General features: G+C 49.2%; 2 protein-coding genes and 2 long non-coding RNA genes across 5 annotated transcripts; 1 reads left to right on the top strand and 3 right to left on the bottom strand.

Annotated features, from left to right (window-relative positions):
- Window positions 1-5243: 5243 nt before the first annotated feature.
- Window positions 5244-7665, top strand: LOC107279077 (G-type lectin S-receptor-like serine/threonine-protein kinase At2g19130). Its single transcript, XM_015758127.3, has one exon. The coding sequence runs from the start codon at window positions 5244-5246 to the stop codon at window positions 7644-7646; it is 2403 nt and encodes an 800-aa protein (XP_015613613.1). The 3' UTR covers window positions 7647-7665.
- Window positions 7666-14355: 6690 nt separating this feature from the next.
- Window positions 14356-19964, bottom strand: LOC4348359 (cellulose synthase-like protein H1). 2 transcript variants are annotated; one of them, NM_001403948.1, is made up of 9 exons: window positions 19599-19964; window positions 19167-19494; window positions 17336-17461; window positions 17057-17176; window positions 16562-16774; window positions 16360-16471; window positions 15907-16091; window positions 15464-15814; window positions 14356-15298 (listed from the first exon to the last, which is right to left on the bottom strand). In NM_001403948.1, the coding sequence occupies exons 1-9, from the start codon at window positions 19856-19858 to the stop codon at window positions 14741-14743; spliced, it is 2253 nt and encodes a 750-aa protein (NP_001390877.1). In that variant the 5' UTR covers window positions 19859-19964; the 3' UTR covers window positions 14356-14740. The 2 variants fall into 2 exon arrangements, with proteins under 2 accessions (NP_001390877.1, XP_025876600.1); XM_026020815.2 differs by having other exon boundaries at window positions 14379-15298; window positions 19594-19865.
- Window positions 19965-28289: 8325 nt separating this feature from the next.
- Window positions 28290-30409, bottom strand: LOC136353668 (uncharacterized). The gene is made up of 5 exons (XR_010737050.1): window positions 30004-30409; window positions 29784-29868; window positions 29562-29641; window positions 29206-29449; window positions 28290-28631 (listed from the first exon to the last, which is right to left on the bottom strand). It is a non-coding gene; the product is annotated as an uncharacterized lncRNA (long non-coding RNA).
- A 30535-nt stretch (window positions 30410-60944) lies between these two features.
- Window positions 60945-62619, bottom strand: LOC136353667 (uncharacterized). The gene is made up of 2 exons (XR_010737049.1): window positions 62536-62619; window positions 60945-61252 (listed from the first exon to the last, which is right to left on the bottom strand). It is a non-coding gene; the product is annotated as an uncharacterized lncRNA (long non-coding RNA).
- Between the last annotated feature and the right edge of the window lie 2872 nt (window positions 62620-65491).

The raw sequence follows: 65491 nt of genomic DNA, 5'->3' as shown, positions 1-65491 counted from the left end.
ACTACCAATAATTGATGCAAAGATAATCGTTTAAAAGAGGCTAAGGTATATATACTCCGGAATATCTCATATTATTTTTTACAAATATTATGCATAAATATATTAAAATATATATGTGTAACGCTCCGCTTTTCGTGAGACGTTTAAAACTAATTCGGCAAAATCCTAATTACGAAAATTTTCGTTCTTTGTGTGAGAGTCTAAGTCGTGCCAGGATCTCAATTCAATCCCGTTGTTCCCTCTCATCAAAATCAAAATCCTCCACCTCGAAATTCCTCCTTCGACTCAAATCTCCAAATCAAATTCCGAAATTCAATCGCATCCTTTGAATCCTCGGCAAATACTCGCTCCCAATTCCGAAAAATATCAAACCCTACCTTGAGTCTTCCTTGATTCCTCCCTGAACCCTCGAGTTCGAATATCGAATTTGAATCCAAATACAAACTCCAATTGTGGGCCGTTTTCCCCCCTTAGCCCACCTCCCTCTCTCAGCCGTTTCTCCTCCCTCAGCCTCGCACGTGCGTTGCACGCGCCGAGCCGAGCCGAGAGAGAGCTCTCTCGCTCTCTCGTTCTTTCTCTCTCCCGTCTTCGCTCTCTCTCTCTGCTCTCTCCCCTCCCGGCGCCGATTCCCGCCGCCGCCTCTGAATTCCGCCGCGCCCTCGCGTCGCGCACGCGCTCGCCCGCGCGTGGCAGACCGCTCGGTCGCCGCCGCGTCAGCCCTGGCCGCCTGCGCCGCGCAGCCGCCCATGCCGCCCTGCCGCTCGCCCCCACCCTGTGCGCGCGTGCGTCCAAGACATATAGGCAGCGCGACTCTCTGCCTCACGCGCTCTTCTCTCCCTCTCCCATTCCCCGTTTCGGCAAGAACAGAGCTCCCTTTGCCCCCCCCCCCCTTTTTCCATTTTGCCCGACACCGCCCGTGACCGCCTACCGCCGCCTGGACCACGGGCGTGACCGCCAGCTCCTCTCCTTGACCGCCTCTCCCGAGTCAGTTCCTTCCCCTCGAAGCTCCTCACCCGGCCACCTATAAAACCCGAGCCCCTCCCATCGAATCCTCCTCTCGTTTCACTTCCAACACCGCCGCGCTATTGTTGTTGCTCGCTCCGCTCTCGCCGTCGCCGTTCGTCGCCAAGCACCGGGGAGGCCGGTGCGTGCGAGGACGCGTGACGCGGGACTCCGAGCACCCTCCTTCTTCCCCTTCCCCGGTCTGAGAACGGAGAACTCACTCCGCGCCGTCGGCCACTCGTCACCGTGCCGTCCTAACTCGGTAGAGACTCCCTCCGTTCTCCTTCCTCGTTCTTCCTCGCCCTCTCTAGCTTGTGTGGTAGCTCTACTAGCCCCTCGAACGTGCGTAGACGCCGCCCCGAGCTCCGCCGCCGCTCGGCATGGCCTCGCCGCCATTGCCACCCGCTTCCGGAGCCCGCCGCCATCGCTAGCCCTCCTCGGTGCTCCTCCACCCCATCCGATGCCGGAAACGGATTTCTTGAACCCCGGACACGCTCCCACCGCCTTGAATTGAATCCCCGTCACCCCTCCGCCGTTTCCCCCTTTTCTCGCCGCCGGCGTGCGCCGCCGCGATTCGTCGTCGTCGGCCCCTCTTCGAAGGATCCGAGCCATTGGCTCAACCCCTCTCGTGCTCCCCTTTGTACCGGTGAACTCCCTCTCGATCGAATCGCCACGTCGTGCTCCGGTGAAACCCCGCCGTCGGCCACCGTTGGTTGGAGCTCCTGTTCTTCTTCCTCCTCTCGCCCGGCCCGCGTGGCTGCCACGTAGCTGCCACGTCGGCGCCACCTCGACGCGACCAGGTCAAAGCTGACCTCGGTCAGCCACCTCCCTCCGTCCCCCACCCTCGCGCACGGTCCACGGAGAGCCAACAGGCTGCGCGTGGGCCCGCCGCACACCGCGTCCACCCGCGCGCCGCGCGTGGACCGCTTCTCCCCCCCCCCCGAACCCTAGCGCCACCCTCGCGTGCGTCCATCCCACCGTGGGCCGTATCACCGACAAGCGGGCCCCACCCGGGACCCCGCGCGGTGGAATCGGTCCACCGGGCCGTCTCTCTCTCCCCCGCGCCCCCTCTGTTGGGCCGCCTCCCCGTGGCCGCGCCCGGCCCAATGGCTCGGCCGAGCCTCCTTCAACCCTTTGGGCCGCACCAATGCCACCCGAGATAAGTCCAAATCACATCCCTCATCCCTTTAATTTTCCAAGGGATTTAATAAATCTTTTTCCTTTGTTCCATAAATAAAATTCTTTATTCCAAAATTCCATGAATCATTTTCCTTTGGTCCCGCACGTCAGTGACTGTCAATAATATTCTTGAGAATATTATTTCTATAAATTCCATAAACCATTTCTCGTCTTCCAGAAATTCCAATTAAACTTCCAAAATTCATATCTTCCCAACCGCTCTTCCGATTGACTCCGTTCTATTTCCAGTAATTCCGTAAAAATTGAGATCTATTTAATGGCACTATTATTTAGTCTAAATAGGGTCTTTTTCTTGGTCTTTTGTTTAGGTTTTTGTTTGTTTGCGTATAGTTGCGGTTACCGGATTTTCGCCGATCGCGGGTTTTCTCGAAGATTCGTGAAGCTCCGTGAAGACCTTGAGCAAGGCAAGTCACCTTTTGACCAATTGCTCCTATAATTGGAAAATCATTATTGTTTTGTTTGCAACTTGCATTATTAGAGTCACACACTTAACTTGCTTGGCCTCGGTTTGCGTGCCAAACCGACGGACCTACCCAGTAGTCGCACTAATTCCTATAGGTTGTACTACCCTGATTCCTTGTCGCTCCACCCTTGTGGGACTTCGGTATCCGTGCTCTTTGAGCGCGTATATCAAATATCCCACATACACTGTTGATTGTCCAAAAATTGGGAAATGGGTTTGAGAAGCCTTGAAAACCCAACCTGTGGTGTCGGTGTGTTTAAAAATAAAATGAATTGTGATAACTCGCGATGCGGGGGTTGTGCCTGTGTGGCACTGTCCCGTATTCGCATATAAGGACCGATTCCTGTGGGAAATTCATCAAGCATAACAAAGTGCAACCACAAGGTGGAATGGGACACCCTAGCTAAGTAACTAGTCGGTTCAGGGAAACCTCGCATGCCAATAGTTGGGGAATGCCGGGGCAGGGTCGGTTGGAGCCAACCCGGGTTCCTGGTAAGGCAAGAACGCGAAGCTTGCCAGATTACCGATCGAGGTGGTTGGAGTTTGATTTGTGAAAACTAAAATGGCCTATATTTATATGAGGATTTGATCCTTCTACGTGGCATGAGGTAACCCTGGGTCGGCTTAGGAAAGGCTTTGTTGCGAACCTCCGATACCGACGGGTGTTCAGAATAAGTTCGTATCTTGTGGGTAAAGTGTACCCCTCTGTAGAGGTTAACTAACTGTTCAAACAGCCGTGCCCACGGTCATGGGCGGATGTGAGGTGGTTCCTGTTGCGTAGATTTGTTTGCCTGTGCTTTGTGAAAAGTTGTTGTGGGATGGGAATCGTAACCAGATCAGCCTATGTGGCAGATGGATGACCTGAGTGGTCAGAAACGAATCTGTGTGATTCGGGATGTCTGCGGGCATTATAGACTAGGCTTCCCGAGAGGAAGCGGATTGCTTTGCTGCTGGGCAGCTGGACTCTGGGAGTCCGAGAAAATGAAAAAGGCTCTGGGAGCCGATTAATCAAGTGAAATGGCTCTTGGAGCCGAGAAGTAATGATCTGACCCGGGAGGTCGGTACATTACCAATTGAGTTATTGAAAAGCATCTCTTAAGTCAAATCGAGACGCAAGTCTCTTTTCGACCCAAACTTAGAAAGAAATAAATCACTTAGTGATTTCAAAAGATTTCAAACAAAGGATTTGCAAAACAACCTTGCCTCTCTTCCAAGCTTGCATTAAACACCTAAATCCCCGTGACTTGCTGAGTACAAAACTACTCACCCTTGCTCTATATAAATATATATATAGTTCCTCCGTCCTGAAGCTGAAGATGAAGTGAAGTGAAGAATAGGGTTTTGTCCTGGTTCCCAGCCGTCGCCTGTGGTGTTGGGTGTTAGTCCGTTGGTTCCGCTGCTGCTGCTGTTGTTGGTGTTTTCCTTGTCCGCGTCGTCGGTTGCATTCTCGGGCTGTTCTGAGCTGCAACGTAAGTTAAGGTAAATAAGTCCTTTATTTATTTTAAGGATTTGCGATGGTTCATATTTGTCACCGTGGGTACCAGCACTATGTCCTGGGACTGGTACTGTAATCGCGGTTTCGTAGGAAGCGGTTCGCGCCGTTTTTCCTACGACACGCTCCTGTCAGGTGCCGTTGTACGGCGGTGCCGGATCGGGGTGTGATAATATGCTTAAACGTGAGGTTTCTTGAAACATTTTGGCCCAAAACCTTGGGTTCTTTGAAACAAATTATAGTACCTGGGGTTTTATAAAATTTACTCAATTTTTCTGTAAAATGATGGTATCTCAAGATAGATAATTTCTGAAGATTTTATATAAACAATGTGGTACAAGGATAGTAAAATTACTATTACTTCATTCCGCAGTGACTAATTGCATATCTGCACTTTTATTTTGTTTGCCATGGACTGGATTATGCATCATTCTGATAGTGCCAAAATCAAAACCCATTTTAAGTTGCCATCAATTATCTCACATCGCTTGGTAATGCTTTGCCCAAATCTGTGATCATTATGACATTGATTTCCTGCTGGACAAGTAATATCAGATTGATCTCATCAGTTGTGAAACTGAGCTTTCATTTTGGCTAAAGTTTTCACTTTGGAAATAAATCCATGATTGGTCGACAAAAAAGGGGAAGAATCGAAAGAGTCTCCAACAAGCAGCGCCAATTGCATTGAGAAGTCAACCTAATTGCAATGTTTTAAAAAAAAGAGTCCTCTTAAAAGAATACCTCAACTGGAAGTTGCTGGAAGAGATGCCAAACAGATTTCTCTTGAATATGCACAAACCACAGATCATTACGCAGTCAAAACGCTCCATTTGTTGATGTCTGATCAATGAGGGAAGATTTATTAAGATCGAGGTCAGCACACTATCAGTTGTTAATACAGACTGATTAGGACGTTTTACCCGCACCACCACGTTGACCTGAGATTCTGCGAGCTCTACAGACAACTGATCAGTGGTCTGGCTTCTAAACCATTGGACCTGATGTTTGCATTGCGTTCGTGAGCATCAATCGTTTTCCTTACAAATTCCACTCCTCCACTTAGCTTCTCTTCACTGTATTCTCTACATGTCTCTCCTTCTTTGCTTCCTCCTATTCTCCCTGTACCCTCCGAGAATCTCTGCCGCCACAGACACCGTGTCACCTGGCCATGCACTCACCGGAAGCGATAGGCTTGTCTCCAACAACAGCAAGTTCGTGCTCGGCTTCTTCAAGACGGAGAGTAAGAACTCCTCCTATGCCAGCCACAACTCTTACCTTTGCATATGGTACAGCAAGCTCCCTATGATAACTCCTCTGTGGTCCGCCAATGGCGAAAACCCGGTCGTGGACCCCGCTTCGCCGGAGCTGGCAATATCAAGTGATGGAAACATGGTCATCTTGGATCAGGTTACCAAGAACATCATATGGTCCACCCATGTGAACACCAGAACCAACCACACCATTGTAGTGTTGTTGAACAACGGGAATCTTGTACTGCAGAGCTCCTCAAACTCATCCAAGGTTTTCTGGCAGAGCTTTGACTACCCGACAGATAGCCTTTTCGCTGGCGCAAAGATTTTCAGGAACAAAGTGACTGGCCAGAAGAACCGTCTTGTTTCTAGGAAAAATTCGATTGACCAGGCTGCTGGTTTATACTCGGTGGAGTTTGATATCAATGGTACTGGTCATTTGTTATGGAACTCAACTGTAGTATATTGGTCCACTGGGGATTGGAATGGGCATTTCTTCGGCTTAGCGCCAGAGATGATTGGCGCAACCATACCCAATTTCACTTATGTCAACAATGACAGAGAGGTTTACCTCTCATATACCCTGACGAAGGAGAAGATTACACATGCTGGAATAGATGTCAATGGTCGAGGTTTGGCAGGTATATGGTTGGACAGCTTGCAGAATTGGTTGATCAACTACAGGATGCCCATACTTCACTGCGATGTTTACGCAATCTGTGGACCTTTCTCAGTCTGCAATGACAGTAACAATCCATTCTGTGACTGCTTGAAGGGTTTCTCTATAAGATCACCCAAGAATTGGGATCTAGAAGATCGATCAGGAGGTTGTATGAGGAATACTCCTTTAAATTGTGGCAGTACCATGAACAAGAAAGGGTTCACAGATAAGTTCTACTGTGTGCAAAACATTATATTGCCCCATAATGCCATGAGTGTGCAGACAGCTGGCAGTAAAGATCAATGCTCAGAAGTTTGCTTGAGCAATTGCTCCTGTACTGCATATTCCTATGGGAAAGGAGGATGCTCTGTTTGGCATGACGCGCTGTATAATGTAAGGCAACAATCTGATGGATCTGCTGATGGAAATGGGGAAACTCTTTACATTCGCGTTGCTGCAAATGAGGTGCAAAGTGTGGAAAGGAAGAAAAAGAGCGGAACCGTCATTGGTGTCACCATTGCTGCAAGCATGAGTGCTTTGTGTTTGATGATATTTGTACTGGTGTTTTGGATGAGAAAACAGAAATGGTTTTCTCGTGGAGTGGAAAATGCTCAGGAAGGCATTGGGATCAGGGCATTTCGATATACCGATTTGCAATGCGCAACCAAAAATTTTTCAGAGAAGTTGGGGGGAGGAAGTTTTGGTTCTGTGTTTAAGGGATACCTAAATGACTCAATTATCATTGCAGTGAAAAGGCTTGACGGTGCCTGCCAAGGAGTGAAGCAATTCAGAGCTGAAGTAAATTCAATTGGGATAATCCAGCATATCAATTTAGTTAAACTGATAGGGTTTTGCTGTGAAGATGGTAAGAAGTTACTTGTGTATGAATACATGACAAACCGCTCCCTCGATGTGCATCTATTTAAGGATAATGATAAAGTTTTGGAGTGGAATATTAGGTACCAAATAGCTATTGGAGTTGCCAAAGGCCTTGCTTACTTGCACGATAGTTGTCGAGATTGCATTATACATTGTGATATCAAGCCAGAGAATATACTTCTTGATGCATCTTTTGTTCCCAAAATAGCAGATTTTGGAATGGCAAAGGTTTTGGGGAGAGAATTTAGTCATGCTCTTACTACAGTAAGAGGAACTATTGGATATCTTGCCCCTGAATGGATTAGCGGGACTGTTGTTACATCTAAAGTAGATGTTTACAGCTATGGGATGGTTTTGTTTGAAATAATATCAGGAAGGAGGAACTCAAATCAAGAATATTGTAGGGGTCATTCGGCCTATTTTCCTATGCAAGTTGCCCGCCAGCTTATCAATGGAGGGATTGAAAATTTGGTGGATGCAAAATTACATGGTGATGTGAATCTCGAGGAGGTTGAACGAGTTTGCAAAGTTGCTTGTTGGTGTATTCAAGACAGTGAGTTTGACCGCCCGACAATGGGCGAGGTGGTGCAATTCCTAGAGGGTCTACTAGAACTCAAAATGCCACCATTGCCAAGACTACTGAATGCTATCACGGGAGGTTCACATTCAACGTCACTGCTACCTATAGATTTACAATAAATTTGTTTGCTGGTTTGTAATTAACAGTACTCCATTAAAACATTATAACATATCATGCCTTTTAAGGAAGTAAGGCGTGGCATATAGCATGTAAAATTTCTATGAATTTGGTGTTTCTGATATGTAATACTTACATACCATAGACTTGTCAAATTGTCAATTGAGATGCTTTTAAGCAACACAAGGATGATTGCCTTGTATGTTCAAAGATGTTGTAGAGGGTGGTAAATTGGAATCCTATACGTAGGGCCTGTTTGGGGGAGCTTTAGATTCTGAGAAGCAGCTGTTTGGTAGCCAGCTTCTGAGAATTTGGAAAAGCTCTGAAACCTAGCTTCTCCAGCTTCTGACTTCTTAGTTCATTTTTCAGAATCTGTAACTACAAATTCTCAGAAGCTATGGACTGTTTGGGCAGCTTCTAGCAGAAGCAGCTTTTGGGAAAAGCTGCAGCTGGGACAAGCTTAAGTGTAAGCATACTAGCTTAAGTGTCTAGGTTTAAAGAGTGTAGCCCAAGTTTTACAACCTATAGCCTTTCCTTGCAATTCTACAAATTATAGTTGATGAAAAGCAAGAAGCAATAATAATAAGAACACAGTGGAGCTTTTTCCGAGGTATCGGAGATTGGTAATCTCCATTAATCCTCGCTGGAGCACTCATACAAGAAAAATCTTACATAGACGTACTTTTGTAGAGAATATTTAATTTGCCACTAAAATCAGGAGTTCTACAGTTTACAGTTTAGAGACACTTTCAAAATCTCCTAGAATACTTTTAATCTATAAGCACTTCAAAGGCATTTATAACACATTTTGTTAAATTTATGCTGTAGAGACATTTTTTTTGGCACTTTAAATATTGCCTCATTTGTAAAGGCATTTTAACCTAGCTATGTAGAGGCACTTTTCCAAATCTTAATGTATGCTAAGAAACTAGATATAACTAATACAAGACATATATTCACAAATAATGATTTGAGGTTGAGATGGTTAGTATATTGAAGATAAAAGTTATGAACTCAAGAGGTCATGAATTCCAAGATTGGCATGGTATGATATTTTTTCTTTTTTTTTTCACATTGATTTGCTATAGTTCCTGCACAACGAAGTGCATCTAGAAAGTGTCTCTATTTTCTTATAGATATAAAAATGTATGTACAAAAATGCCGCAAGGCATAGAGATATTATATAAAATGCATTTTCGTTTATAGAGATAATTCACTAAAAAAAGTCACCTATGAGGCATTCTTTAAAATGTCTCTAAAACATCGTAAAGGCATTTTAAAAATGCCTACATAGTATTAGGAAAATGTCCCTATAAGGCAATTTGTAGTGACTCTACACAAATAGTGTTGCTCTCTCCTTTGGTCTGGAAGTCCAAACGCGCTCCCATAGTGGTGATTTTGTTGCATGCGGGAAAGGAAAAACTCAAACCATGCACAGCAACACCGGGTCTCTGGATCAAGGCAGAGGAAGCCTGCACTTCTCGCTCTCGCGTCGCCCTCCACCAGGGGCAGCACGGGAGGAGACGAGCTCCGACCACACCCTCCCCCCATCTTCCTCCTTCGCCTCGCCGCCGCCTGAGCGGCCGCCGGCCAAGCCGCGTGGCCGCAAGGATAGTGGTGGCGGTGACCGCCAGATCCACGCCGCTCTGGCCGGATCTGCCCGAGGAGGGGGGGGTGGCTGGCGGCGGGGATGGCGACGACGACGGTAGAGGCATGGCTGGGTCGACGGAGGCAGGGATGTAAACGGCGCGCCGGATCCGGCCCCCCGGAGGCGGATCTGGCCACCCGGCGGTCAGATTGGGCGAGCTCGCAGCGGGGGCAGCGGAGCTCGCGGCGATGGGTCGGCGATAGCGGGCGAGCTCTCAGTAGGAGCGCCCATCGCGGCAGGTCGATGGCGGCGTGAGGCCTACGGCGACAGCGGCCGGCCGGCCGTTGGTAGTAGCGGCTGGAGGCGCTGCTGGCGGCGGTTGTGGCTGGCGACGGCGGTGGCTGACGGCGGCAACGGCTGTGAATGCGGCGTCGGTTGCCGGTGGCAGCATGTAGAGGCGAGGAAGGTGTGGATGCGGTGTCGACGTCTGGAAACGGGCTACGACGATTGTGAGAGGAGGCAAGGACGGCCTCGGGCGGCTAGCCAGGGTGGCGTGGCAGATGACAGCATTTGGCCGGCGCGGCAGCGGCGGGAGGAGTGCTCAGAGGCTAGCTTGGTGCATAGAGGTTCCGCCGGTGGCAGCGGAGGTCGGCACGGCGCAAGGAGGCGTAGCCAGCGGTAGTGCGGCCGGTGGCGGGAGACCGACCTGGCGCGAAGAGGCGTGGCCGGCAGTGGACGAGGCCAGTAGTGACACAGGCGGGCACGGTGCAAGGAGAAGGAACTGCCGGTGAGTGCGGTGCAGTCTTCGGCGCACGAAGGCTGGCCGGTGGGGGATGCTAGTGTAGTGGACCCACATGCCGGCAGAGGATGGATGGTGGTGGAGCATCGGGGCGCCAGCCGTGGACTCGCAGGTGGTGAGCGGTCGGTGAAAACCCAGCTCAACCTCGGTCGGGCTGGCAACGATGACGCTCGAAGTGTCATTCCCCTCCCGAGGGCGTTGTCGTGCCGTCTCATCCCTCATGTGTAGATGTCGGGTGAAAGCCCAGTCTCGGTTCTCTTTGAGACCTTGACGGACGGCGGCGGCGGCGTTTTCCGTCGTTTCTCTCCTTGGAGACGTCGTTTAGGCATCCCCTAGTTGAAACCCCCAACCAATTGGTGCAAGCCCACTCTAGATTTCATTCTCTTGTGGCGGCATCCTAGTCTCTACAAGTTGGCTGCGTCGGAGGGCCTAGGGGGGAGAGGAGTTCCGTTCTCTCTCTCACCCTCTCTCCCTAACTCCTGAAGACTGGATAGAGCGAGGCTTTGTGTTGATTGTAAGGGTTGGGTTTTGTGCGATCTCGGCTATGTTTCTTTGTTGGCCTACCGGCGGTTGGTCGCGCTTAGCGGCGGTCAGTCGCGCTTAGCGGCGTCCGGTCCGTTGCTAGCCTTCTCCTAATGTTGAAGGTCGTTAGCGATCAGTTTTGTCCGTCAATACTACCAAAATAAAGGAGAACTAGTCATGCTTGCAAAGCATACTTATGTTAAAATAATAAATATTCCACTAGAACTAGGATTACTATCCTCTTGCAGAGAATGAACACAAAATGGAGGAGAATCGACATCAAAACAGGCGATCAATCAATCGGACGATGTCGAGAATCAGACTTATCAATGAACGGGCCAAGAACTCAAAAATGACACGACCAATTGTTCCAAATTTCACAAGTCTACGAAGAGAAGAAGTCCAGGAGGCCACCTGGCAAGTTGTGGGCTGGTTGGGCCAGCCTAGGGTTCAGCCGAACCAGCACCAGCTCCGTTGGATTCAGGGTTTTAAGGGAATGGTCGAGATTCACTCCCTATGGCGGTTGGAGGGTATTACCGACCTTTCCAACCACCATAACTGTCATTACCTGCTTATTTAAGGCCATCACTCTCTCTATTTCAAGACACACCTCAAGCAAGAAGCTTCATACATCTCTCAAGTTTAGTATAGTTTATAGAGTATAGTGGAATAGAAATAGAATAGAATCTTCAATCCTCGGAGTCTTCGGAAGAATTCGGGTATAGCTCTAGTAGCTTTTCCTTCTTTTGTAAGACTTGTACTTTTATTAAAATATTTCTTTATACTATTTTGGTATTGTATTACTATCCGAGTATATGAATACCAACTTTATTATATGCCCGAGTTACATTTATCATGATGCTAGCTTATCTGGAAGATGCGATGGTGTGGGTATAATGATCGTATTTATGATGACTCTATGTCATGACGATGATATTAGAGTAGCATTTGGTAATTTAAGCATGGTGTTTAGATTACTACATATCATTATTTGAGGTTATATGCTGCAGAAGCGAGGTGGGCCGCTGATGGTGATGGCTCAGTACGGGTATTCCTCCGCGCGTGTATATAGTACTAAGTTAATTTCCTGGGGCGGGTACTCCTCCGTATTTAGCCACAGTTGGATGGTCATGACGGATTGTTGTAAGGAACTCGGCAATCAAGGGTGGCTTCTCGAAGCACCAGGAGGGCATCGGAAAGAGGGTATTAGTTAAGTAATAATATAACTAGGATGTATGTATAATATGTATGTATACTACAACCATTCACCCCCATTTGGTTGGCTTAGTTCTTGTTGTTCGATCCTTCAGCTGGCGTCACCGACGAACCGGCCGGAGGCTATCAGAGTCACGGAGCACGAGGATGGAGCCGCGCATCAGCCGGGAGACCGGTGCCCGCCATAGCATGCGGCCATCTACTTCGGTGAGCGCGAGCTGGCCGTCTACCGTGACGCTGAGCACGGAATGCATAGTGCCAACGGTTGTCTCGCCGGACAACGACTGCTTCGCGAACCACACCACGGACTGCGTCACCGGCTGCGACGCATTGCTGCTGGCGCCGAAGGGGAACCACGTGGTGAGGATGAATTTAACTACGTTGTTGTCGGACAAGTTGAAGCCTCGAAGGCGGAGTCGCGGGATGGGCTGGTGATATAGAGAAGATCGTGCAACATCCGCCACAGTCCACCCTACCCCCGCCGTTCGCTGCTAGAGAAGAGGAAGGCCGAGCGCCGTCCCTGCCCCGCCGTCCACCGCGCTAGAGAAGAGGAAGACAAGCACCGCCCCTAACTCCGTCCGCTGACATGTGGAGCCCAGGTAGGTCCCACTCACCATATCAGCCAAAAGCGGCCGCTATACCGCCAGGATCAAAGTTGATACGTTATTATAAATTGGGGGATGAGTTATATCGTATTTTGGTTTAGGGATGAATTTCAAACTCGACGATAAATTAAGGGACCTAAAGTGAACTTATTTCTCTCCCAGCCGACAGAGGTGGAGACCTCTTCGCTGGGCTCAGGTGCTACGGTGTCCCCTGCTTGTTCCGATGTGGCTGGCTCGTGGGCCTCTCCCAAGTCCCCTGCGTCGCTACCCAGAGGAATAAGTTCATCTGAGGTCCCTTAACTTGTCAACAAATCCGATTTCATCCCTCAACCGGAAAACCAGACACAACGGGTCCCTCAACTATCAAAACCGGTGCAGATTAGGTCCCTCGACGGTTTTGAGGGCGGTTTTGACTGACGTGGCGCCAACGTGGCTAATTTGACTCGGTCTTCATCTAACGTGGCATTGACGTGGCACTTACGTGGTAATTCGAGCTGGAAAAATAATAAAATCTGCGGGACCCACATATCAATCTCACACAAAAAATAATAAAAAAGTGGTGGGACCCACATGGGCCCCACAAGTTAGTCTCACACAGAAAATAATAAAAAAATGGTGGGACCCACGTGGGCCCCATATGTCATCCATCTCACCCTCCTCTTCTTCCTCCTCTCTTTCTCCCCTCTTCTCTCTATCCCCTCTCTCTCCCCGACCGATGGAGCGGGGCAAGTGGCAGCCGGCAGGCGAGCGAGTCTCTATCCCCTCTCCACCGACTCCTGTCCATCGCAGCATGCCGGCGTCCCCGGATTGAGCTCCCCACCGTGTCGAACCTTTCCCCTCCTCTCCATTCCTACCGCCACGCGGAGTCGGCCGACGCTCAGCCGAGCACGGCTGCGCCGGCGTCGCCCGCGGCAGCCTCTCCTCGTGTCGCCCTTCCCCACCACGCCGGTCCATCCTCTCCATCCCCACCTTCGCTGGCCATCCTCTCTATCCCCACCGCCGCCGGCCTCCTCTTCTCCACACCGCCGCGCCGGCCTTCCCAATCCACCGCCACCCCGTGAAGCTCCCCTTCCCTCCCTCCTTTGCCCGGCGCCGCCCGATTCCTTCCCAAAATCTTTCTTGAGTTTTGGGCCAAAAGCCTTCCTTACATTTCAATCCTATGCCAGTTCGCTACCTCCCTCCGTTTGGCCTTCTTGTTTCCACCCAGCCACGAGTGAAGCAGTTTTCAGCCCTAGGCTGGTCCGCTACCTCCCTCATTTGGCATGTTTCGTTCGACCCATCAAATCCGGTCGAATCTTTCTTAATCACCCAAAATTGGTTGTTTTACCCAAAATCAGAGCGTAAAACTCAGGATAAAAACAATTGGGGAAGATCGCTGTCATCATCGGCAACCATTAGATTAAATCCGGCGAAATAAAGCCCAGAAAATCATGGAGAAAATGACGAGGGATGAGTGGGAATCGATTTCTTTTTGCAATCAAATTGAAGTAAAAACGCACGATTAATATGGCGCCAGCGTGACGCCAAGGTTCAACTCGGTAGACGTGCCACGAATAAATCGGATTAAAAAATCGTACAAGAAAAACCAAAAACGCATGGGATAAAAACCCGGTGATAAAAAAATTGATGAAAAAACCAAAAGCACCAGGGAGATGCGTGGTGAACAGATCGGATTTAAAAAACCAGACGAAAAAACCAATAGCGCGTGCGTACGGTAAAACTATTTCGCGTGAAAAAAGTCACCGATGAAAAAAAAAGGGACTTTTCTTTGTCTTTTTTTACTGGCGAGACCTTTTTTTACCTGAGTCGGACAATTTTTTTCACGACAGAAGTTTTTTTTATCGGTTTTTGAGTCGGACTTTTTTTTCCCTTTTTTTACCTTTTTAGTCGGACTTTTTTTCCTTTTTACCGATTATGGAAATTTCTTGTTCTTTTTAGGTAGAGATAGAGATTAAAAATAAAACATAAAATTACAACCGATTCAAACACGGATGACGTATCAAAGTATCAGCAAAAACATCTTCAATTTTTATAATAGTAGATCCATCCAAGAAAATAAATTTGCACGGGACCGCTCCAATGCTTCTACTTTGAAGGATTCATGCATGCATACAGGCCGTACAATAAGAGGAAATCTACTATATATATGCCACTAAGATCAAGTTTGCACCGGTGGGACAACTTGCCATGGACGAGTAGATTCTCTCTTACAGTAAACAACCAGTTTTTGCTTCGAATTAGTGATTGAATTGTTCCCTTTTCTAGAGCTTAGTCAACGTTTGCGGACATAATAATATGAAGATGAAACCTAGTGTTTGCATGCTCAAATAATAGTATGGACTAATTGTTGCTGCACACCAGCTGCAATTAATTTCTTTTGCAGAAGAGCAAGAATATAGCAACAAGCAAGCAGGCCTTCATCTTGATACTCCAAGGAATGCCATATCGACCACTTCCCACTAGACCTCTCAGCAATGGCATGAAGCACAGCACCAGCCACCCACAGGAGATGAATTCACTGATACCAGGGCCACCGGGCAAGCCTTCCGTTGTCACCAAAACCACCCTCCATGCTCCTACAGCGATTGCAATGACACTTAACATTGCAAGTGCTGTCACGGGAATGAACACCGTCGATTCGTCGAAGGTGAACCTCCCTGGCTCAGGCTCATCGGTGTTGGAATCACCATCTGATGTGCTCTTGTCTTTGCGGGTGACCTCGAACACAGTCTCGGAGAAGCCTAAGGTCTTGAGGATGACGGTAAGAAATGCCAGTAGCCAAGCAGAAGCTGAGGTGATCCGTTGCATCCTGTGGTTGTTCCAACATGCACGTGCAGACTGCCCACACTCTATGAACTCCATGAACATGTATGTGTTATAGGCAATGAATAGAGCTAATGCGATGTAGAAACCGTCTTCTGATGTCTGCAATAGTAGAGTTAATAGTTCATATATACCTCACTCTCTAGCCATTCAATTGGAAAGATTTTTTTATCTTTGAATATGCAAATGAGGTGCAACACTGTGTTAAGAAGGCAAGGAGAGTACAGAAGATTATAACCGATGCATTGGTTAGTGATGCAGTAGTACCTTTGGCAAGAAGGATTGGTTTGATAGTAAGCAATAAGGCCCCAACAATGCATAGCACAATTCGAAAGGTGCCCTCACAGGCCACACATAGCTGTGCAGGTATGCAAGGCATTGTCGGAATTGGAGACTCTTAAATGTGGTTGTGAGGATTGGGTTATTCCGACTGATGAGTATTTCTAAAAAACCTGATGCCCATCTCTTCAACTGGGTTAGGCAGGCGGGCCCTCCATTTGGTGCACAACCCATGAATGCTGGTGGTTCGATTTCCATCAGCGTGGATCTCCAACCCGCTGCATGGATCCGTTGTCCGGTCAACACGTCTTCTGTCAGTGATCCATAGACCCAACCAACCTGTGAATATATGGAATGACATTTATGAAACATATAGAATAGTAAATTAAACTGCATAGTAACATCCTATAGACATGTGGCAATGGCTGTACCTCCTGACCCCAACATGTGCCAATCTCGTAGTTGCAGGCAGCTACTTCTTTGGCAACATCAACGCAACTTGATATATCTACTATTGGCTCTGTTGACAAGTTCCCATAAATGACATCCCTGGCTGATTCCTTAAAATTATTTGAACTTCCGAATTTACTATGGAGCTCCTTGTTAGATGAATAACCTGAAGAATTAAATTTGAATTCTCTTACTAGTTTAGGCTGACATGAAAACTAATACTAATAATTGTTGTTGTTTGTGTTTACATACCAAATTATGATTAGATAATTATAATTATTATCATTTCTAACGTAGATAATTAAAAAGAAAAGCGGTTGGCCAACTGCCAAACGTCAAAAAACATTTGCAGCAAACGTGATTATTATGATCTACCGCAATACCAAATGGAGCCCTAATGTATGACAATCACATCAGTGTTTGCCCAATTTCACCTGTGGTGCCTTCTCGCCCTGTCCTCATGCCGTAAATGACTTTTCTGCGGTGAAAGCAGCCTGTTCCACAATAAAATATGCCCTGAAGCCCTGCAATCCCACGTCCAACTTTCTGAAAATCACACAAGATCATCAACCTAGTTTAGTTGGATCATCAACTAAATTAAATAAATTATCGTACAAGCAAGAGCTAGTTGTGTACCATCAAACTAACTTCCAGCTGGTTCCCGAAAGGATCATCCTTCAAGGCACCGTAGAATTTCTGCGGCGTCTGAACAAACGCGCAGCTGATCTCATCGTCAAAACCTAACAGAAGGCACATGGCATGGAGGACGACCCGGGGGTTGTTTACAAACATGTCGCAGTCTAGGTTTAGCATGAATGGGGCGTTGGTCATCAGTGCTGACACCCTTGTCTGACAAAAAATCATGGTAAGAACAATCAAATATCTGAACTTCCCCAATCATGAGTAACACAAACAGTGTCTGAACTTGCCGTGTTGGTGAGTAACAAACATTGTCTGAACTTTCCATGTTGTTTAGTAACAAATAGTGTACCGAGAGGTACCATATTTTCTGGTGTAAAACTTAGTACCTCGATGTATTAAAATTTGTGTTGCAAAATTTCGGTATCTACATATACTCTCTCAATAACCGTAAAATTTCTCTAGTAACAAAAAGAGCTATGTAGCACTGACCAGGGCATTCATGGCGCCAGCCTTGTAGTGATGGTGTAGGTTGGGGCTCTTCTCCCTTGAGACGTATATCAGACGAGGGAAGCCATCTCCTGTCCTGCTCCTGTTGTTATCCCACAGAACCTAAATCATCCAGCAGAGAACCAAACCAAGTTAAGCACAGAAGTTCAGGGTCATGGTGAGAAATGAGTTGAGAAACTCTGTGCAAGGGACACACTTTGGAGTTGGAGGGACCAGAATCCATATTTGAAAGTTTTTATATAGTCAGGTGGGGATCGATACCTTTATGATAGTAGGGTGGTTCCCCCTCTCAACATCCAGAAACTCTGCGAACTCACCACCGCCGTGCCGCAGAAGGGAAGGCTCATCGGCGTCCTCGATCCGGTGGACCAACTTCTCATACTCGCTCTGAAATGTTTGCACATAAACAAGATGGCCATGAACGAATTAAGATCAGGAACCATGACTACTCAATGATAACTTCGGGTCCATTCAGATTGATGCCAAAATAAACCTTATCAAAATTTGGCAATGCTAAAATTTTGATAAATTGGCAACGTTGCCAAAATTTTGGTAGGATTGGCTTAATAGTATTGCCAAAATTCTATACACATTGCCAATATTTGGTTACAAACTAAACGTAGCCACATAATTATACATTTTACCAAATAACGGTATAGTTGAAAATGCCATCAATCTGAATAGGCCCTTCCTTTCGCTTGTGCTGTTTTGGACTCCAAGATAAAAGCGTGCATCCTGTAACCACGGTTCTACATACCGGTTTGCATATATTTCTACCGGGGAACCGATAGAAACAAATTTCAGGAAATTGTCAAAATTTCAGACCGAAATAAGTTGAAATTTGAACAAATTTTGATTAAACTTAAATAAGATATGTGTAATTAAAAAACTATTTCTTTTGCCAACATAATATTCTATCAGGGACCAGTAGACCTGGAATTTCGGAAATTTTGGAAATTTTGCAGTGGAACATTAATAAATTAATCCCTACTAGCAACGAGATATGTGTATTTAAGGAGCAGCAGCTAAAAGATACTAAACTCCTCCTCAGAGGCAAGGGTGGTTAACACTGGTTTGGCTAAACAAGGAAGCTCACAGAATAGCTAAAGAAGACATATCGAAACGCTGCATTTCTGCTTACGAAAAAGTGTGGAAAATGACGGCCGTTCCAATCGATTATAAGGCCAACTGTACTGGTACAGTGGTACACGGAAGACAAACCGATACGACTCTGCCATTCGTGACGAGTTGTGGCGACGTGGACGCCAAAATGGCCGGGCTGGCCCAATTAATCAGGCTGATTCGCGACTAATCGTCCGATCTACTAATTGACTCCAGCAGCAGCCGAACTAAAGCTCGTTACACTGAGCATATATGGCAATGGCATTCAATTCTAGATCAATCGACGATTTAACTCTGGCAATATGACCGGTTTACGTACTCCCTCCCGGTTACATAATTATTGAAGTTACGAACGATCTCAAAAATATATATTTAATTATTTTTATTATAATATATAATAAATAAATACATTTTTACACTTTGTAAAATAAATCTGTACATGTTGTTTTAGAAACTTTAAATTAAATATTTTAAAGTACTTAAGGGTACTAATGTGCTTAAATATCACCCAAGGTGGACGGCCAAGCAAATATATTTATTTGTTTTATGAACGTTGAAATTCCGTATAATTCTGACTAATAATCCATATTAGGATTAATCACTTGACGGTATCCTACCCATTCGACGCTTCTTTTATAAGACTGACTTAAATATCGGTATCCCGGATTTCATCTAATCGATTTTAATTTAGAGCACGAGTCAAATCATGTTTCCTTATATTTTTAAATTTGTTAGTACTTCCAAATTGGAAAAAAAAAGGAAAGAAACTGAGACGTGCTGTGGTTATCATGTTTTCCTTATATTTTTAAATTTGTTAGTACTTCCAAAATGGATTAAAAAAAGAGAAAGAAACTGAGACGTGTTGTGGTTATCATGTTTCCTTATATTTTTAAATTCGTTAGTACTTCCAAAATGGAAAAAAAAAAGAGAGAGAAAGAAACTGAGAGGTGTTGCGGTTGCCATAGCTAACCTTCATGAATGTCCAGTCCTCCAAGAACTTGCCATCCGCCGGGCCGAACTCCGGCGTGGAGGAGAAGTACCGGAAGGGCGCCCTGACGGCGACGCCGTGCCGCCGGCAGAAGGGCACCCACGTCCTGGCGAACCGGGCGGCCTCCCGCAGCGCGTAGCACGTCAGCGGCGAGCACCCGTCGTCGGAGACGTAGCACGCCAGCTTCTCGCCGGCGGCCGGGTAGTCGAGGGCGAGCAGCGACAGCACCGTGTTCACGGTCACCAGCGGCGGCTCCAGCACCGGGTCCGCCGTCGTCACGAACATGTCCACCGCCGGGAGCTCGTCGATCCTAACAACAAGAAAGAGATGCAAAACCAACCAGCTCGTCAGAATCATCTTCTTTTTTCTGGATGTTGGCTTGAATCATTCCTGATTAATTCTTGGGCACCTTACCTTTCGGCGAGGTTCTCCGGGAACGTGTCGAAACGGACGGGGCTCCACTTGGCGTTCACGTTGAGCAGCCACATGAAGGTGAACCACGCCTCGCAGGCGAGCGCGGCGCGCCGCCATGGCGCGCCGCTGTCGTGGAGGACGCGGTGGAGGAGGAGGGCGAGGAGGAGGAAGAGGATGGCGAGGTCGGCGAGCCTCCACGCGGTGCGCCGGATGGGCACCCTCTCCTGCAGCTTCTTGTTGCCTCTAGCCGCCGCCTCCATTATTGCCGGCGCCAGAGCACTTGCCCCCACAGTTTTATCGCTCTCTGAAGTTCTGAACTGAAAAGATCACGGGCATAACAGACAGAACGATCCAAACGAAACACTGTAGTTGTCTCCCTCCCCATCCCAAAATAAATTATAACTTCCAAAGATAAAAACTTTATCTAAAAAAATATATTAATTCCTACCCTCCTATAGCTGTTTTTGTTGTACAAATCAAAGAAATTTAATCTATTTAATGCCGCTTAGTACCTACCAGTAAAAGATTATTTGTTTTAGGGACCAAAGTAGTAGTAATGAGGGATATTTTAGTCTTATGTCCTTCTCCCTGTCTTTTTATTGGGATATGATTTTTTTTTCTACGACAAAGGGAGCGAATGTAAAATTATTCACACATTTAAGTCACTTTTAGATAGACCAGATTACACAAAGAATTCTGATGCTATGATGTTAACCTTCTTCATGTTTTCTTCCTTCCACTCTCTTCCCCACTAACGCATAACACCAGATCGACCGATCATATCGTCACTAAGTCATATCATCACGACCTTCCTGCCTAGGTCTCTCTTCCTCTCCCCATCCCTCCATCCCAATCTTAAACATCTATTCTTCTACTCCGCCCCCAAGCCGAGTGGTGGCAAGATACCCATGTCCCATAATCTTTCCCATCCTTCGAGGCTCAGGCAACGAGATATGCCACTATTGACTTCCATACCCTGTCCTAGACCCTACTCACCCTCCTTCAACCCTACAATCATGTGCCACTACTACCTTCCTATCCATTAATAGTGGCGGATTCAGAAAGAAATAGCAGTAGGTCTGAGCAAACTAGATATAGTTACAGTCCTCCCTCCTATCTATATATGGTAAAAAATTTTAGTGGGGTCTTTGTGGGGCTCTCATAGTCTTCACGCCAGTAGTGGACCGTCAATGTCCGCCGCTCACCATCATTCCTCCACCACCACCACTATATCCGTCTAAGTGGAGAGAATATCCCACCACCACCATATCCGTCTAAGCAGAGAGAATATCAGGTGCTACTGCACAATAATGTGCTACCGTGCTACCAACCTCGAAAAATACATCCAAAAAAGTCACAAAAAATGTAAACAAATTATGATATGTGCAACACTTGGCATACACCACCACTAAAAAAAATCAGTTCACAATACGACGTACACAGTGAGAGAATAAAAAGATAAATCTCAGGTGAATAGTAACATAATCTGTTTGAATATTACTGGAGTACAAATTTGTTTTTTTTTCTCATTGGGTACATCATATTTTGAGCTGATTTTTTGTGTGGTGGTACATGTCATATTGTTGCATATCTCAGATTTCTTTTTTCACATTTGTTGCAACCTTTTGGATGTTAATTCCAGACCGCCGGCGAGGGTCAAAGGAGGGACCTGGCCACCCCCCGTACTAGTTTAGTTAGGTCGGTTCTTTGTTGTGAAGTATTCACTGCAGCTTGGGTTCTTCCCGAGTTGGGCTTTTGCTAGCATGGTCTCATGGATGCTGGAGTAGACGGCGGTGGCAGCGGTTGGTGGCGATGGAGAAGTGGGAATCGATGATTTGCGGCGGAATCGGACATTGAAATTGTCTCCTCTAAGCAGCGCCGGCTTGCTCATCTGGATGGGTGGGGAGGGAACAGCTCCCCGTAGCTCTGATTTGATGTTCCGGCGCGACAACATCGTCTTCAGCTTGCTAGTCGACTGCCTCGTCTTCCGGACAGCAGTTCATTCGCCACCATTCATGTTCTTGGGTCTTTATGGGTGGCTAGATTTGGGTATCTTCTACCTATTGTTTCCTTGAAGCAGTGTGCATGCAAGATTTGTCGTTCGGGTTAAGCTCAAACTCCTCTGATTCAGCGGTGAACTCCGTGGCGAATTCCTATTGAGCCTGGTGAAACCCACACCAAAATTTACAGCTCAGCAACAAACCTCCAATTATGTCATTTCTGTGAAGGCAACCGAAGGTGATTACATGTTATCAAGCAGTGTGTACGTCAAAGGAGGCCTAAGGATACACAATCGTCATGGCAACGCCACAGTTCCCTATCGATTTGCACCTCTACATCTTGGTTTCAATAAAAAGTTTGCAACCTTGGTGCAGTTTCCCATTCTTTGGAATCGGATGGCTAGTAACTTTCGGCCAACCAATTTGGTGATGTACTAGGATTACCATTGAAAAAAAGGATTACCTGGTGATGTACTAGGATTTCCACATAATCATTGAAAAAAAAGTGGCTCCCAGAAAAGAAATGTGGGGAAGCTTGTTTGTGACGATAAATAATTGAGTAGGATGGCGAAATCAAATCCGATTGGATTGTTGTGATCGTGATGTAGTACGGTGCTGACTGTTTAGGGGATTTTTAATTCATCAAGACAGGGGCTTCAAGGAAGAAAACAATTGGTTAATTAAACAACACTTGCTGATTTTATTTTATTTTATTTTTGAACATACAACTCCACTGCATTAAATTTTGATCCCATGATTTGAATAAATCGTACTGTGCCGTCGCTATGCAGGTTCTCTTGAATTTGAGATTATTGGTGGCTCATGCAAGCTAGATAATGATACCATGGTACCTGCCACCTAATTTTCTGGACTAAAAAAATAATAGTTAGTAGGAACAAATGATATGAAAACAAATTGAAGTTTCGTCTTCTACCCACAGTGAGATAGTGAATGATTGAAAAAGAATCCATGGCTCAATATGTGATAAAAGAAAAAGACAAGAAAAAGCAGTATAGTACATTATTACTGGATAATCTGTTAGTTAGTGATATGCCCTAGAGCCAATCATAGAGATAATTGTATCACACACTATGTTTACATATTTATCCGACTTTGTTTCTTGAAATAGATAAACTCATTATTGGTTAATGAATATGTGATTCTTTCGTGAGACTCTTTATGTTGTGTGTTGCTATTTCTAAAGGATCCCTGATCAAATATCATATGTGGAACAAATATATTTAGATGATCAGCACATGTATTAATTGATGATCATGTCTCATGGATCATAGTATAGAGATACCAAATTAATAATGTAGACACATGTTATTGAACAGGTTGTTGGATAGACCCAACATGAGACACTGCAAGAGCCATATGTGTTGTGTCATCAGTGATCTCATTTAGTGTTGGTGTTGAATCCTTAGACCTGAGATTATCATGGTTCCCAACATGTGTAGTAGCTTACTTAGGGACTGCTAAACGCTACTCCATAATTGGGTAGCTATAAAAGTAGTTTTCGGGTATGCTATGAATTACATGTAGTGGGATATGAATAATCAAGATGGGATTTGCCCCTCCTATGGAGAGATATCTCTGGGCCCCTCGATGTTGTAGATTATAGAAGTGCATGGCCATGCCAAAGGTGATTGAGGAGTCAATCACAAGTTATATAATCTATCAACAGGTTCGAATGAATGATTGAGCTATTAGAGGATGGCACATATCTAGCCTTGAGCTTAATCGATATCGTGAGGCAAAGGGGTTCATACAAGTATACACTAGAGGTTCAGCTGATATGATCTTTATGTATGCCCGGTGGGTCAATACGTTATGCTAACGCTGTTGACGCGTGGACCGAAAGGAGTTTTCGGGTTACAACCGAGTATATATGTTCGGGTCGCACGCTTAATGGGCCGGAATAAAGGGATTGCATGGAGATCCAATATGAGATTAATTCGGATAGGGATCCGAATAGGAGTCCTACGGGCCTTGGAGGCCCGAGTGATGGATCCTATATATTCGTGAGGGGTGTGACCGGCGGAGGTATTGTATCACGTGAGAAACCCTAGCCGTCACTTCCCTCCCCGAGCAAAACCCTAGCCACGCGCGGGTGCTATCATATCTGCGCGTGGCGTTCCGTCCCTGTATGTGTGGATACCGGTAGAGGCGCCGCTGGTTTGCGGTGCTGATCAGCGTAGGAGTACGGCGAGGAGAACGCACGAGGAGGAGAAGGTCGAGCCGGTGCGATCGACTACTTTCTCTACATCGATGCGCGCTACTTCGCGAGAGTTCCTTCGACTTCTTAGCGTCTTCTTCCGCTGTGCAGCGTGTCGAGTGGTAACGATCTATGATCTAATACTTGCATGGTTCCTGGTTTACACGATAGAAAATTTTGATTTATGTTATCGTAGCCTACGCATATCCCAACATAATCCACTCAAAAAATGAACTCAAGTAATACACTAGTTTGAAACACATATATATATGCCCTTTTAGATGTAAAGGGGCATACCTCTTGTGCCCAGTTTCTCGAAAAACAATATGCAGATTTCAGACGACTGAAATCATGTACAACACAAATATATGAAACTTTGATTAGAAAAAAAATGTGGAAATTCTTATGATTATGTCACTATATCAATGAGAAACCCATTAAAAAGAAACTGAATTAATTTCAAACTTTAGAAAACTGTAAAATCCACTAACAACAACACGCTTACCAGTGACAGCAAATTAGGTATGTGTCTATGTGAAGCTCTAGTTTTCTAAAAAAAACATGAATATGTCTTTACCACGTGATTTCATTAAACATGGCCACTAAAAAATCTTTATAGTAGATGAGATCTACTTAATTTATTAAGTGCCATAATATGGTGTGAGATTTGGGGTACCTGTAACACATTTTTAGCGGCAGCCTGGTCATATCATCAAGGCAAAATTTGCTACAGGACATCGAAAAAACGTGTAATTAGCTTATGGACACCGCAAGAACGAGAATTTGCTGTCGGGCATAAGAAAAGGTGTAATTAGCTGGTGGACACTTGCGGCCTTATTTTATTATTTCCGATGGATTTGGAGGGAGAAACACTAGTGAGAGTACGATTTTGCTCCTGCCATCGTTTCGCTTACAGTAGACTGTGTCTGGTTCGAACCAAGACCCAGTCCAGTCTCACTCCCCCGTAGCCGTCGTGCATGGCGAGGTGATGTTGCTCTGCCTGGACTTCTACCTTGTTCAAGAGATGACGAGCACGGAGGAGAGCAAAGTCTTCGCGAGCGGTCGCCGAAGCCACCGAATCCGACCCCAACTTGATGTCCGCGCTCGCACCAGCGGGCTGATCTGCCAAGGAGCGGGCTTTGCAGATATCCTGATTCCGACCATGCGTCGCCACCAGAGGCAGTGGTGGTAGGTGACACCAGGTTCATGCCACCGACGCCGCAGCTGGAGAGTGCCTAGAGAAGGGACGACAACAGGATGGTGGTGGCCTGGCTTGCGCTGTGCGCGCCGGCGAGCATGACGAGGTCACGGGGGTGAGGTGGGCACGCAGCCTTGCGACCGGCGAGGGAGAGTGCCCAGAGTAGAAACGACGGAAACATGCTTGTACGGTACGGCGACCGGCGGCGATCGAGTCGGAGATGAAGTGGGGGGATCAGCGTCTAAGGTTTGCGGGGATGAATCCAATCCAATCCACCACGCGGTGCTCGCCTTCTCACTCCCTTGTTGTAAGTGGAACAATGACAGGGGCAAAATCGTACTCTCACCAGTGTTTCTCTCTCCAAATCCACCGGAAATAATAAAATAAGTCCGCGAGTGTCCACCAGCTAATTACACGTTTTTTGTGATGCCCAACAGCAAATTCTCATTCTTGCGATGTCCACCAGCTAATTACACGTTTCTTCGATGCCCTGTAGCAAATTTTGCCTATCATCAAAACATCAATCTATTTGATTACATCTACATCAAATACATATATTCATGAACCTGCAAGGAAAATTGCTTTAGTTGGGTAGCAAGGCAAATATTTTTGAATATAACATTGATTTACTTGCTAACCACTATATGAAACATCATACCATCTATCAATATCTTTTAGTTGGGTAGTATGACAGGCAGATTGTCAGTGATGGAGCTAATGAATACAATCGCAAAAATAAAATCACACTAACCAGGGACTGGACTTCGATCTGTTAGTTTCTTCACCCACAAATTTTGCTCGCTTCCCTTTCTCCTCTAAACAAGCCTGATACAGAAGAAAGAAACTCCCGTACAAGGGAATTCCATTAATCACCTAAACAAAAAAATAATTACGTTGAACTTGCAAGCATGACATGACAAATCCACATACACTCCATAGGAATGGGAAGATGGGGGTTACGCCGCCCCACCCTTGCGAATCACATGGAAAAACGATTAGGAGAAGAGGACCTTGAATTAACGAGTCAGTTATATACATTATCAAAATTCAAATTCTTTGGGGCACAGAAACTTCTCTCTCCCAAATACTTTGGGGTAATTGTTGTACAGGATAACCCAACAATGTGATTCGCAACAAATAGGACATCCCAACAAGATGAAAAGTACTTCTTTGTAGAAGCATGCATAAGGACATCTTTGGCCATACTTCAAAGATGTGATTGAAGCAATAGATGGTTCACATATTCCAGTGGTAGTGCCAGTGGATAAAACTATTAGCCACACATGCCGCCATGGATATACATCTCAGAATGTGCTAGCTATTTGTGACTTTGACATGAGGTTTACCTTTGCGGATGCTGGTTAGCCAGGTTCTACACATGACTCGCGCATCCTCAGTCATGCATTGGAAAATTTTCCTTCATTTCCCATCTCTCCTACAGGTTTAAATGGTTACTTCATTAATTTTGATATTTGTACACTAGTATTATTATTTGCATTACTAACTTAGTTTTATAGGAAAATATTATCTCGTCGACTCGGGTTATCCAAACCGAATAGGTATCTTGCACCTTACGAAGGAACCACATACCATATACCAGAATTTTGGCATCGTTCAGGACCTCCTAGTTCAATTTCTTGTATTCCTCCCTTCGAAATGTTATTGAAAGGTATTTTAGAGTCTTGATGCAAAAGTGACGTATTTTGAAGGGCATACCAAGTTTCTCACCTACTACTCAGAAGCATATCATCATGGATTGTCTTGCTTCGCATAATTTTGTTCGTGATAGCAATTTACGTGATAAGGAGTTTGAGAGATGTGATACTGATGTGGACTACTTACTACAAGATACAAGTGACACAACAGCCGATGTGAGTGCAGATGTAGAGAATGATGATACCATGAATACTATTCGTACTAGGATAGCTGATGCTTTGGTTAGTTAGTGTTGACGGTCGTTATCGATCAGTTTTGACCGTCAATATTACCAAAATAGACGAGAACTAGTGATGCTTACAATGCATATTTATGTTAGAATAATAATATTCCACTAGTATTAGGTTTACTAACCTTTTGCAGAGAATAACCATAAAGTGGAGGAGAATTGGCATCAACACAGACGATAAATCAATCGGACGATGTCGAGAACCAGGCTTATGTATGAATGGGCCAAGAACTCAGAATTAACACGATGAATTGGGCCAAAATTCACAAGTCTAAGAAGTGAAGCAACAAAGGAGGCCACTTGCCGAATTTGGGTCAGGTTGGGCCGCCCCCTGGTTCAGCCGAACCTCCCCTAGCGTAGTTGGATCCAGGTTTTGGCTGGACGGCGTGGATCACTTCCCAATGATGGTTGGAGGGCAATTCCGACCATTCCAACTACCAGAACCGTCATTGGCAGCCTATATAAGGACTTCACTCTCTTCACTTCAACACACACCTCAAGTAAAAGCTCTCTGCTTGTGTGTCACTCTACCCTTGGATTATTAACCCCTGCTTAGACTTTGATAATCACAAGTTATATATAAATTATTTGTCAAGTTCTCTCTACATGATCTTCCCACGAGATAAAATAAATATGATATCCTTGAAATACTCTCGGGTGAAATGCTATAATAGTATATCCGTGGGCTTGCGGATGAACTCTGTAACCATAATATACCAGAAGTATTTCTATGCCATTGCTGAGAATTATATTTCTAGTAATGTCGTTAAGAAATACCAACAGTTAGTGCAAGAGGATGATTGTTATTTTGAGATATGGCATCATTGTATGAACCATTTATCTTTTGTTCTGTTTATGTTGACCATATTACTTTGATGTATGAAAAACTTATATATTTTTTTCTTTCCAGATTAGCCATTAAAATACGTAATATTGAACGGGTTAGGTTTTCACGAGTAATTTGCATATAAACAGTCCCACATGCATTTAGAGGCATTACAGGTATTTCTTCTATAACCTATAGTTTCACAGCTGCTCTAACCAAACGGCCTTCTGCTTTTCCCACAGCTGCTTTTCCACAGTCCACAGCTCACATCAGCTTTTTCAAAAGCCACGGCTCAACCGAACACACCCATAATCTAAGAGAACTTTCACGTGACTTCAACATTAATTAAATGGAATAGCAAGAAATCATTTTGATTTAATTGGACAAGCCCAGATAGTTGCATGAATGCTTGCTTTCCACATCCTTGCCAGTCTCAAATACATATATCAATTAGGCCACCGTGATTAAAAATCTCACCTAGTACGTCAAGGAAAACATTTGGAATTGCACAAAATTTGTATTGCAGTTAAAAACCTTTGTTCTGCACCTTAAGATTCCAAAGTGAACAGTAATTTTATTGTGTTTTTAGAGGTAGGCGTTGTGGTATTCCAAATCTATTCAAACAGACCTGCAAAACCTATAGCTATTTTGAAACAAAGTGTAATAGCAGAGCAAATTGGAACTGCACGTACATCTCACCGATGAGGTGATCTAGCAGAGAAGAATGTATCCAATTGGTTTTAAAAAAATCAAATATGTAATCAGTACCGACACTTTGCTAGGTGCGCGTGATATGCTCGGAATCACCTGCAAATCATCATGCACATGCTCATCATAATTCCAAACCTGCGACCAATCAAGAGAAACATGATATAAATTAGGATGGCTTTGCTCAAAGCAGGACGGGAACGCCTAACACAGTTACACAAATTGAATAACAGTTGCACAATCCTCACTTCTACTGGTCACCCCAATCAGGATCATTTACAGAACCTGAGGCTTGGGGCCTTGGTGTCCTGCAGAGAAAAGAATTTACCTATTTGGATGTGACAACCGACAAATTGATGAGGTTGGGGACAACCGCCAATTGAAATGTAAACGTAACATCAGTATGATAGAATAGATTTTGGCATTTTAATTAAAAATATTGCGAAGTGGAGTTATTCATATGAATATGAAAACTACTTGTTGGGACTAATTGAGCAACCATATTAGCTATCAACAAAACAGATTTTGCCTCAACCTGTAATGGCTGAAGCGGAAGTAGACAAATTTAACGTCTTTACAATTTTGCATAATTATTCAGAATGTGAGGTACATTTAGTACAAAAGCTGAATTAGATGTTTGAACGATATAAAAAATCAGTGAACCTGCATATAGCTATACAAAGTGCAACATCAAACTAAATCCAAGCCAGACCTGTGATGCCTCCTCTGCCCTATGTGTTGCTTCAGCTGTAGCTCTTGTAGGTGTGGTTGTCGGCAGAGCTGGAAGAGTAGTGGGCGGCAGCAATGAAATAGCCTGCAATATGAAACAGAGGAACAAAAAAACAGCAAATTGAGTATTTAGACCATTACAAATTAAAGCTGAGAAAGGTCTGAGTATTTACTCTCCTAACAATTCTTTTTGAAGATCCAATCGTAGGAGGAACAGATGTTGCTCCCTGAAAACCAAAACATCCATTCAGGATAAGAACCTAAGTAAGTAAATATGCAACAGTTAAGGTGGAACTGGGAAAAAAATATTATTAGAGCCTTAGAGGTTAGAAGCAGTACATTGCAACTAGCCTGAATTTACCACCAAGAGATTTACTCTTTTGAATAATTCTAATACAAATATCATTAGTCCATTAAACCTGCATAGCCATTAACAAACAAACGCCAAACATTAATTTTCTGATTCATGGTGTAACTAGTACATTCTTTCATGGTGAATCTAACGTACACCCTAACAGACATATAAGATGATATAAAAGAGATTGGGATGTATAGGCTTGCCTCCATGCGTGGCTGTCATGGCTTGCATCCCTGCCATTGCTATTGTTTGGCTAATTGCGTCATCCAGTCGAACCAAAAGTAGGTGCTAGAAAGAATCAAAAGCTCATGTCTCAGTGCGCCAGTAACGGAAGCAAAACAAACCTAATGGAGTATAAATAAAGGGGATTTTTCTTTTTCACCTGAGCAAAAGAAAGAAGGGAGGGAAGAAATCAACACAAACCTGTCCTCTAGACTCCTCATCACCTCCAGTATACTGGCCGCAGTTGATGGCTTGGAGGCGATGCACCAGGAGGCGTCGTCCTTCACATGGGTTGCTCAGGCTTGTGAAGGGGATCAAAGTGACGTCAGGGGAGGAGAGTCGTTGACCAGAGCAGGGGCGGAGGTGGAGTCATCGCGACGGAAATGCGGGCGCTGGTGACAAGTGACTGATCGAACGCACGCGAGTTCGACTCGTTCCCAGCAGAGAAGCCAGAGAGAAGGATGTTTGCCGGCTCGGCTCAAGGCGCAGCGCGACGAGGACACTTTTGCCTCTCGGCTCCACACGAGAAATGACACAGACACGACTCCCATAGTTCCATCTAGATCTCTGCCGCCGCTTTTGCCTCTCTCCTCCCCCGTGGCCCCATTAGAGGTGGCCAAATGGGCCGGGCCAAACGGGCGGCCCGGGGCATGGCCGAACCTGTAGCAGGCATGGCCCGGCACGGCCTGCTACAGTAACGGGCCGTGCCGGCACGGCACGAGTAGCCGTGCCGTGCTTGGGCCGCTGGCCGAGCCCGCGGGCCGGCACGGCACGGCACGGCTACTGTAGCGGGCCGGCACGGCACGGCCCGCGGCACGGCACGGCACGGCACGCCGGCGGCCCGTCAGGCGCGGACAGTGCGTCAGTGCGGGCGGCGGTCGAATGGGAAGGCGCCACGTGGCACTAACGGCTATTTGACCGTTCAAATTTGAAAATAACCGTTGGGAGGCTAAAAAATTCATAAAAATTTCGAAAAAATTCCAAAAAATCTCAAATTTCGCCCTATAAATAGGGCATGAACCCCAGCCATTTCTCCTCATCCCACACTCCTCATCTTGTGCTCTCAAGTGTTTTAAGTGCTCTCTTTGTTCTCAAGTGTGCATTTTTTTTGATTTTGACAAAATTTGCTCAAATTTTGTCAAAAATCAAAATTAGTTTCGTAGTTCAACAGTTTGATCGCAGAGGTTTGAAGAGCTCGCGGTTGGAAAGATGTAAGTAATATTCAAATTTGTGTATTATTTGTATTGTGTTTGTGAATTCAATAAATATTCGAAAATTTGTTTATGTCGGTTTAAATTTTCAGAATGGATCCGAACTTTCCATACCAGTCGCCGTCGTTCACCTTGGGTGATTTCGACCCCAACTACATGTCGGGGTTTGACGGTGCCTCCGGATCGGCTCCAACTCCACCATCTGTGGAGGAGGTACCGGTTCATACGGCTGTCGTTGAGGAGGTACCGGTTCAGGCGGAGACAGCTTCGGAAGGATTTTCCGGAACCGCGAGCGGAAGTGTTTGGACACACACCGGCTCGAAGAGATCGAGAACCTCCGGTGTGTGGCAAAGCTTCGACGAGATAAAGGAAACATGCCCCGACGGAAGGGAGGTATCGAAAGCCCGTTGTAGAATATGTAGGCAAATTTTATCTGCTCGTTCTTCTGGTGGTACAGGTCACCTCAAGCGCCATGCGGAGTCATGTGCCAAGAAGCAAGGAATACAACTCCGGCAGCAGCAACTTATGGTAAACCCAGACGGTACGGTACGCAGTTGGGAGTACGATCCCATGGTTGCTCGGGAATCTCTTGTCCGGTTAATCGCCAGGCAAGATTTACCCCTGAACTTTGGGGAGTCCCCTGCTTTTGAACATTACATTCAGCAATCTCATAACCCTAGGTTTAAAGCTGTGAGTAGGCAAACATCAACTAGAGATTTAGAGAATGTTTATCACAAGGAAGCAACTGCACTTAAGGAACTGTTTAGTACATGTACTTTCTCTGTTAGTGTTACTTCAGATATATGGAGTAGTAGAGCTAGAGAGGATTATCTTAGCGTAGTTGTTCATTTTGTTGATGATGATTGGCAATTACAAAAGAGAGTTTTAGGGCTTAGGTTAATAGATGTCTCACATACAGGAGAAAACATAGCTGAAAGAATTAGGGAAGTAATTAATGAATTTAATCTTGCTGATAAAATATTTGCTGTCACCCTAGATAATGCATCTGCTAATTCTAGGGCTATTGAAATATTGCAACCTTTATTTTGTGTGTATGCTCAATCTTTTCTACTCCATCAGCGTTGTGCATGTCATATAATTAATTTGATTGTTAAGACTGGCATGAAGAGGGTAGGTGACCACATCGATGCTGTTCGTCAAGCAATCGCGTGGTTAACTGCTTCTAACCCGCGGATTGCTGCATGGAAGAGGTTTTGCAATGCGGCCGGTGTGAAAGCTCGTAAGTTTGCCACCGATGCGGAGCATCGGTGGAATGCAACGTATTTAATGTTAAAAGTTGTTTTACCTTATAGTAGTTTACTTTCTGATTTTGTTCAGTCACGTGGTGGCCCAAGAAACAGTGACGGGTCTTCAGTACTGAACGAGCATGTTTGGGCAATTGTCCAAAAATTTTACCAATTTCTAGAAACTTTTTATGATTGTACTCTAACTTTGTCACAAGTTTATTATCCAACTGCTAATATAATTTTGCACAACCTTCTTGAAATTGCTACTTTATTTAAAGAATACGAAAATGATGACGTTCTAACTGAACCTGTCTTTCACATGAAACAAAAATATTTGAAATATTGGAAAAATATACCTATGTTGTATGCTCTTGCTTTTGTTTTAGATCCTAGGTGTAAATTAAGGGGATTGTCTGCTATTTTATCACTTGTTGGAGATACTATAGGTGTAGATTATAGTTCTTTTTATACTGAGGTTAGACGTAAATTATATGAGGTTTTTGGAAGATATGAAGTAAAGTTTCAGGAAGTTCGCCAGCAGAGACCCCCTCCTATCCCCACTACAGGTAAGAAGAAGATACAGTGGGGTAGGATTTGGGGTGGATCGTCTTCAAGTTCAATCCAAGGTGGTGGCAGTTCGTCGGCTACAAGTGGAGACGCCTCTTCGCATGTTGTGGCCGAAGAGTTGTCCGGTTATTTGGACAGCGACGCCATCCACCACGAAGCACAAGATTTCAACGTCCTCGGGTGGTGGAATGACCACAAGATAACATATCCTGTGCTTTCAAAACTAGCACGGGATGTGTTGACGGTGCCCGTGTCGACGGTGTCCTCCGAATCGGCCTTCAGTCTATGCGGCCGAATCATCGAAGACCGGAGGACGACTCTGCGCAGCGACCACGTCGAAATGCTACTAAGCGTTAAAGACTGGGAGCTTGCTCGACAACATGCCCAATACACTGCGGACAACCAAGAATTGGCCGCCCAGTTCGAGCAACTCTACCTGGATCCAGACCAACCCCAGTAGAATTTTGTTAGAAGTAGTTCTGACCTTTGAGCTGTACTCTTTTCTTTGTCATGGTTTTCTCATTTTCCCCTATGAGTTTTTACATGACAAAGTTTTTAACGAGGCAGCATGTATCATTGTATCCTGTAATGATATAAACATCAATAAAGGTCATTACTATTTTTAACAAATTCTTTTGCAATATTTTCGCAAGTGTGGATTTATCTTCAAATTATTTCAAAATAATGAATCACAATCTATATTTTTAAATTTTTCAACACAACAAAAAAATACCATTTTTTCTTTTTTTTAACATTAGCAAATCATTACTTTTTTTAGAAACTTTTATTTCCATTTTTTAAATACCATTTTTTCATTTTTTAACATTAGTAAATCATTACTTTTTTTTAAACATTTTATTTCCATTTTTAATTTTTTTTCCTTATACATTTCCTTTGCTTTTTTTTTTTAAAAAAAACACTGTGCACTGCAGGCCCGTGGGCCGCCGTGCCCCGAACGGCCCGTGGGCCGCGGGCGTGCCGTGCCGGCACGGGCACGGCCCGACCATCCACGGGCCGTGCTTGGGCCGGCGGCTCGGCACGTGGGCCGGCACGGCACGGCCCGTTTCATCAGCCGTGCCTAACGGGCCGTGCCGAAACGGGCCGTGCCGGACCCGTGCCCGTGCCGGGCCGGGCCGTGCCGCCCGTTTGGACACCTATAGGCCCCATCGTCGCTGGTGGGAGCGGCGGTGGAGGCTGCTCCTACCGCATCGATGGATCTCTTTCGAATGGTCCTCATCATGACGGATTTCAAAACCTACATATTGTCCGGTCTGTTGAGTTGTGATCCAAATTCATTTATACACAATAAAGACCAGCTTCCGCCGGAGCGAAGCGGAGACCCATCGCCAAAGTCTTGGACCGGAGCATTGAGACGGTTTCTGAAAGGCATATCTGTTGCCCTAATTAAAGAACAATCGTTCCTGATTCCTGTTCACACCACTGGGGTGTTGTTACCACTTACTAAACTCTGAGGAACTTCCAAGGATATAGAGTTCCATTAATCCTTATATGATGTCACTCTCAAATATTTTATCCATCATTTCATCCTCTTGGGGTTTTCTTGATACTGTCCTTCAGAGAGATCTCATCTTGTTGAGTGATACCGTGGCCTAACCATTTCTTACTTCGTTGGTTAGCCATCCCTTTCATGGGCTTGCAATCAGGTATTGTAGCTCAACATACTGTGATGAGCTAGAAAAGAAACTCCAGGTTTCTTGTGACATAGACAGATATACAAGTTAACTTGCTTTTGAATACTCAAGATGAATCATAGGAAAAGAAAAACAGCCTGACTCATACTTTAATCAACATTCCCTTTTCCTTACATAACTGCCATAAAACTTCTATGTACAAATAAGAGTACTACAAATTTAAAAACTTGTGGACTGCTGCTGTACTTGATAAGTAAAGGTCTCAACTGGTACTGCAATTGCTTCCGTAATTCTGTCCTGGTTGACTTGTTCCTTCAGTTCCTACTAGCTGGAGTTTCACCGGAAACGTTGCTCTGCGTGTTAATCTTTGAAGGAAGAATGACGACCCTCTTGACAGCTGTAGCAGGTAAGATCTTCTTGCTCAGGGTGTCGCCAGGCTATAATTCACTGCTGGATTTCCGGATTGGAGCAATGCGAGGTACATTCTTAGAGTTGGCGGCAGTCTTGTGACCTGGTGCTGGAGATAATTGTTGCGGGTGCTGTTGAAGGAATGAACTGTCTCTTTGTAGTTGTAGTGAGTTGTTTTTTTCCTGGCAGTGCTTACCCTGCTGGTGCTGGTGCTATAGGTTTGAAGCAGTTGCTACTGGAACAATGTGACCTGTGGTGGTACCCATAACGATAATCTGTTGAGGTGGAGGTTGCACATTCAAGTGTCGATTCGGATCCTTTGCTTTTCCACTGTGCCTGATCTGGATTTGGCCACGTTGTGCTGAAGCTGCGACAACTTGAAGAGTCGGGGCATTGGGCAACCTTCGGATAAATGGTTTGTCTCCCCACGGTTTAAACAACGATCTCGGAAGTGGAATATCTCCAAAACAGTGTCCTGGCTTACGAAAGCTGAGACAAAATAGACTTGGTTGGTCCCGAGGTGCATGCTTCTAGTTATGCATGTTTCAATTTCGTGGTTATTTGTCACGCCCCGATTTTCATTTGGGATTAAAAATTATTTAATAATGCATTTCTAGAAATAAATTAAAATTTAAATCAACTTAATCAAGTTAAATAATGAGGGAACTAAAAACTTCCTTTAAAAATCATGGCCAGAAATATTATTGCAAAATTTTCCATGCTCTAACTTACTCTCTGGAATTTTCGGAGCTCAAGAAATAATTTTAATAATACAAATATCATTAAACCAATTAAATAAATTGAAAACCTATTTAAATCCCCTTCTTTGCACTTGGGCCGCTTTCGGCCTGAGTCTCCTTTCCTCCCTCCTTCTCTCCTAACGCAGGCCGGCTCGGCCCACTTGCCTCCTCTTCCCCATAAAGTCTACTTCACCTCCCTTCCCAGTTTCCTCTCTCTCTTCGACAAGTGGGACCCTAGGCCCCACCTGTCAGCTCCTCCTCCTACCTGCAGCCGACTGGCAACAGCCATGGCTGACGAATCCGCCCCATGTCGTGGCCGGTTCCGCGCCACCCCGAGCGCCCACACCTGACCGCGGGACTGCGTCGCCCCACAAACCCGCTCTCCTCCCCACTCGCTCCGCCGATTCTGCCACCACCCTGAGCCGCATTTCCCGCCCACGTCGCCGGCATCCCCGCCTCTCTCAGCCACTCCCGTGCTCACACCGGCCCAATAAATGCCGCCCTCAAGCTCCTCTCTCCCTTCTTCCAATTTTCCGAGCTCCCCGTACACGACCCCAAGCTCCATCGCTCGCCGGCCCTCTCCAGCCGCGCGCCACCGCCACTCCCACCGTCACCACGTCTTGCCGCTTGCGCCACCGTCTTCGCTAAGCCGCACCGCACCCCGGCTTCACCGTCGGAACCACCACTCTGCTACTAACCCGAGCCGCCACCGCCTATACCGCCTCCGGTCGACACTTGCCGCCGCTCCGAGCCATTTCCAGCCTCGCTCCTTCCTTCCTCGGCTTCGCAGTGACGAGGGGAGGTCCAGCGTTCGCTTCTCGTTGTCGGGAATCCACTGGAGCTCTGTCCACCTCGCGCACCGGTGAGCTCCACCATTCGCCTCTACTCTAGGCGGTACTCCCCGCTGCTTCGAGCCACCCCTTCCTCCACCTTCTGCTGATCTTGGAGGTGCTCAGCCGCCCTTCCGCATCCACCGGGCATCGCCAGAGCTTCATCTACGCCATTTCCCCTCGGGGTGCCGCCGCCTCTCCTCGCTGTCGGCCGTCCTCCCGCGCCGCCTCCTTGCCTTGTGCGCTCGGTGAGCACCCCTGTCGGTGACATGGGACCGGGAGTATCATGACTTAGAGACTTGAGGCAGACACGATCACCCATGTGGCCTAACCCCCTCGGGGGGGGGGGGGGGTCGGGCCCGAGGGTGATACGGCCGCCCTTCTCTTTGTCTCCCCGAGGGGTCGGACCGCTCCCGTCTCGGCCCCGAGGGCCGAGGCGCCCCGACCCCTTGTGGGTTTTGCGCCGCGTATATGGGGTAGGTGAGCATAGCGGGGCTCACCTAACCACATTTATTGCGGTTTGGACGAGCGCGTCACGCCGCATGTAACGCAGAGCAGCGCGCTCGTTTATCCGGTCTGTGACCAGTCACAGACCGATCAGATCGTGGGTTAGGTGGCGACAGGCGGTCTGACGCACGCCTCGCCCCATCCCGTCAGGATGAGAGCCTCCAAGCACTCGTCCCTAGCCGGAGCCGGCGTGTTAGCTCCTGGAGATGGCACGTTGGTCCCGGTCAGATATATACCAGGCTTCATCCTAACCATTACAAGCAAGACATTGTATGAAGAGGGGCGAACATGCAGATTGATAAACTGACGCGTGGTGGACAAGAATGACCGATTTGTGACCGGTCTGACACTGGTCATGTCGTCAGCAGACAGCCATGTTCCCACGTCGCGCCTGCTTCCGGCGGAAGTGGAGGTAGGTATGGGCCGTCCCATCAAAAGGTCATTCGGACGGCAACCATACAAGTCTCCGTCTGTTTATGAAAAGATAGGATAAGTCCCCACAAAAAAGAGAGAGATGGTGCATGTGGTATCCCCTTGAGGTATAAAAGGAGGACCTTGCCCACTTAGAAGGGGGATTTTTTTCGGATCCAGAACGATCAGAGAGGGAGAGAGTAAGAGCTCTCTGGTTCTCCAGCTCTTTTGTAGCTTCTTCATACATAGATCCACCAAAACACAGGAGTAGGGTATTACGCTTCTCAGCGGCCCGAACCTGTATACATCGCCCGTGTCTTGTGTGTTTCCATTCTCGCGAACCTTCCACACACAGACTAGGAGCTTAGAATCTCACCTAGGGCCCCCGGCTGAACCGGCAAAGGGGGACCTGCACGGTCTCCCGGTGAGGAGCCCCACGCTCCGTCATCTGGCGCGCCAGGTAGGGGGCTCTGCGTGTGTTTTTCTAAGCTCTCGCACTCTTTCGTGTGCGCCAAGCTTTTCCTGTTCAGCCCAATGGCTGAACAAGCAAAGGCGCACAATCTCTCTCCGAGTGTTAGCGGTGACGACGGGTGTCGCGACCGGGAAAATGGCCTTTTCCCGAACGCTAGTGTATTAATCCCCGTCCCAGGAAAAGCCGGGGTACACCACACAAACATGATATAAAAGACACATCTTTATTATATCGTTAATATTTACATTATTACAAAGGCGCTTCAGGCCTGACAATCAAAAATAAACAGCAGCGGACTAGCGGACCTACGGCTCCATCTTCACAGGCGCTCAACTGGGGTATAAGCCAGGACTCCACCTAAGACTTCTTCTCCAAAGCTTCTCTTACTGAAGGGGGAAAAGATTGAGCAAGAATGAGTACAACCACAGTACTCAGCAAGCCACACCGGAGATGCATAATTAATGCAAGGGAGTACAAGGGGATAATAATATAGGGGTTAAGTTTTGCAGTAAACAGCATTTAAAAGTCACTTAGTTGCCCAAAGCCATTTTATAAAGACGATCCTAGAGCTACACAGTATTATTAAACAAGGCCGTGAACCCTCACGAACCTGCCTTAACCCAAGGCCTACGATGATTCAGACCGAACTGGCAACCCGACCCTGGGTCCCAGCTCGTCCCAAGCCAACCCAGGCCAACCATTCCACATTTTAGTTGTTGAGCAAATTTTAAGAATTAAAACACTGACTTGGGTACATTGCTCGGCTTGCCCATAACCGAGGGCGCGGCTATTCGAATAGATTATACTCTGATCAGAGGTGTACATCTTTACCCACAAGACACATCTTCCTCACGTGTAACCACGTGCCACATACCACCACGGTATACGGACGGAAGACGTGACATAGTTTCCAACCCATCCTAGCCATAGACAAGAGTACCGACCCAATCCCACCTACGGCCGGAACCTCCGGGACAGGTAGGCAGGATTGAGCCCCCTAGCAGCAGGGCACCAACCCTCTGCCATGACATCTCGACTACCGGGCCGCAGCTCGTGTAGCCTTCATTTGCCCTGGAGAATGTCCATCGACCCCCGACTTCATCCATCTCCAATCCGTGTACTTTTGTTTATAACCAGACTGAGCCACAAACTAAGCCTTACCCACTAGACATGTGGAAGTACGGTAGTGCTTTGCAACAGAGGCCCGAGCTTAATCCTTATAGTACCCGAGGTACGACTAACAAAACCCAACCACGCACCTCGAGCCCAGCCTAAAACCATTTTGGGGGTTTTGAATAGAGGGGGAGGTGTGTGTCCAATTCCAGCATAAGCCAACCATTCCATAGTGTCCAAATGATATGAGAATTCCCAAAGTCTAAGGTTATAAAAACCACCTAATGTTGTCCTATTAATCAGCGAAGCATCTACCTAAAATCACACTTGTGGTACCATGAGTAGAGTGTCCACTAGTTGGGGTTTTGTTTATTCTAGGGTGAACAAGGAAATAATAACAATAACAATATTAAGGTCATATCAAAGGTAAATAGGCATGGCTAAATAAAACAGTGATAACGAGGGAATTTACATAAAGCGGTAATGCATTAATTTAAATCAAAATAATTTTATAAACTGGGATTCAATATGCTCAAGGATGATGTGACTTGCCTTGCTCGCTTTCCCAAACGTCGGCTTCAACTTCCACGAAGAGCGGATCTTCCGAGGCTGCAGCGTCTACACGACCAACGGAAAAGAAAAAGGCTTTTACTCTAATAAACTCCACATAACAGCAGAAACAAAGCACAAAAATGGGTTCTTGACTTCTTAAGGAAAAATTAGAGACTTGAACGGTCCAATTCCGAGTTCAAATGGCCAAGATATGGCCATTTGAAGTTTATATGCTCTTTAAATGGATATTTGCGAATTTCTTCATTTAAATTTTAATTAAAAAAATCGGGTTTATTGCGTCAGCCGAGGGAGAGAGCGCGCGGACCGGGTCCACGGGAGTGGGGCCCACGCGTCAGCCTCTCGGTCCACGGTGGATCGGGTGCACGCGGCTGGCGCTGACCGGCGCCGTGGGTCCCGCGCGTCAGCCGCACCCGAGGGCGCGGGCGGCTGACGGCCGGGCCTCACATGGCAGCCGCGGGGCGCGCCCGAAGGCGGCCTCGCCGGCACGGCCGACGGGAGGCTGCGCGCCCGCGCCCCGATGGTCGCCGGCGGCGACCTCCGGCGCGACGGAGCGGCGGCCGAGAGAGGGGAGGGAAGGGGGAAACGAAATGGCGGTCCTCGGCTCACCCCGGGTCGACGGCGACGACGGGAACGGCGACCGAAGCGGAGAGAGGCGGCGGCGCGGCTCGGGTCGACGAGGACGGCGGTGCTCCGGCGGTCGGCGAGCGAAGCGGAGGGGTGGACGGGGTCGACGGGGACGCGGCGAAGCCGACGGAGGTGGCGCCGAGTCGGGAGGAGGTCCGGAGCGACGACGGCGGCGAACCGGAGCTCGGCGGCGACGGCGGAGAGAAGGTGCGACGGTGCGAGCACGATTCCGATGGGGAGAGCGAGCGGCGAGCGGCGGAAACGGAGGAGAGAGGCACGGGGAACAATTATATAGCGTCGGGAGTGGGAGAGAGCGGCCGGAGGAGAAGGAAACGGCCGCGGAGATCTCGGCCGCCATTGATGCGCCGGCGACGATTACGGGATTGAATCCGGACGAATCCGAGGGAGAGAAAGAGGGAAAAACGGGGGGAAAGAGAGAGGGAATCGCGGGGAATGATTCCCCCCTCTTTATGGCGCGCGGGGACGGCGGGATGCGGCGGATTCGGCGGCGGCGGCGGCGCTAGGGCACGGGCGAGCGGCGGGAGCGGCGGGAGGAAGGCGATGACAGGTGGGCCCCACCCGTCAGCGAGGGTGGCGGGCGGGCCCGCCTGTCAGCGGTGCGCGCGCGGGGAGGAGGCCGATGGGCCGCGGGGAGAGGAGAGAGAGAGGGAGGGAAGTGGGCCGAGCCGGCCCAAGAAGGGAAGGGGGGAAAAGGACTTTTAGGGTTTTTCTTTTTATAAACTCATTTTAACTTTGTTTATTTCTTCTCATTTATTATTTGTGCTCTGAAAATTCCACTAAAATTTGAGGGCTCCTTTTAGACCAAGGAGAATTTAACAAAAATTCTCCGGGTCACATTTGAATTTTTCTTATACGCATTTTAGTGTTTGCCAATTTCTTTTCGAATTTTAATTAATTCTATTATTCCTTTTAGAGAATGATTTTTATTTCGGGATGAATTTATCAGGACGTGACAAATCCACCCCCCTTACAAGAATTTCGTCCCCGAGATTCGAGGAGGCTAGCATGAAGATAGGTTGGGCGGTCTTCTCTTCTTGTCTGACTTCTTCCGCTCCGCTTTCTGTAACAAACTTGCCTAACAAAGCTTCTCCACTCTGGACTGCTTGGCTCGATCTCCTGTTGCAGGTGGAATCTTCTTTTCACCTGACTCGAACCAGGGTTGAACCTTTAGCTGACTTCGACTGGGTTGCGGCACTTGAAGATGGGGCTTCAGTTCCAGAACTTCGCATAGTTCATATCTTTGGAGTCAACCTCATACAAGTTATCAACTTCATGTCATGTGTCGTAACCTGCTTGTCATTACTAGGATACCATGCTTATCATCATGAGAATACCATGCTTGGCGTTTCCTTCCAGCTTACCATCATATGCTTTAGACTATGATATCCCGCTTACTAAGGATACCATGATTGACAACTTGCCATTAACTGTCTCATATTAGCTTTCATGGTCTCCGGTGCTAGGTACTTCTGCTATTCGATGCAAGGGTCAACCACTCTAACTATAAGTTATGCTTCCCAAGAGAACCAATTTATCCCACTTGACATGCTTTGACGTCTTCCCGAATGACTTTGCTGCTGGACTTGTTATTGTCTAATCATTATCCTGCCAGATCTGAAGCTTCGCTGTTAGAGGTGATTTTAATCTGACCTCTGTAGACTATCTTCGAACATATCACTGGTTCTATAACTGGGAATGGCTCTCACGAACAAGCAGCTCGGATTCACTTTATTTAGTTTACTTCCCACTATTCTCTTTATGTTGTTATCATTTAGCATTCAAACTATTCCTTTACACCTTTAACCTTGATGTGTTCTTTCCCATTGGATCATCTCCCAAGACATGGCATTACCTGGTAACCGGTGCTTGCACTTTTCACTCCGTGTAGCATCTGATACCGAGTTGAAGATTTCACTCCTTGCCTTCATAGAAACACTTTTGCCTAGGTCATCTTGTTTACTTAATGACAAGGTGACTGTTGCGGGGCAATTACTATCAGGGGTCTTCCTTGAGCGATGCAGAGCATGTTTCTGTTTATCAATCACCTTTCGGCCTACTTCTTTCATGCTAGAGAACATCTTTGCCAATCTCTTTTATCAATCATCTTTCGGCTTATCTCTAACAGGTGGTATTCTTTAATGTGGATTGCGGACGCTTCTGGGGACGATGAGGTCCTTTGGCTTGCTGCCTTTCAGTGAAACCTTGATGTGGTTTGTCAAAAAGCTGCACTGACTACCTTCAGGGAAATACATTGCTTGCTATCTGTATCTATGCCACTAGGGTTTAATTGCCGATGGTCATCTTTAGTGCTTCCTCGAGATGGGGAGCATCCAAATTGTTCTTCTGCCATATCACCTTTGACCCTTTTCTGATACCAGATAAACTAATTACCAACCATCGACTACTATGTTCTCAAATATTGATGTCTCCTGGATCTTCTTAACTGTTTGCAGGTATATCCGAACTTATCAATGTAGAGGCATGGCGGGTACCCTTATGGATTTCATCCAACAATCCTTATCTTGATCTGTAAAAGGCGTATCCAAACTCCTATCCCCAACTACTGTCTCATTGGCTTTTTAACCCAACACAGTTTAATTGGTTTTCTTTTCCATCAACAGGTTGGTTATTAACTCGAGGTTAGAACATAGTTCCTCTGAAATGAGACCCTAGGTCTCCTTTATCAGCAAGCAATTATACACATAATCACATATCCGCATCTTCCAAAAGAATCCTCATAGAACTTGTCTGTATTACACATTTCTCCCTCATTACATGAATACTAAGCACTGCCTAAAAGGAAAGGTGCTTAGCATCGGTACATTGTTTCTGCTATGGGTTCTGATTAACACGAGGCCTCACGGGTACGGCGTTTGCTCCAGTGACCACAATACGATTGGGATGTCTGCTTCGTGTAAATTGGAGGTAATGTGGAGGTCGACTTTGCCTTGGTTGCAGGCAGTCCCTCGAGTAATGCCCTGGCTCTTTGCAATTGTAGCAAATCAACGTCTTCTTTGCTGAGCTATCCGTCTGGGGACGGTCATTCTGACTTGGTACCGCCCTCCGGAGGTTGATTGCCCTTTGCTTGGCCTGGAGTAGGTCGGGGAGAGACACAACTTCTTTCATCGACGACAATTCTTTGCTGAGGCTGTCGGTGCAGAGAATGGTTGGTGCTGAAGGTATTATCGCTATGATTGACTGCAGAGTCAGGTGCAGCAGGAGGAGCATTGGTGCTGTGGATGATATCGTCGATGTTGCTGTTGGAGCTGACTAGCTGATGAGACAATCGTAGGGTTGTTCGTTGGATTTCTGCGGTCTTGGTCAACAACACACTGAGTTGGCAATCCTTGGGCACATGGTTTGTTCCTTCGCACAGAAAACAGCATGCCTTTGATCCGAAGAAGACACATCTGAAACTCTTAGTCCAAACAAATGTCTCTTTGGTTGATCACTTGATTTTCTTCGCCATCAATCGCTAGGTTATTTGATTCATAATAGATTATGAGCTTACGGAAATGAGACCCTAGGTCTCCCTAATCAACAACAAAATGTACCCAGCACTTGCAATCTTAACATGGATCCTTCATAAACTCATCAAACTCCTTCATAATCTCATGTTTCTCTGTTATTACATGATTGACGGGGAACAACTATAAAACATAAGTATTTGAACACTGATATAAGAGTATTATGGTTGCTTCTGACTAGCGCTAGGCTTAACAGGTACTGCATTTGCTCCAGTGACCTCTTGGCGATTGGCACGTCTGCTTCCTTAACAGGTACTACAGTTGTAAATATCTTTCTTACGCTCGGGTTCTTCATCTTGTACTTGATTTCTTGGCTGCTGTGCTGGAACATCCAAAGGTACGATGCCGATACTGGCCTCTGTCTTGTCAACTGATGGCTGGGGCTGAAATTGAGCATTGACACCTTGTGGTAATGCACCCGCTGGAGTTGGAGCTGTTGCAACGCGGGCTATAGGACTGCTTCGGGATGCATGGATGACAATTCGCTGAGGAGCAAGCTTCTGATTGCAGGGAGTTGCGTGGACTGACGTGCTGGCAGCTATGTTTCTCGGTTTTGGGCACTTGTCGGCGAAATGACCCATTCCTTGACAATTGAAGCAACAGATATCTTCCCGGACTCGGCATTTTCTTTTCTCATTTTGATTCCTCTGTCCTGGCACTGGAGTTAGGCTGAAACTGTAATCTTGGTGAGGATTTGTGTTGCCTTGATGCTTCTCTCCGTTGGATCTGGCGGGTTGGTTGGCCATCTTCTTCGTCAGCAGAAAACTGAATTGACAATCTTTTGGTACATGATCAGTTCCTTCACAAAAGAAACAAGTGATCCTGCTCGTTGGACACCTGTCGGGTGGATGGTCTTCCTCACAATGAACGCATGTAGTGGCACACGAGCTGGCAACATGACCGATTTCTCCACAACGAGAGCATGCCTTAAGTTCCATTTTATTCTGGTTGAAACCTTGGGGAGACTTCTCACCTTCATCATCTGAGGAGACTTGATCTGAATCTTCACTATCAGACACTCTACCTCCATTAGCTAAAAGATGCTCTGTCAACTGTGGTGCACCTCGGAAGGTATTTCTTCTCTGACGTTTTGTCATTCCTGGTGGAGGCCATTCTGTGCTGGTAATGATCATCTTACGGACTTCATCTTCGGTTCGCATTGGTGTTTTTCCTTTCTGCTGAGGACAGTTCCTTGCATAGTGCCCTTGCTCATCACACATAAAACAAATGATACTTGCTTCTTTTGAGTCAACATGTGGCACGCCACCATGGGTCTTTTGGGATGCTGGCGGCATGCTGACTTGTGGTGTGAGTGCTTGGACTGCCTCCAACTGCACTTGAGGCTGTACCTGACTCAGGTTCAGAATTGGCGTCTGATGCTGCTGTAGTATCTCTATAAGCAATCGGTTCTGGTTAATCAGGTGTTGGACCAGTGTCACACAACTGGTGTCTGGTGCTTCATTCACTCGGGAGCTCGAGGTACCAATGTCCTGACTTCTGACCTTATTGCCTTTCTCATTGTCAGCCATCTGTTGCAAAGGTTTGAAGAGGGAGAGAGGGAAAACAAAGGGGAGAGACAGATTAGAAACTAAGGATAGGACCTTAACAGATCTAAGTCTTTTGCTGTTATGATGTATGTTAGGCTTATTCTGCAAGTTGATTAAGCAAACAACCTAGCATGGTTACATCACAACCCACTGATGCAAACCACGCGCTACACACACAAGCAAGGAAACACACGACTAACAACACTACCCTATAGGGTGGCTTAGGTTCTGCGACGGGTTCTCCAAGATCTTCACTCCTTCTTCACAGCTGGCTTCACTGCTTCCTACATGCCGCTAGCGGATCCTGCAGTCTTCCGGAGCTTCGGCAAACAATTGGCGACATCTTCTTCTTCGCAAAGCTGACCATCTAGTACTAGTTGAAAATCCGAAGGAGGAAGAAGACAATAAACATTTTGCAAATAGCATTAGGGAAAGGAGGAAAAATGAACTTTCGCAAATAGTTTCATTTATAAAATATGTCCTTAGGTTTTATCCACTTGGCTTATCCTACAGTCGAGATGGCTCTGATACCAGCTTGTCGCGACCGGGAAAATGGCCTTTTCCCGAACGCTAGTGTATTAATCCCCGTCCCAGGAAAAGCCGGGGTACACCACACAAACATGATATAAAAGACACATCTTTATTATATCGTTAATATTTACATTATTACAAAGGCGCTTCAGGCCTGACAATCAAAAATAAACAGCGGCGGACTAGCGGACCTACGGCTCCATCTTCACAGGCGCTCAACTGGGGTATAAGCCAGGACTCCACCTAAGACTTCTTCTCCAAAGCTTCTCTTACTGAAGGGGGAAAAGATTGAGCAAGAATGAGTACAACCACAGTACTCAGCAAGCCACACCGGAGATGCATAATTAATGCAAGGGAGTACAAGGGGATAATAATATAGGGGTTAAGTTTTGCAGTAAACAGCATTTAAAAGTCACTTAGTTGCCCAAAGCCATTTTATAAAGACGATCCTAGAGCTACACAGTATTATTAAACAAGGCCGTGAACCCTCACGAACCTGCCTTAACCCAAGGCCTACGATGATTCAGACCGAACTGGCAACCCGACCCTGGGTCCCAGCTCGTCCCAAGCCAACCCAAGCCAACCATTCCACATTTTAGTTGTTGAGCAAATTTTAAGAATTAAAACACTGACTTGGGTACATTGCTCGGCTTGCCCATAACCGAGGGCGCGGCTATTCGAATAGATTATACTCTGATCAGAGGTGTACATCTTTACCCACAAGACACATCTTCCTCACGTGTAACCACGTGCCACATACCACCACGGTATACGGACGGAAGACGTGACATAGTTTCCAACCCATCCTAGCCATAGACAAGAGTACCGACCCAATCCCACCTACGGCCGGAACCTCCGGGACAGGTAGGCAGGATTGAGCCCCCTAGCAGCAGGGCACCAACCCTCTGCCATGACATCTCGACTACCGGGCCGCAGCTCGTGTAGCCTTCATTTGCCCTGGAGAATGTCCATCGACCCCCGACTTCATCCATCTCCAATCCGTGTACTTTTGTTTATAACCAGACTGAGCCACAAACTAAGCCTTACCCACTAGACATGTGGAAGTACGGTAGTGCTTTGCAACAGAGGCCCGAGCTTAATCCTTATAGTACCCGAGGTACGACTAACAAAACCCAACCACGCACCTCGAGCCCAGCCTAAAACCATTTTGGGGGTTTTGAATAGAGGGGGAGGTGTGTGTCCAATTCCAGCATAAGCCAACCATTCCATAGTGTCCAAATGATATGAGAATTCCCAAAGTCTAAGGTTATAAAAACCACCTAATGTTGTCCTATTAATCAGCGAAGCATCTACCTAAAATCACACTAGTGGTACCATGAGTAGAGTGTCCACTAGTTGGGGTTTTGTTTATTCTAGGGTGAACAAGGAAATAATAACAATAACAATATTAAGGTCATATCAAAGGTAAATAGGCATGGCTAAATAAAACAGTGATAACGAGGGAATTTACATAAAGCGGTAATGCATTAATTTAAATCAAAATAATTTTATAAACTGGGATTCAATATGCTCAAGGATGATGTGACTTGCCTTGCTCGCTTTCCCAAACGTCGGCTTCAACTTCCACGAAGAGCGGATCTTCCGAGGCTGCAGCGTCTACACGACCAACGGAAAAGAAAAAGGCTTTTACTCTAATAAACTCCACATAACAGCAGAAACAAAGCACAAAAATGGGTTCTTGACTTCTTAAGGAAAAATTAGAGACTTGAACGGTCCAATTCCGAGTTCAAATGGCCAAGATATGGCCATTTGAAGTTTATATGCTCTTTAAATGGATATTTGCGAATTTCTTCATTTAAATTTTAATTAAAAAAATCGGGTTTATTGCGTCAGCCGAGGGAGAGAGCGCGCGGACCGGGTCCACGGGAGTGGGGCCCACGCGTCAGCCTCTCGGTCCACGGTGGACCGGGTGCACGCGGCTGGCGCTGACCGGCGCCGTGGGTCCCGCGCGTCAGCCGCACCCGAGGGCGCGGGCGGCTGACGGCCGGGCCTCACATGGCAGCCGCGGGGCGCGCCCGAAGGCGGCCTCGCCGGCACGGCCGACGGGAGGCTGCGCGCCCGCGCCCCGATGGTCGCCGGCGGCGACCTCCGGCGCGACGGAGCGGCGGCCGAGAGAGGGGAGGGAAGGGGGAAACGAAATGGCGGTCCTCGGCTCACCCCGGGTCGACGGCGACGACGGGAACGGCGACCGAAGCGGAGAGAGGCGGCGGCGCGGCTCGGGTCGACGAGGACGGCGGTGCTCCGGCGGTCGGCGAGCGAAGCGGAGGGGTGGACGGGGTCGACGGGGACGCGGCGAAGCCGACGGAGGTGGCGCCGAGTCGGGAGGAGGTCCGGAGCGACGACGGCGGCGAACCGGAGCTCGGCGGCGACGGCGGAGAGAAGGTGCGACGGTGCGAGCACGATTCCGACGGGGAGAGCGAGCGGCGAGCGGCGGAAACGGAGGAGAGAGGCACGGGGAACAATTATATAGCGTCGGGAGTGGGAGAGAGCGGCCGGAGGAGAAGGAAACGGCCGCGGAGATCTCGGCCGCCATTGATGCGCCGGCGACGATTACGGGATTGAATCCGGACGAATCCGAGGGAGAGAGAGAGGGAAAAACGGGGGGAAAGAGAGAGGGAATCGCGGGGAATGATTCCCCCCTCTTTATGGCGCGCGGGGACGGCGGGATGCGGCGGATTCGGCGGCGGCGGCGGCGCTAGGGCACGGGCGAGCGGCGGGAGCGGCGGGAGGAAGGCGATGACAGGTGGGCCCCACCCGTCAGCGAGGGTGGCGGGCGGGCCCGCCTGTCAGCGGTGCGCGCGCGGGGAGGAGGCCGATGGGCCGCGGGGAGAGGAGAGAGAGAGGGAGGGAAGTGGGCCGAGCCGGCCCAAGAAGTGAAGGGGGGAAAAGGACTTTTAGGGTTTTTCTTTTTATAAACTCATTTTAACTTTGTTTATTTCTTCTCATTTATTATTTGTGCTCTGAAAATTCCACTAAAATTTGAGGGCTCCTTTTAGACCAAGGAGAATTTAACAAAAATTCTCCGGGTCACATTTGAATTTTTCTTATACGCATTTTAGTGTTTGCCAATTTCTTTTCGAATTTTAATTAATTCTATTGTTCCTTTTAGAGAATGATTTTTATTTCGGGATGAATTTATCAGGACGTGACAACGGGGAGCCAAACCCACGCCGTCGAGCTCGTACTCCACCGCCCCCTCCACGCCAAAGTCCTAGGCGGGAGGAGGCGCTCGAGAGGGTCGAAGGATCCGCGACTTCGACATCCACGGGTGATGGGGAAGGGCGATGAGATGGGGAGCGTCGCCTCCTCGTCTACGGCGACGGCAGCACGCCCCAGGGCGCGCTCCAAGCTGCGGGCGCGCTCCTACGTCACCCGCCCATTGTCCCTGACCCGGAGTCTCCAGCCCAACGTTGGCTGGACGACGTGGCCAACTTGGTCATGACGGCACGGCAGCGCCTAGGTGCTGGTGGGCGGTCCTCCGCCACCAAGACCTCTAGCGCTGCTACCACCGGCTCCGTATCGTCAAGGCGGAGGGCGCGGCGAGCGGCGGCTGTTGCTCGCCATTCGGCCGCCACTCCTTCGTCAGCGCCTCCGACCCAGGAAGATCTGCGTGGGGGGCCGGATGCCCGCATCAGTATCGAGCGCCGGCGTAATGGCCGACGTGCTGCCCACGCAACGGAGGGCGCCTCCTCGTCCGGAGTGTCACATCAACACGGACGCGGGGATCAGCCCTCCGTGCCCCCGGTTGGTGGTGTCGGCTGTAGAGCCTTTGTGGCGAGCCTTCGGAACGTCCGTTGGCCCCCAAGGTTCCGGCCCACCATCGCCGAAAAATATGACGGGAGCGTCAACCCCGCCGAGTTTCTCCAGGTCTACACGACCGGGATCGAGGCCGCCGGGGGTGACGACAGGGTCATGGCGAATTTCTTTCCCATGGCCCTGAAGGGACAGGCACGGGGTTGGCTAATGAACTTGCCACCCGCGTCCGTCCACTCTTGGGAGGATTTGTGCCAACAGTTCACCATGAACTTTCAAGGCACATATCCGCGCCCAGGTGAAGAAGCGGACTTACATGCAGTCCAGCGAAGGGATGATGAGTCACTTCGCTCATACATTCAGCGGTTCTGTCAAGTCCGCAACACCATACCATGCATCCCTGCACACGCGGTGATCTACGCGTTCAGGGGGGGTGTGCGGCACAAACGCATGCTCGAAAAGATCGCCTCCAAAGAGCCCCAGACTACCGCGGAGCTTTTTCAGCTCGCGGACCGAGTGGCTCGTAAGGAAGAGGCATGGACCTGGAACCCCTCCGGTTCCGGTGTGGCAGCTTCGGCCGCCCCCGGATCTGCTGCTTGGACAGGGCGGCGTGACAGGAGGAGGAAGAAGAGGTCAGCCCATTCCGACGACGAGGGTCATGTCCTCGCCGTCGAGGGCGCTTCGCGGGCCACCCGAAAGGGGAGGCCTACGAGCGACAAAAAGAAGGAGGCCGGCGCTCCCAGTAGGGAGCGCCCAACCGGCAAGTGGTGCATCGTCCACAACACCTCCCTTCACGACCTCGCGGACTGCCGCGCAGTCAAAAGTTTGGCTGAGCGGACGAGGAAGTGGGAGGAGGAGAGGAGGCAGGAGCGCCGAGAGGGCAAGTCCCCGGCGGTTCCTTCCGGCAATCGGCGAAGTGAGGCCAAGCAGAAGGCCCCCGCCGAGGACATCGATGACGGCGATGATGACCTAGGTTTCCAAGAGCCTGGGGCCATCATTGCCACTCTCGATGGGGGAGCGTGTGCTCACGTTTCTCGCCGGAGCCTCAAGGCCATGAAGCGAGAGCTTCTGGCCGCGGCCCCTACTCATGAGGCGACGCGCCGGGCGCGGTGGTCGGAGGTTGCCCTCATCTTCGACCAGACCGACCACCCACCGTGCGTTGCCCAGGGAGGACAGATCGCAATGGTGGTTTCCCCCACTGTTTGCAACGTGAAGCTGGGGCGTGTCCTCATTGATGGGGGAGCAGCCGTCAACATCCTTTCCCCCGCTGCCTTTGACGCTATCAAGGCCCCGGGGATGGTGCTCCGGCCGTCCCAGCCGATTATCGGTGTGACGCCGGGTCACACTTGGCTGCTAGGTCATATCGACCTCCCGGTCACCTTCGGTGGATCCGCCAACTTCCGCATGGAGCGGGTGAACTTTGATGTGGCGGACCTCAGTCTGCCCTACAACGCGGTCCTAGGGAGGCCCGCGTTGGTGAAGTTCATGGCGGCAGTCCACTACGCCTACCTCCAGATGAAGATGCCGGGCCCCGGTGGCCCCATCTCTGTCCATGGCGACCTCAAAGTCGCGCTTGCTTGTATGGAGCAGCGCGCGGACCACCTCACCGCCGCGTCCAAGCCCGAGGGAGGCGACGAGAGGCTTGGCACCTCTGCCCCCGCCGCCCCGAGGCAGCGGATAGTCACATGCGACGAGGTCCCGGTCAAGGAGGTTGCCCTGGGCGACGGCCCGTCCAAGACCACACGGATCGGTGGTCTTCTGGACGGCAAATAGGAAGACGCGCTCGTCTCTTTCCTGCGGGCAAACGCTGACGTCTTCGCATGGAGACCGGCGGATATGCCCGGGGTCCCCAGGGAGGTGATTGAGCACCGTCTCGCCGTGCGGTCGGGCGCAAGGCCGGTCCGGCAGAAAGTACGGCGGCAGGCCCCGGAACGTCAAGCCTTCATCCGCGAGGAGGTGGCGCGACTTCTGGAGGCCGGATTCATCCGCGAGGTCATCCATCCGGAGTGGCTGGCGAACCCGGTGGTCGTTCCCAAGGCGAACGGCAAGCTTCGGATGTGCATCGACTACACCGACCTTAACAAGGCATGTCCTAAGGACCCTTACCCCCTGCCTCGCATAGATCAGATTGTCGACTCCACAGCGGGGTGCGACCTTTTGTGTTTTCTAGATGCATACTCTGGTTACCATCAGATTCGCATGGCTAGGGAGGATGAGGAAAAAACTGCATTCATTACCCCTATAGGAACTTATTGTTATACGACAATGCCCTTCGGGTTAAAGAATGCAGGTCCTACTTTTCAACGTACTACTCGAATTTCTTTGGGTAGCCAAATAGGACGTAATGTTGAGGCTTATGTCGATGACTTGGTTGTAAAGACGCGCAACCAAGAGACCTTACTCTCGGATCTAGCGGAAACTTTTGAGAGTCTCCGCTCCGCCCGCATAAAACTGAACCCCGATAAGTGCGTGTTCGGTGTACCTGCGGGCAAGCTTCTCGGGTTTTTGGTCTCTGCCCGAGGCATCGAGGCCAACCCCGAGAAGATACGAGCTATAGAGCGGATGCGCCCCCCCAGCAAGCTTAGGGATGTGCAATGCGTCACCGGTTGCATGGCCGCCCTAAGTCGGTTCATATCGAGGCTGGGAGAGAAGGCGCTACCCTTATTTAAGCTCCTCAAACGCTCCGGGCCGTTTACTTGGACGGAGGAAGCTGAACGTGCCCTCACTCAGTTGAAGGCGTATCTCAGCTCTCCCCCAGTTCTGGTCGCCCCGGAGCCAAATGAACCCTTGCTACTCTACTTAGCGGCGACCCCGCAAGTGGTTAGTGCGGCGTTTGTTGTGGAGCGCGATGAGGACAATCCTCATTCCGCGCACCCCCACCCTGTGCTGGCTTGGCCCGGGAGAGAGCAGGGAGGAGAGGCCCCCGAGCCGAACGGTGGCCCAAGGCCCCCGACGACCGGAGCAGGCCCTCTGCCCGCTTGTCAGACGGTGCCAGGTGCCCCCGACCCCCAGGATGGCCCGAGGGCCACTGCGGGAAGGCCGCACCTATCGCCCTCTGACCCCGAGGCTAACCCTGTGCCGACTCGACCCGGGAGAGAGCAGGGAGAAGAGGCCCCCGAGCCGAACGGTGGCCTAAGGCCCCTGACGACCGGAGTTGGCCCTTTGCCCGCTTGTCCGACGACGCCAGGAGCCCCCGACCCCCAGGACGGCCCTGAGGCCACTGTGGGAAGGCCGCCCCTGTCGTCCTCCGACCCCGAGGTCGTCGGCACAGAAGACGAGTGCACCCCGCGAGGCCGCTTGGACAAAGAGCGCCCCAGGGATGTGGCCCCTAGCGAAGAGGATCGGCCCCACCGAAAGGTGCAGCGGCCCGTCTACTTTGTTAGTGAGGCCCTCCGGGACGCCAAGACCCGATACCCTCAGGCCCAGAAGATGCTTTCGCTATTCTGAAGGTTTCGAGGAAACTGCGCCATTATTTCCAGGCGCATCGGGTCACGGTGGTTACGTCTTACCCCCTCGGCCAAATCTTGCATAATCGAGAGGGTACTGGACGGGTGGTGAAATGGGCAATCGAACTTTCTGAGTTTGATTTGCACTTTGAACCACGCCACGCTATCAAGAGCCAGGCCCTCGCCGATTTTGTGGCAGAGTGGACCCCAGCTCCCGAGCCCGTCTCAGTCCCCGAGGCCAGCTCGGGCCCCTCGCAGCTGCCTCACACCGCCCACTGGGTGATGCAGTTCGACGGCTCCCTGTCTCTTCAGGGCGCCGGTGCGGGGGTCACGTTGACCTCGCCGAGCGGAGACGTCCTTAGATATTTGGTTCGCCTTGACTTTCGGGCGACCAATAATATGGCAGAGTACGAGGGACTCCTTGCGGGACTCAGGGTGGCAGCTGGACTGGGGATCCGCCGCCTCCTGGTGTTAGGCGACTCCCAGCTGGTCGTTAACCAGGTCTGTAAGGAGTACCGGTGCTCTGACCCGCAGATGGACGCTTACGTGCGCCAAGTACGGCGTATGGAGCGCCATTTTGACGGGATAGAGCTTCGGCACGTGCCCAGACGGGATAACACGGTTGCCGACGAACTCTCACGGCTCGCTTCCTCGCGAGCCCAGACCCCACCGGGCGCCTTTGAAGAAAGGCTTGCCCAGCCGTCGGCGCAACCCGACCCCTTAGGGGAGACGGACGCGCCTGACAGGCCCCCGATGCCCGTCGGAGTCCAGGCCTCGGGACCCGAGGGGAGCGCTCCCAGCTCCCTTAGATTGATTGCTTGGATCGCTGAGATCCAAGCATACCTCACAGATAAGACTCTACCCGAGGACCGCGAAGGGAGTGAACGCGTCCAGCGCATCTCCAAACGCTACGTGCTGGTAGAAGGGACCCTCTATCGGCGCGCGGCTAACGGAATCCTCCTGAAGTGCATTCCTCGGGAACAAGGCGTCGAGCTTCTTGCCGATATCCATGAAGGCGAATGCGGAGCCCACTCCGCCTCGCGCACCTTGGTTGGCAAAGCCTTTCGACAAGGTTTCTATTGGCCGACAGCTCTCAATGATGCGGTCGACCTGGTCCGGCGATGCAGAGCGTGTCAATTCCACGCCAAGCAAATCCATCAGCCGGCCCAGGCCCTGCAGATTATACCACTTTCATGGCCATTTGCTGTCTGGGGGCTCGATATCCTGGGACCGTTTAGGCGGGCCCCGGGCGGGTTTGAGTATCTGTATGTCGCGATCGACAAGTTCACTAAGTGGCCCGAGGCTTATTACGGATAACGGCACCCAATTCACTAGTGAACTTTTCGGCGATTACTGCGAAGACATGGGCATCAAGCTCTGCTTCGCCTCACCTGCCCACCCCAGAAGCAACGGCCAAGTGGAGCGCGCCAATGCGGAAATCCTCAGAGGCCTTAAAACCAAGACCTTCAACATCCTCAAGAAGCACGGCGATTCGTGGATCGAGGAGTTGTGTCACGTCCCAAATCGACTCTAAAATACATCCTCGAAATTGTGCAAAGAATAATTAAAATTCATGTGAAAGCCTCCAACAATTAAAATGTGCAAAGATAAAAGTCAAATAGGCTTGGAGGATTTTTGTATATTTCCTAAAAGCCTAAAATGCGTAAATAAATTTTAGTGGAATTTTCAGAGCACAAATAATAATTGAAAAGAAATAAACAAAGTTAAAAAGGTTTATAAAAAGAAAAATCCCTAAAAGTCTTCTTTCCCCCCCCTTCCTTCTTGGGCCGGCTCGGCCCAGTCCCTCCCTCTCTCTCTCTTCCCCCGCGGCCCATCGGCTCCTCCCCGCGCGCGCGCCGCTGACAGGCGGGCCCGCCCGCCGCCCTCGCTGACGGGTGGGGCCCACCTGTCATCCCCAACCCCGCGCCGCGCCCGCCGCCGCCCGTGCCCTAGCGCCGCCGCCGCCGCCGAATCCGCCGCATCCCGCCTTCCCCGCGCGCCATAATGAGGGGGGAATCATTCCCCGCGATTCCCTCTCCCGTTTCCCCCTCTTTTCCCTCTCTCTCTCCCTCGGATTCGTCCGATTTGAATCCCGCAATCGTCGCCGGCGTCTTCAATGGAGCCCGAGAACTCCGCGGCCGGTTTCCTTCCTCTCCGGCCGCCCTCTCTCTCTCCCGTCGCTATAAAATCAATCCCCGAGCTCCGCTCCTCCGTTTCCGCCGCTCGTCGCTCATTCTCCCCGTCGGAATCGAGCCCGCACCGTCGCACTTTCTCTCCGCCGTCGCCGCCGTGCTCCGGTTCGCCGCCGCCGTCGCTCCGGACTTCCTCCCCACTCGGCGTCGCCTCCTTCGGCTTCGCCGCGTTCCCGTCGACCTCGGCCACCCCTCCGCTTCGCTCGCCGACCGCCGGAGCACCGTCGTCCTCGCCGTCCCGAACCGCGCCGCCGCCTTCTTCCGCTTCGGCCGCCGTTCCCGTCGTCGCCGTCGACCGGGGTGAGCCGAAGACCGCTCCGTTCGCTTCCCCCTTCCCTCCTCTCTCTCGGGTGCCGCTCCGCCGCGCCGGTGGTCGCCGGCGGTGACCATCGGGGCGCGGGCGCGTTCCCCTCCCGTCGGCCGTGCCGGCGAGGCCGCCTTCGGGCGCGCCCTCGCGGCTGCCAAGTGGGCCCGGCCGTCAGCCGCCCGCGCCCGCGGGTGCGGCTGACGCGTGGGACCCACGGCTGACGCAATAAACCCGATTTTTTTAATTAAAATTTAAATGAAGAAATTCGCAAATATCCATTTAAAGAGCATATAAACTTCAAATGGCCATATCTTGGCCATTTGAACTCGGAATTGGACCGTTCAAGTCTCTAATTTTTCCTTAAGAAGTCAAGAACCCATTTTTGTGCTTTGTTTCTGCTTGTTATATGGAGTTTATTAGCGTAAAAGCCTTTTCTTTTCCGTTGGTCGTGTAGACGCTGCAGCTTCGGAAGATCCGCTCTTCGTGGAAGTCGAAGCCGTCGGTTGGGAAAGCGAGCAAGGCAAGTCACATCATCTTTGGACATATTGAATCCCAGTTTATAAAATTATGTTGATTTAAATTATTGCATTATCGCTTTATTTAAATTCCCGCGTTATCACTGTTTTATTTAGCCATGCCTATTTACCTTTGTTATGACCATATTATTGTTGTTATTGTTATTATTATTACCTTGTTCACCCTAGCTTAAACAAAACCTCAACTAGTGGACACTCTACTCGTGGTATCCCTAGTTTAAATTTAGGTAGATGCTTCGCAATTTAATTAGGTAACATTAGGTGGTTTTATAACTTTAGACTTGGGAAATTCTCATAACACCTGGACACTATGGAATTGTTGGATTATTGTGGAATTGGCCTCACACCGCCCCCTCTATTCAAAATCCCCTAAAATGGTTTTAGGCTGGGCTCGGGGTGCATGGTTTTGATGGTAGCACCTCGGCCATATAAGGACCGGTCTTCGGGCCTCTGTTGCAAAGCACTACCGTACTTCCACATGTCTAATGGGTAAGGCTTAGTTTGTGGCTCAGTCTAGTCATAAACAAAAGTACACGGATTGGAGATGGATGAAGTCGGGTGTCGATGGACATTCTCCAGGGCAAATGAAGGCTACACGAGCTGCGGCCCGGTAGTCGAGATGTCATATGGCAGAGGGTTGGTGCCCTGCTGCTAGGGGCTCAGTCCTGCCTGCCTGTCCCGGGTATCCCGGCCGTAGGTGGGATTGGGTCGGTACTCTTGTCTAAGGCTAGGATGGGTTGGAAACTATGTCACGTCTTCCGTCTGTATACCGTGGTGGTATGTGGCACGTGGTTACACGTGAGGAAGATGTGTCTTGTGGGTAAAGATGTACACCTCTGATCAGAGTATAATCTATTCGAATAGCCGAGCCCTCGGTTATGGGCAAGCCGAGCAATGTACCCAAGTTAGTGTTTTAATTCTTAAAACCTGCTTAACAACTAAAATATGGAATGGTTGGCCTGGGTTGGCTTGGGACGAGCTGGGACCCAGGGTTGGGTTGCCAGTTCGGTCTGAATCATCATAGGCCTTGGGTTAAGGCAGGTTCGTGTGGGTTCACGGCCTTGATTAATAATATTGTATAGCTCTAGGATCGTGTTTACAAAATAGCTTTGAGCAACTAAATGTCTTTAAATGCTGTTTACTGCAACCCTAACCCCTTTATGGTATAATTCCCTTGTACTCCCTTGCATTTATTCTGCATTTGTGGGTGTGTCTTGTTGAGTACGGTGGTTGTACTCAGTCTTGCTCAATTTTTCCCAAGCCCAGAAGAGGAGCTCCTTGAAGATGAAGGCTTTGGTGTCTAGCTCGTGCCTGCCGTCAAGTGCCTGTGGTCGTCGCCCTAGTCTTCCGCTGTTTCCCGTTTGTCTTTGTGTGTGCTGGGCCTTCGTTCCCCATGTAATAAGTTAACTATTTACGCTTCCGCTTGTTAAACTCTGAATTGTATCAACTTTTGGTGTACCTTGCCTCCTGGGACAAGGATTAATGCACGCACGTAAGGAATGCCCGTTGGGTTATTTCCGGTCGTGACAAGTTGGTATCAGAGCCATCCTTGACCCTAGGACGAGCCGTAGATCCCAAGCCTTAGCAATATTTTCAAAAATAAAAATCCTTTGTTATTTGTGAAAACTGTCTAGTCTCTCTCTGTCTTGCTGCTTCACTTATCATCAAAATCTGACCTTTGAAAATGTTGCTTTTCTTTTTGTTTTTGTTTGTAGATGGCCGGCAGCGTCACCCGTCGTGGTTTGGACATGACTGGCTTCGTCTTGGAGCTGCGAGGCATGTGCGTGGCCCTGGGGTATCCACACGGAGTGGACTACCAGGCCAGGCCGCTCCCGGAGCAGGAGGGTGACGATGCAGAGCCCCGCGCTGGTTGGGAGGTCACTGCAGTGATCCTCGCCGGCTCTTCCGAGCGGACTTCGCTGACAGTCACCGCGGGTGGCGACTCCTTCCCCGCCGCCTGCCAGAGCGCCGCTCTCCTCGCCATCGGCACTCTCCACCAGCGCTACCCGAACGAGTTGCAGCACTCGCCCTACCGCTACCACCCTCGTCGCGGAGGAGCCCGCGACCACGCCACCTTCCGGGATGCTAGCTCGGAGGATGACGCTACCATCGTGCATCTGGCACGCATGGTGGAGGCATACGACGCGGCTCGTATCGACTTCCATCAGATGGTGCGCCGCGGGATGGTCGAGAACAACATGAAGATCCTGGAGCTGCGTCAGGAGAACCTGCAGCTCAAGAAGGACCTCGACGCAGTGGAGGCGCAACTGCACCAGCTCAAGATCGCCCAGGGAGAGATCTGCCGCCCCAAGCGTCGCCGCGTCTGCCGCAGCCAGAAGATCACCGCCCGCAAGAGCACCTCCAGGCCTGAGCTTGTCCGTCAGTCCCTGGCGTGGACTTGCTTCGTCGAGACCCCTCGTGCCGAGCCTGCGCCCGTGGTTCCCCAGGAGGGGGAAGCCTCCGGCGTTGGTAGCTCGGAGGGTGCGCTGTTGCTCACCTTCCGTCCTGGCCCGTCGCAGCAGTAGACGAGCAGTTAGTAGGCTTGCGCGTGTGTTTTTCTCGTTTGTCTTCTTGTTGAGTCGTGTGGGGCATGGTTATGCCGGTGTGTGGTGTAACTATGTCGGAGCCTGTCTTTATTTGTTCGCCTAAGCAACTTGAACTTTAATGAACCAATTTAATAGCAGTGATAAATTTAAGAATAATGGTAGTCGTGGGTGGTTAGTTTTAATTGTTAGCTCCTTCTCTGTTTGCTGGTTCTGTGTGGGGTTTTCAGATGGTGACGACCAGGAGAAACGCTGTTACCGGTGATGGCAACCAACCTGAAGGCAGCAACCACAACCACCAGGGCAACCCACCTCCACCTCCACCTCCTCCTCCACCACCACCACCAGACACCAACGCCATTCTCACCCAAATCCTCGCCCAGCAAGCTAACATGATGAATGCTTTCCTCCACCACCTCCAAAATCCGCCACAACATAATGCTCCACCACCACCTCCCCAACACTCTAAACTCGCCGAGTTCCTCCGCATCCGCCCACCTACCTTCTCTAGCTCCAACAACCCCGTGGATGCTTTGGATTGGTTGCATGCCGTGGGGAAGAAGTTAGACACGGTGCAGTGCAGCGATGAGGAGAAAGTCGTCTTCGCCGCCCATCAGCTGCAGGGACCCGCATCTCTATGGTGGGACCATTTCCAGGCTACGCAGCCAGAGGGGCAACCTATTACTTGGACTCGCTTCACCGCCGCTTTCCGGAGAACCCATGTGCCCGCTGGAGTCGTGGCTCTTAAGAAAAGGGAATTCCGAGAGTTGAAGCAAGGCAACCGCTCCGTGATGGAGTATTTGCATGAGTTCAACAACCTGGCCCGTTACGCTCCAGAGGATGTGCGGGAAGATGAGGAGAAGCAAGAGAAGTTCTTGGCAGGAATGGACCCTGAGCTGTCCGTCCGTCTAGTCTCTGGGGACTATCCGGATTTTCAACGACTGGTGGACAAGAGCATCCGCTTGGAAGCCAAGCACAAGGAGCTGGAATCGCACAAGCGCCGCTTGGCGAATTTCCGCAATCAACAGGGTGCTAACCAAAGGGTCCGCTACACCAATCCCTATCCAGGGGGATCCTCCTCGCAGCAGCAGCCGCAGCAGCCTCGCTCCGCGCCTCGACCTCAATTCGTGGTGCGCGTCCCACAGCCGCAGCAGCAGCAGAATCAGCAAGGGACTCGTGCGCCCCGTCCTCCTACGCCAACTGTGCAGCCTGTTCAAGGCCGCAGGGACGCTCAAGGTCAGCAGCGTCTGTGCTTCAACTGCTTCGAGCCCAGGCACTTTGCGGATAAATGCCCAAAGCCAAGGCGTCAGCAAGGCCAAGCGCCTCCCCGCCCCAACAACGGTGGGAAGGATGTCATTCGAGGTCGTGTGAATCACGTGACGGCCGAGGACGTGCTGACAACTCCGGACGTCATCGTTGGTACGTTCCTCGTTCATTCCATCCCTGCTACAATTTTGTTCGACTCTGGAGCTTCCCACTCGTTTATATCTGTGCCATTCGTGGGGAGAAATCAGTTGGGGGTAGAAAGGCTTAGGAACCCTCTGCTCATCACCACCCCTGGAGGGGTTATGACAGCAAAGTATTATAGCCCTGCCGTCCCTATAGAAATTCAGGGGATTCCTTTTCCCTCGGATCTGATTCTGCTAGACACCAAGAACTTGGATGTGATTCTTGGGATGAATTGGTTGGCACAATTCCAAGGAGTAGTGGATTGCGCGAGACGCACTGTTACTCTGTACCGAGGGCCAGAACAACCGGTTGTTTTCTTTGCACCCCCAACCTCTGTCAGAAGTTCAGAACTTCATCAGATAGGACTGTCAGAAATCCCCATCGTCAGGGAGTTCGGAGATGTGTTTCCGGAAGAACTACCCGGTATGCCGCCTAAGCGAGAGATTGAGTTCCGAATAGATCTTGCTCCAGGGACCACTCCTCTGCACAAGCGACCCTACCGTATGGCAGCAAATGAACTGGCCGAAGTCAAGAAACAGTTGGAAGAGTTGAAAGAAAAGGGGTATATACGTCCGAGTACTTCCCCATGGGGTGCTCCTGTGATTTTTGTAGAGAAGAAAGACAAGACGAAGAGGATGTGCGTCGACTACAGAGCTCTCAATGAAGTCACCATCAAGAACAAGTACCCTCTTCCCCGGATCGATGATCTGTTCGACCAACTCAAAGGTGCCACTGTATTCTCCAAGATTGATCTCCGTTCCGGATATCACCAACTACGTATCCGTGAGGAAGATATTCCAAAGACCGCATTCACCACGCGATACGGGCTGTATGAATTCACGGTGATGTCGTTCGGTTTGACCAATGCACCTGCCTTCTTCATGAACTTAATGAATAAAGTGTTCATGGAATACTTGGATAAGTTTGTTGTGGTTTTCATTGATGACATTCTGATATACTCACTGTCACGACCGGAAATCACCCAACCGGCGTTCCTGACGTGCGTGCATTATTCCTTGTCCCAGGAGGCAAGGTACACCAAAAGTTGATACAATTCAGAGTTTAACAAGCGGAAGCGTATATAAAATTATTACATGGGCAACGAAGGCCCAGCACACTCAAAGACAACGAAAAACAGCGGAAGACTAGGGCGACGACCACAGGCGCTTGACGGCAGGCACGAGCTAGACACCAAAGCCTTCATCTTCAGGGAACTCCTCATCTGGGCTTGGGAAAATTAAGCAAGACTGAGTACAACCACCGTACTCAACAAGACACACCCACAAATGCAGAATAAATGCAAGGGAGTACAAGGGAAATATACCATAGAGGGGTTAGGGTTGCAGTAAACAGCATTTAAAGACATTTAGTTGCACAGGGCTATTTTGTAAACACGATCCTAGAGCTATACAATGTTATTAAATCAAGGCCGTGAACCCTCACGAACCTGCCTTAACCCAAGGCCTACGATGATTCAGACCGAACTGGCAACCCGACCCTGGGTCCCAGCTCGTCCTAAGCCAACCCAGGCCAACCATTCCACATTTTAGTTGTTGAGCAGATTTTAAGAATTATAACACTGACTTGGGTACATTGCTAGGCTTGCCCATATCCGAGGGCTCGGCTATTCGAATAGATTTACTCTGATCAGAGGTGTACATCTTTACCCACAAGACACATCTTCCTCACGTGTTGCCACGTGCCACATACCACCACGGTATACGGACGGAAGACGTGACATAGTTTCCAACCCATCCTAGCCTTAGACAAGAGTACCGACCCAATCCTACCTACGGCCGGGATACCCGGGACAGGCAGGCACAACTGAGCCCCTAGCATTGGGCACCAACCCTCCGCCGTATGACATCTCGACTACCGGGCCGCAGCTCGTGTAGCCTTCATTTGCCCTGGAGAATGTCCATCGACCCCCGACTTCATCCATCTCCAATCCGTGTACTTTTGTTTATGACTAGACTGAGCCACAAACTAAGCCTTACCCACTAGACATGTGGAAGTACGGTAGTGCTTTGCAACAGAGGCCCGAGCTTTAGTCCTTATAGTGGCCGGGGTGCTACTTCCCACAACTGGCATGCACCCAAACCCCACCGAAAACAGGTTTTAGGGGTTTTGAAAGAGGAAGGGAGGTGTGTGTCCAATTCCAACATAAGCCAACCATTCCATGGTGTCCAAATGATATGAGAATTTCCCAAGTCTAAAGTTATAAAACCACCTAATGTTGCCTAATTAATCAGCGAAGCATCTACCTAAATTCATACTTGTGGAACCATGAATAGAGTGTCCACTAGTTGAGGTTTTGTTTGTCTAGGGTGAACAAGGTAATAATAATAACAATAACAATAATAATATGGTCATAACAAAGGTAAATAGGCATGGCTAAATAAAACAGTGATAACGCGGGAATTTAAATAAAGCGATAATGCAATAATTTAAATCAACATAATTTTATAAACTGGGATTCAATATGATCAAGATGATGTGTCTTGCCTTGCTCGTTTTCCCACTCGACGGCTTCGACTTCCACGAAGAGCGGATCTTCCGAAGCTGCAGCGTCTACACGACCAACGGAAAAGAAAAAGGCTTTAACACTAAATAACTCCACATAACAGCAGAAACAAAGCACAAAAATGGGTTCTTTACATCTTAAGGAAAAATTAGAGACTTGAACGGTCCAATTCCGAGTTCAAATGGCCAAGATATGGCCATTTGAAGTTTATATGCTCTTTAAATGGATATTTGCGAATTTCTTCATTAAATTTTCAATTAAAAATTCTATTTATTGCGTCAGCCGGGGAGGCGGGCGCGCGGACCGGGTCCACGGGAAGTGGGGCCCACGTGTCAGCCCCACGGTCCACGGTGGACCGGGCGCACGCGGCTGGCGGCGGTCGGCGCCGTGGGTCCCGCGCGTCAGCCGCACCCGCGGGCGCGGGCGGCTGACAGCCGGGCCCACTTGGCAGCCGCGAGGGCGCGCCCAAGGGCGGCCTCGCCGGCGCGGCCGACGGGAGGAGGACGCGCACCCGCGCCCCGATGGTCGCCGCCGGCGACCAACGGCGCGGCGGAGTGGCACCCGAGAGAGAGGAGGAAAGGGGGAAGGCGAACGGCGGTCTTCGGCTCACCCCGGGACAACGACGACGACGAGAGCGGCGGCCGGAGCGGAGGAAGACGGCGGCGCGGCTCGGGATGACGATGACGACGGTGCTCCGGCGGTCGGCGGGCGAAGCGGAGCGGCGGACGGGGTCGGCGGCGATGCGGCGATGCCGAAGGAGGGGTCGCCGAGCCGGGAAGAAGAGCGGAGCGACGTCGGCGGCTAACCGAAGGTCGACGGCGACGGCGGAGAGAGAGGAGCACGGCGCTAGCACGATTCCGACGGCGAGAGCGAGCGGCAAGCGGCGGAAACGAAAGAGCGGAGCTCGGGCAACGTTTAAATAGCGCCGGGGAAAGGAAAGAGCGGCCGGAGAGAGAGGAAACGGGCGCGGGGATCTCGGCTCCATTGAATACGCCGGCGAGGTTTGCGGGATTGATTCCGAGCGAATCCGAGGGAGAGAGAGAGGGGAAAGAGGGGGAAACGGGGGAGGGGATCGCGGGGATTAATTCCCCCCTCTTGATTGCATGCGGGGCGGACGGGAGCGGCGGGATTCGCGGCGGCGGCGGCGCTAGGGCACGGACGCGGCGGCGGGCGCGGCGGGAGGAGGGCGATGACAGGTGGGTCCCACCCGTCAGCGAGAGTGGCGGGCGGGCCCGCCTGTCAGCGGCGCGCGCGCGCGGGGAGCCGATGGGCCGCGGGGAGGAGAGAGAGAGAGGGAGGGGGAAGTGGGCCGAGCCGGCCCAAGAAGGGAGGAGGAGGGGGAAAGGACTTCTTTTAGGGTTTTCTTTTTATAAAACCTTTTTAACTTTGTTTATTTCTTTTCCATTATTATTTGTGCTCTGAAAATTCCACTAAAATTTGTTTAAGCATTTTAGGCTTTTAGGAAATATACAAAAATCCTCCAAGCCTCATTTGACTTTTATCTTTGCACATTTTAATTGTTGGAGGCTTTCACATTGAATTTTACTTATTCTTTGCACAATTTCGAGGATAGATTTTAGAGTCGATTTGGGACGCGACAAACCTACCCCCCTTAAACGGAATCTCGACCCCGAGATTCGGAAGAACAGGCGAAGAGATCGGGATGGGCTGCCTTCAGCTCGTCTTCGCGCTCCCAAGTAGCTTCTTCTTCGGCGTGATTGCTCCACTGGACCTTGCAAAAACGGATTACCCGGTTCCTGGTCCTGCGCTCCATGGTGTCCAGGATTTTCACTGGCCTCTCCACATAGGTCAAGTCTTCGCGAACTTCAATTTGCTCTGGGTCGGCCTGCTCGGATGGCACTCGAAGACATTTCTTGAGTTGCGACACATGGAACACATCATGCACGTTGCCCAAGGAGGCGGGCAACTCCAGCTGGTAGGCGACTTCTCCACGTCGAGCGATGATGCGGAAGGGACCCACATACCGAGGTGCAAGCTTCCCTTTCGTCTGAAACCTGTGCACACCTCGCAATGGCGTGACCCGAAGATACACAAAATCATCCACTGCGAATTCCAGATCACGGCGTCGGTTATCGGCATAACTTTTCTGCCGGGACTGTGCCACCTTTAAATTATCCCGAATGATTCTGACTTTAGCTTCAGCTTCTCTCAGGATATCCGTCCCGAACACTTGGCTTTCTCCAACTTGGTCCCACAATAGCGGTGTCCGGCATTTGCGCCCGTACAACGCTTCATAAGGTGCCATTTGTATGCTGGCTTGATAGCTGTTATTGTAGGAGAACTCGGCATAGGGGAGACTCTTATCCCAGGTCTTCCCGAAGTCCAGGACACATGCGCGAAGCATATCTTCTAGGATTTGATTTAGACGCTCGGTCTGTCCATCTGTCTGCGGGTGATAGGCGGTGCTGAAATTCAATCGAGTACCCAGCTCTTCTTGGAGCTTCTTCCAAAAGTGAGAGGTGAATTGGCTTCCCCTATCAGATACGATTTTCTTGGGAATACCATGGAGACTCACGATCCTAGCGAAGTAGAGCTCCGCTAGTTTGTTCCCTCCATAGGTGGTCTTCACAGGAATAAATCGAGCTACCTTTGTTAATCGATCCACGATTACCCATATAGAATCATATCCACCTTGGGTTTTTGGAAGTCCGGTGATGAAATCCATCCCAATTTCATCCCATTTCCATTCCGGCACTTGGAGAGGCTGGAGAAGTCCAGCCGGTCGCTGGTGTTCTGCCTTGACACGCTGGCACACATCACATAGAGCCACAAACTCTGCAATTTCCCGCTTCATGCTGACCCACCAGTATTTCTCCTTCAAGTCTAAGTACATCTTGGTACTGCCCGGGTGAATGGAATAAGGACTTTCGTGAGCTTCCTGAAGTATCAGCTGTTTAAGTTCTCTGCTATCTGGAA

Source organism: Oryza sativa, chromosome 10, assembly GCF_034140825.1.
Source record: "Oryza sativa Japonica Group chromosome 10, ASM3414082v1".
Classification (NCBI taxonomy): Eukaryota; Viridiplantae; Streptophyta; class Magnoliopsida; order Poales; family Poaceae; genus Oryza; species Oryza sativa.
This window is presented reverse-complemented; position numbering and strand designations above follow the sequence as displayed.

Coding starts and splice junctions, on each gene's coding strand:
- LOC107279077 (XM_015758127.3), top strand. CDS start 5,244: ATGTCTCTCCTTCTTTGCTTCCTCCTATTCTCCCTGTACCCTCCGAGA.
- LOC4348359 (NM_001403948.1), bottom strand. CDS start 19,858: ATGGAGGCGGCGGCTAGAGGCAACAAGAAGCTGCAGGAGAGGGTGCCC. Junction 17,177..17,335: donor ACCACCCTACTATCATAAAG/GTATCGATCCCC, acceptor TGGATGATTTAG/GTTCTGTGGGATAACAACAG. Junction 16,775..17,056: donor CTGGCGCCATGAATGCCCTG/GTCAGTGCTACA, acceptor ATTTTTTGTCAG/ACAAGGGTGTCAGCACTGAT.